Here is a 72089-nt window from a genome sequence, read left to right on the forward strand (position 1 = left end):
CATACATACCTGTGATAAAGTTGAATTTATAAATGAGGCACAGGAAGAGATTGACAGTTACTACTAATAAAATGAAACAATTATAATAATATGCTGTAATAAAATTACATGAATGTGGTCACTCTCAAAATATCTTATTACACCATTCTCACTCTTCTCGTGATAATGTGAGATGACAAAATGCCAATGTGATAAGATGAAGCGAGGTGAATGAGGTGGGCATTTGATGCAGCATTAGGCCATTATTGACTTTCTGCCAATGCTCAGAAGAGGGATCATCTGCTATGGACTGCAGCTCATCATGGGTAACTGAAATCACAGGAAATGACACTGTGGATAAGGGGGGAGCTGGGAGAATACTGTATATCACCACATTTCTCTCCTTCAGTTTATACCAAATTGTATCTCCATTAACAATGAATAAGAGTGCTTGTTTTCTTCCAACCTCTGCAACAGTTTTGTCAATTCTTAGATTTTTGTCAATTTGTTAGATGAGATATGGTTTATCAGTGTATTTTTAATTTACATTCTTTTATTAAGAGTGAGGTAGAACATCTTTTAATATGTTCAAGGGCTATGTGCCTTTTTTTTGTATGAGCTTCTAGGCTATGAATTTTGCTCATTTTTCTATGGGACTGTTGTTTTATTTAAAATTGATTTTTAGGAGCTCTTTTTGTGTAAGGGAGACATCTCTTTGAAATAGCAAAAATTGAAAATATTTTCTCCGGCTGTTCATTTGTCTTTTTAATATTGCTTATGGGGTTTTTATTTTGATATTCAAAAGTTTAAAATTTGGGTGTCATCAAGTTTGTCAGTCTTTTTTGTTATTGTTTCTGGATTTTTAGTTTTATTTATTTATTTATTTTTAAGAAATATTTCAAATTGGGATTTATTTCTTTATTTTTTTAAATGTTTTATTTATTTCTAGGAGACAGAGAGAGAGAGAGAGACAGCGTGAGCAGGGGAGGGTCAGAGAGAGGGAGTCACAGACTGAAACAGGCTCCAGGCTCTGAGCTGGGAGTCAGCACAGAGCCCGAGGCGGGGCTCGAACCCACGAACCGTGAGATCATGACCTAAGCGAAAGTTGGACACTTAACCGGCTAAGCCACCCAGGCGCCCCTTTCTAGTTTTATTTATAAAAGCTATACTCATTGCTGGATTATGAAATATTTCATCCATGTTTTATTATGTTACTTTGTGCTTTTTTTTTTTAACATTCATATTTCTAATCCATTTGCAATTTATTCTGGTCCATGAAGTGATATATAGATCCAATTTTATCTTTTCCAAATGATTATCCAGTTGTTTCAACATTGTGTATTAAAAATTCCAATTTTTCCTAATAATTTGAGGTGTCTCCTTTGTCATATATAAAATTTCTCTATGTATTTTCAAAGCCTGGACTCATCACTTGGACACTGTATACTGCCACTGTATGCTTTATTTGTGCTTTTCCATAGTGTACTATCATGTGCCATTTCTTCTTTAAGCTGTAATTATATTTTATATTATTCTTGAACATTTGACTTAATTATATCTTTTTTTTTGGTATTAATTAGATCTAGAATTGGATACATCAGGAACTTAAAAAGAAAGGGCGACTGAAACATGATTCAAGTTCATGGATTCTTTTTTTTTTTCTAAAAGAAATCAGAATATAGGATGTGTAGGGCTGGTATGATGTGATCAGGAATAGTGTTCCTTCTGCCTTTCTGCTTTATCATACCTTGTGAATGGCTTTCCATATCAAAATTGCTTCATGGTCCAAGATTACTGCTGGAACTATAGTCATTCAAATGACTGGGCAAGAAGAAATAGAAGAGGAGATGGAAAGGGCTTTCTTAGAAGCTCAACTCAAAAACTCCCACCTATATCAAGTTGGCCAACTCCTCTTCAAGGAGGCTGGGAAATTTACTTTTATAGCAGGGCACATTATCACTCCCAAGGTTCTAGATATGATAAAATAATTTGCAACCTCTACCATATTTCCCAGCCAGAATACAGTTCGAGAACAAAAATACTTCTTTCCTTAAATGACCCATAAAACTTAGTATAGAGTCTTATAGGAGGTAGATCCTTTAAACTAAATATTTAGTGATTTGATTACATTTTTATTTCATTTGAAATCATATATGTAAGCACAGAACATAAGAGAAGATTCATAAGGAAACTTAAGTGTTACATTGTACTTTTAATAAACATACATAATTTATTTTCATATTTCATTCAAACCTTGTAGATATATTTGACTTTATCACTTTTACTTTTTTATCACATCATGTAGCATCATTTAAAGAATATCATGCACATATTTCCAACTAAGAAATACACTTTTTTTTTAGATGGGCAAGCTGTAAGAATCCAGATTTAATATCAAGTACATCAATGGAGGAGAAAAATTGTATTTCTACAAAAAATTTAATCTTAGGATTCAGGCATTCAGGCAGGCACCTAACAAGCATTTTCTAGCTAGCAAATAAGATACATTATCATGAATGATCACTATGAATAATTAAATAATTATGCATTTTAGAAATTCATTTAAAAATATGTATGCTTTTCTGATTATAGAAGTAACATATGTTGCTTAATAACTCAAACATGTTAGAAAATCCCAGATATCCATCTATTTCCAAAGTTTCTCCATAGGTATTCCAGTGGGACTTTCCATATTACTCATTTTACATCTGATGTTAAGCATTATGATTTTCAACATAGTCATCTCAAACATAAGTAATACCAAAATTTATTTATTTAATTTGTCAAAGTTATATATTGGTTTATAATTTAGTTATATAAAGCTAATTAACCATGCTCTCACTGGGTTATGTATTATTATTTATTGACACGTTGTTATGGAAGAAGAGTATTTATCTCTCTTACATTCTTAACCCATGCTTCACCTCTATTCAAGGACGCGTGCACACACACACACATAACTTCTTCATCTTCCAAATACAATCACACCATAATTTTGGGTTAGATATATCTTCAAGCACACATATTTTACGTGTATATAGATATTAGTAAATCTAAACCATGTAAGATAACATTCTCCTTTCTTGAGCCACATTTTGTTTTCTTTGCCCGTGCAGTGGAAAAGTATGGATTTGCCATTAATAGATATGGGAAAAATTGGAAGTGTAGCAGGTTTTGAAAGGAAGATTAAGAGCTTAAGTTTAGATGTGCAAAATTAGAAAAGCTTACTAGAAAGTTAAAAAGACAATCGGAGAAGAGAATTGGATATATTGGTATGGAGTTCAGGGCTAGAGATACAAATCTGGGAATAATTAGCAATAGGTAGCTTTTAAAGTCAGGATGCCAACTGCAATAACCTATGGAATGAGTTTAGCTAGAAAAGATAAGAGGTCTAAGGGCCTTGAGCTTTGGAGCCATTTGACTTTTAGAGGTAGGAGATCACGAGAATTAGCAAAAGATACTTATAAATGGCCAGTAGAATAGAATTACAACTTTGGAGCATGTGACAGTCTAGAAGACAAGTGAAGAAAGTATATCCAGGAAGAAGGAGTGATCAGTTGTATCAGATACTTCCATGGGTTAAGTAAGATGAGAATTGGCCATGGCATTTAGCAACATGGAATTAATTGTTAATTGATGATCTTGGTGGCATGTTGAGGATAAATCTATTTGGTTCAAGTAATCATAGGAGAAAATACTTTGGAGACAGTGAATATAGACAACTTTTTAAAGAGAAAATAGTTTGGGAGAGGGAGGGAGGCAAACTGTGAGAGACTCTTGAATGCTGAGAACAAACTGAGGGTTGATGGGGGTTGGGGATAGGGGAAGGGGGGTGATGGGCATGGAGGAGGGCACTTGTTGGGATGGGCACTGGGTGTTATATGTAAACCAACTTGGCAATAAACTATTTAAGAAAAAAAAAGAGATTTATTATAAAGGGAAGGAAATCAATGAAGTGATAGGTAGAGGAGGATGTGGGTCCAGGGAAGTTCTTTTTAAAACTGTAATAAATAACAGTAGTTTGTGTGCTGTTGTGAATAAAATGCTCTAATGGGGAAACCTGGAAGTGTGGTTTTAAAAAATGTGGAAAAATAAGAATTGCTCCAGTGGCATTTCTAAGAGGGGCTGGACCTAGTAGTCAGGCAAAAGAGATGGCTTCTGTAGGAGTGTGGTTAGTTCATCCCCAAGGACAGGAGAGGATGCAGAATATGTGAGCATAGATGTGGGAGGGTAGATAAGTATGCAGGTGTGACTTGTGGGAGTTCTTTGACAGCTTTGGTTTCCTCAGCAATACAGGAAGGAAGGGCAACAGCTGAGAGTGGGTGGGGAAAGAGGTAATGGAGGATGGAGCAAAGATGCAAGTATGAGACAGTTGTCTAGGAAAGTCAGAAAGCGAACACACGAGGTTAATATCTGATTGCTGGGCAGCAGTAAGGGCCCACTTGAGGTTAATGATCATTAATCCGACAACATAACTGTTGGTTTTCCCATTTTTATGGGAAAGTTATGTTCAGTTGCACTGGTGCAGAATTGAAGTGGAAGGAAAATTTAATTTAACCAGGGTTATGATTTTGTTCAGAAAAGATGAGAAAGCACAAGAGAAACAAAGATGTGGAGGTTCTATCCAAGGAATTGATTAGCGTTATTGACCATTGAGCTTAAGCTAAATGAAAGAAAGAAGAGAGTACATGAGGAGGGCAAGGAACTGAGAGAATATGATTAGATCAATGGTCTCTTTGTTTCCAGGCTATAAAAATTTCACAAGATGTGCCTTAGTGTGAGTGTTTCTCCAATCATTATGCTCCATGGTCTTTTGGGTTTTCAATTTATGTTCTTCAGCTCTACAAAATTTTATTCAATTATTTTTTGTTACGTACCTCTCCCACCACTTTCTCTAGTCTCCTTTTTAAGACTCCTGTTATTCAGGGGTGCCTGGGTGGCTTAGTCGGTTGAGCGTCCGGCTTTCGCTTAGGTCATGATCTCGTGGTTCGTGGGTTCAAGCCCCGCGTCGGGCTCTGTGCTGACTGCCAGCTCAGAGCCTGGAGCCTGTTTCAGAGTCTGTGACTCTCTCTCTCTCTGACCCTCCCCTGCTCACACTGTCTCTCTCTCTCTCTCTCCTAGAAATAAAAAAAAAAAAAAAGACTCCTGTTATTCATATATCGGACCTTGTAAGTATCTTTTGTTTTGTTTTGTTTTTCTTTCTCATTCTTATTTCATGAATCCAATATCATCTCATAGTGCCCTGGAAATACTAATTGTAATTTTTGGAAATTTTATTTTGCTCCTTGCACTTTGTTTTTTTCAAAGTTCTTATATTCTAATATAATGTAACCCCATGCACCCACCCCCACCCTCAAATGTTATCAACATTTTGCCAATTTTGTTTCATCTATTCCATCAACTTTTGCATATATATCTTTTAATACAACATAAAACAAAAACCCAAAATCAAATAACAATAGAGGATATGGTTCAAACATACAAGGACATATTAAGAAAGAGAGAGAGAACTAGTGGAAGAAGGGAGCCCTGGGAGAAGTGGATTATATAAGACCACCTCTGAGAGGTGCAATGAAAGATCTCTTGGACTCTAAGTGTATTTGCAAGATTTTAGAAGTAATATTTTATTCTTTTAGATAATAGATTGTAATGCCCATTGTTTTAGACAGGAGGGAATAATGACAAATTTACATACAACACTATATGTATATTATGATGATGTAAAAGAGTGAGATGCTAAGATTTTAAATTTGTTTCATGTTAATGATATATAGTACTCCATTATAACTCATTCAACATTTGAGCTTCAAAATCCCTAATGATGTATCAAAAGCATGAAGGAAAACCCCCAAATGAGCAGTAACATCTGTGTAGTAGGATTACAGGTCATTTTTACTTTGTTCTACACTTCTCGACTTTCAAATTTCTACAGTGGAAAAGTATTACATTTATAAAAACAGCATATGTAACATGTACTTAAATTCCTTTATTATTTTCTTTTTTGTTGTTTTATTTATTTTGAGGAACAGAGAGAGGAGGAGAGAGAGAGGATCCCAAGCATGCTCTGCACTGTCAGCACAGAGCCCAATGTGAGGCTCGAATTCACGAGCTGCCGGATCATGACCCGAGCCAAAATCAAGGATTGAACGCTTAACCAACTCAGTCACCCAGGCTGTCCCTTTTGTCTATTTTCTTAAAGAAGAAAAAGTTTAACCATGAACTGTGTGTTCTAAGGATACAATTGGGATATGGTAGTTTTCCTCAATGTAGTCTCCATTCTGAAGTTTCCCTTAGCTGCTTTTTTGGCCCTGTCTGGGAGAAAAATAAGGGATCATTCTTGGGAAGACATTCCTATAGCCCTATCCCCCAAGTCTCCCCTGAATGATCATCCCTCCTTCTTCCTTGCTTCCAGCCTTTTGCACCATGAGGTCCATCAGTACTGACATTGCAGTGTGACGGACACTGAAGGCCCACTCCCTGATGAGATGGATGTGTAGAGTGATGCATAATTCAACTAATTTGGTTCAACTTTAAGCCGTTTATTAGGATCCTTGAATCATCAGATGACTCCTCTGAGTCCCTTTGACTCTTATTGTGGTAAAATATACTGTGTGTGTGTGTGTGTGTGTGTGTGTGTGTGTGTGTGTGTGTATTTCTAACCATTTTTGAGTGTCCAGTGGCATTAAGTACATTATCATTGTACAATCATCACCACCGTTCATCTCCAGAACCGTTTTCATCTTCCTAAACTGAAACTCTATATCCATTAAATAACTCCCCTTTCCCGCTCTCTCCGGCACCTAACAACCACCATTTACTTTCTGTCTTTATGAATTTGACTTCCCTAGGTATCACATATCATTATAATTGAACAATATTTGTTCTTCCATGGCTGGGTTATTTCATTTAGCAGAGTAGCTTTGAGATTCATTTATGTTGTAGCATGTGCCAGAATCTCCTTCTTCCTTTTCAAGGCTGAATAATATTCCATTATATACTGTGTATATACCACATTTTGCTTATCTGTTCATCCATCAGTGGACATTTGAGTTGCTTCCACACTTCGGCCATTGTGAATAATGCTGCTGTAAATATCGGTGTATAAATATCTGTTTGGGTTCCTGCTTTTAATTCTTTTAGTTATATACTCAGAAGTAGAATTGCTGGATCATATGGTAACTTCATTTTTATTTGAGGAAATGCCATATGGTTTTTCCCTAGTAGCTACATTATTTCACATTCCCACCAGCAATGCATAAAGGTTCCAATGTCTCCACAGCCTTGAAAACACTTATTCTCTGGTTTCTGTTTGTTTGTTTTTCTATTTTGTAATGGCCATCCTAATGGGTATTAAAAGATATATTATTGTGGTTTTGATTTGCATTTCCCTAATGATTAGTGATGTTGGGCATCTTTTCATGTGCTTATTGGCTATTTGTATATCTTTTCTGGAAAAATTTCTATTTAAGTCCTTAGTCTATTAATCAGGTTGTTGGTTTTTTTATTGCTGAGTTGCCCCTTTGACGCTTGAGATTGTGTTTTTTTCTTACTAATTTATCCTCTAATGATTCTAAAAGCATTGGAAAACAAAGAGTAAGATGAAAAGTTAGTAAAAAGTAGTATTCCATGTCAATAGATATGATTGTTACATCCGGTTCTATATAAGCAAGTCAATTTCAAGGCCTCAACAGATGGTGCACAGCAATTGTGCTTTACTGATGGAGTTATAACAAATTCCATTAAATTAAAAATCCCACTTAGCAGATGCCTTCAACAGTTGCTAACCACTCTGAAGCTAATTTCTGTAGTAAAGACATTGTTCTTTTGGAGTTTCTAATTTGTAGAGTGTTTGGACATTTGAAATTTGAGATTTTCCACAAAATATTCTATCAGTATTTTGGTGATAATTTATTTCAGGAGAGCTGAGGGTCACGAGGATGGAGGGATAAAAGGTACCTTCATCTTTGACAAAAAGGCACATTGAAGGTGGGTTATTAATAAAGTAGAAATTAAGAAACAAGGTATGATTGTATGAGTTTCTCTATAAATATGAACAATACATCCTGAAGCTGTTTTGCTATAGACTACAATATACATTAATTTTAGAGGAAGTTAAATATAAGGTTTTTTTTTTTATCTCCCTAAGCTCACTAAAATAAGATTCTATTTATAGGTCAAGTTTTCTAGAAATCAGTAATTATGAAAACTGATAAAGAATACAAACAAGTCTATGACTGCTTGGGTAGTTCAATCTTATTATGTCAAAATATTTAATATGAAATTAAAATGGTACCTTACCGTAGTTCATTCTGTAAAGTCTTGCCAAGTGCTTCAGAAAGCAGAATTTTTCCTTTGTGCAAATCACGGAACATTCCTTTCGGGAACACTAAAGAGGAAAGACAACATGGGATTGTAAACAGTGCAGAGGAATGCAAAGAAAACCATCCGGTCTATATTGCCTTCTGGGCATTTCATTTCAAGCTCATTGTGCATCTAAAGCACAGTCATCATTGCGAGCCTGTTGGATGTTCCTAATATCCACTCCTCATCCCCGTTCCTAATTGCCACCACTTAAACCCAGTCCACCATTCAACAACCATGCAGGTAGCAAGTTTTTCTCAGTCTAAGTAGTTTAGTTAAGCTAAACTTTTTAAAATGTTGCCTTCATCTTGTACCCTTCTCATGTAAACCATATGTAGTGGCTCATTCTTTAATCTCACATCAAGTCTTTCAAACTCTGGCCTTTTCGAGTTCTTGTAATTTGGCCTTATCCTGCATACCCAACAAGACTTGTTCTTCCCCACAATGGCCATATCTCTGTAGGCCTCTCTCCTCGTTGTTCTGCCCCTTGCGGCCTCTGGCTTCTCTCTAAATTCTAACCATTGGATTGGGGCGCCTGGGTGGCTTTGTCGGTTAAGCGTCCGACTTTCGCTTAGGTCATGATCTCGCGGTTCGTGGGTTTGAGCCCCGCGTCGGGCTCTGTGCTGACTGCCGGCTCAGAGCCTGGAGCCTGTTTCAGTCTGTGACTCCCTCTCTCTCTGACCCTCCCCTGCTCACTCTCTCTCTCTCTGTCTTAGAAATAAATAAAAAATTTAAAAGAAAAAATAAATTCTAACCATTGGAGTGCTGACCCATTTTTCACTCTCACTTCCTATGTCCCCAAAAGTTTGAACTTCTCAGCTTACTTCCTAATTATGCACTGTTTCTGTGATTTCATACCTGTGAGTCACCTCTTCAGTTACATTATAAGCTCCTTGAAGTGTTTCACGGGAACCCCAGTTAGTTCAGATCTGGTTCCAGACACTTCTCACTATTTGCTCTGCTAATGCCCTGCTTTGAGCTTCCGTAATCTCCCACCAGAATGGCTGCAATAGCCAAAGGATTTATCTTCTTCTATTTATTTTTCCCATTCCACAAGTCATTTGTCATCTGCAGCCAGTGATCTTTCGAAAATGCAAATCTGATCCTGATACTCCTTTGTTTAAAACCCTTCACATGGCTCCCCACTATTCTTAGGCTGGCATGTTTTTCCAGGGTCTCTTGGAAAACTGATTTCCCCTAAAATATAGATTTCATCTCCTTTTCACTCCCTGCAATCCAGATACAGTGATTGTCTTTCAGTTCTTCTCAGGGAGGGTCTGTTTCCCAAGCTTGCAAAGACCTGTATTTCTTTCCTTCTGTTCCACAGTTACTTTTTGCTCATGTATGTGATTATTTATTTAACTTCTACCTCCCCCACTAGAACGTAAGGCTCAGATGAGCAGGGCTCAGGTCTTTTGTAAGTCATTATTGTCTAGGACTTAATAGGTGTTTAATAAATATTTTTTAACTGAATGAGTGCACTTTTTACATTAAGGCAAGCCTCTCCAAACCCAGGGCTTTCCTTTGGATCTCAGTAAACACTACTCTCACCACAGAACAAACTGAGAGTTCAGAACACTTGATTCTTGTACAATGTTAGCTATGTTCTGCTTTAGTCACATACAAGGAGTTTACATAAATTTTACAATATAAATATGCTTACAGTTTCAGGTCAGTTAAGGGGAAGATATTTTGCTTTCATTATTTCATCTACAAGATCTATCTAAGAAATATTTTTTAGGAAAAGCTATACATATCGATGTATAATTTTTATTTATTATTATTATTATTATTTTGTTTTTTTAAAATAGGCCTCGCATTTTAAAGTAGGCTTGAACTCACAACCCTGAGATCAAGACTGGAGTTGAGATCAAGAGTCAGATATTTAACTGACCAAGATACCCAGGAACCCCTAAAACTGTATAAAATGTAAAACATATTACTATATGAGTTCAGTGCAAGAGAGATTGAACTGACCAATTATTTCAGACCACAAATTCATTTTTCTTCTTGCATAATTTATTGTCATGTTGGTTTCCATATAACACCCAGTGCTCATCCCCACAAGTGCCCTCCTCCATGCCCATCACCCCCCTTCCCCTCTCCTCCACCCCCATCAGGCCCTCAGTTTGTTTTCAGCATTCAAGAGTCTCTCATGGTTTGCCTCCCTCCCTCTCCCCAACTATTTTTCCCCTTTTCCTCTCCCATGGTCCTCTGTTAAGTTCCTCCTAATCCACGTATATGTGCAAACATATGGTATCTGTCCTTCTCTGCCTGACTTATTTCGCTCAGCCTAACACCCTCAAGGTCCATCCATGTTGCTACACATGGCCAGATTTCATTCTTTCTCATTGCCATGTAGTATTCCATCCACAAATTCATTTTAAACTGATAATGTATTGGCAACGTCCTGATCACATATAGACATTCTCTGTCATGCAGTTATATGACAGAAATAGGTTGGTAAGATATTCAGGAATTACTGGAGCCATGGTGTGCTGGTAAATGTTTAACAGCCAGATGTTTGGGGGGAAAAACAATCCAACAACCTCTGTTTGTAATGCTTGCCAATTTCTGTGGTCTATCTTCCCACCACCCTCCATTTTATACTACCAAGGTCACTGGAGGCAGTTTGAATGTAATGCTAACAATCGACTCTTACAAATCAGGAAAAACTGGGTCCAGCACACCACTGGCTGGAACACTATTTAAGCAGCATGACTGATGGGAAAGTCAGTGATTTGATTTTATGTAGGTATGTTATGTAGACTGGATTTCTTCAATTTGGAAAAATCACATGGGAAATTGGTAAAATATATCTAATCACATAACTATGGATGACATAAACTTAGGTTTTGCTCTGTAATAGTCAGGGTTCTCCAGAGAAAGAGGACACACACACACACACACACACACACAAATTCTGTTCCTCTAGAGAACATGTGTATATATGTGTGTGTGTTTATGTGGGGGGGGGGAGAGAAAGAGAGAGAGAGAGAAAGAGATAGACTATGAGAAATTGGCTCATGTAATTATGGAGGCTAAATCCCACAAACTGCCATCTGCAATCTGCAAGCTAAAAACCCAGAAAAGTCAGTCGTACAATTCAGTCAGAATCTGAAGACCTGAGAACCAAGGCAGAAGACAGTATAAACTCCAGTCCAAGAGAAGGAGCAGATAAGATGGGATGTTGCAGCTCAAAAGTGAGGCAGGAAAAAAAGGGCGAATTCTTCCTTCCTTGGCCTTTTCAGATCCTCAGTGAATTGGAGAATGCCCACCAGCAATGGGGAAGGCAATCTACATTACTGAAAATATACTGTTTTCAGAAGATACTTTAAAGCAAATAAAAGAAAGTACTCCAGTTAATTCTAGATTAGAGTTGGCAAACTTTTTTTTAAAATAAAAAGCAGATAAAAATATTTTAGGCTCTGTAGGCCATAGATAGGGTCTCTGTTACAAGTACTCTGTCATTGTAGCATGAAAGCAGAGATCAACGATACATAAATACATGAATAGCGCTGTGTTCAATAAACTTTATTTACAAAAACATGTGTGGGCCACTGATCTAGATTCACTACAGATAGAGATAAGGAGATACTAACTATCCCAATCACAATGAAAACAAACTCAGAATTCTCACACTCTAGATGTCTACTGAGCCCATCCTCCGGACAGTGATGGATTCAGGAGTGGACATATGACCTACCTCTGGATGGGAAACAAGAGAGGGAGTGTGCTTAAGGGCATCTGGGGAAAGTCTTGCCATTCTAATGGGCAGCTACTGTTCTGCCCCTTTTGAACCTTGCCTTGATGAGCTGTGACACCTGCAATCACTATAGCCACCAACCTGAGGATGAAGCCAACACTAAAGGCAGCAGAACCAAGAGATGGAAAGAGCCTAATCAACCAACACCAGTGCCTGCCCTACCTCTGGATTTTCTGACGAAAGATGGATTTTCCTTTTTCATAAATAGGGTTTCTGTACATCGAACTGAAAATGTTCTGGTTGATTTAATTATGTTTCTCCCACGATTTCTTAAAAAATTTTTTTTCATGTTTATTTATTTTTTAGATAGATACAGTGTGGGGGGGGGGTGCAGAGAGAGAGGGAGACACAGAATCCGAAGCAGGCTCCAGGCTGTCAGCACAGAGCCCAAAGCACCTGAACCCACAAAATCAAGGTCATGACCTGAGCCAAAGGGTCGCTCAACTGACTGAGCCACCCAGGTGCCCCTCTCCCAAGATTTATTTTAGTTACAAATTTAACTCTGAACCACTGACTCCTCCATGTAGGGAATTTCTTGTCTCTTTTAAGAGACATAATCACAGTATTTTTATCTTTCCCTAAAAAAATCATTAGGGGGTTGAGATTGCCATGTCAAATTAGAAACAAAGGAATAGTATTGTCCAGTTATTCTTTAGCTTTTGTTCTCCTCCAACAGGCAAATACCCTGAAAGCACCAGCCTTGCCTTTGAAGCAGATTCCTTTTCGGCTCTTCCTCTGACTCAGCATAGCAGTAACTGTTGACCACCCACCTTGCAGCCATTCCATCCACTAATCATCCCTTTGGTAAGAATCTTGGTTTTGTTCAGCTCTCAGGAGACCACATAGTTTAGAAAAAGGTAGACCTATGGGGGATGATAATTAATCTAATCAAATCCTGGAAATTCCATTTTCCTTGCCAGCGAATGATTTAGGAATGAGCATGTCTATAATTCCGAATAAGTGTGGAAGAGTTTTTCTCACTCTAACAGAGGAGTACAAGGAAGCCTTTTAAAGTTGAGAAGTTGACTCTTGAACAATGGGGTGAGGTGAGAGGAGCTAGAGGCAGCAACACTCTGGGCAGTTTAAAATCCATGTATAACTTTTGACTCCCCCCCTCCCCCACCCAAACTGAACTACTAATGCCTACTGTTTCTTTTTTTCTTATATCTTCTTTAAAAAAATTTTTTTTAATATTTATTTGTTTTTGAAGGAGAGAGAGAGAGCATGAGCCAGGGAGGGGCAAAGAAAGAGAGAGACACAGAATCCAGAGTGGGCTTCAGGCTCTGAGCTGTCAGCACACAGCCCGATGTAGGGCTCAAACTTATGAGCTGAGAGATCATAACCTGAGCTGAAGTCCAACACTTAACTGACTGAGCCACCCAGGCACCCCATGTATCTTTTTTTTGAGCTTTATTTGTTTTTGAGAGAGAGAGAGAGAGAAAGAAGGAGAGAGACAATCCCAAACAGGCTCTGTACTATCAGTGCAGAGCCTGGTGTGGGCTCGAACCCACAAGCTGTGAGATCATGACCTGAGCCGAAGTAGGAGGCTTAACCTAAAGAACCATCCAGGTGCCCCCAATAGCCTACTGTTAACCCAAAGCCTTATAGAGAGCATGAACAGTCGATTAACACATATTTTGTATATGTATTATACACTGTATTCTTACAATAAAGTAAGAAAAGAAAATGTTACTAAATGTATCATTAGGAAGAGAAAATACATTTACAGTACTGTACTGTATTTATATAGTAAAAAAAATCCATGTATAAATGGACCCATGTAGTTCAAACCTGTGATTTTCGAGGGACAACTGTCTTGAACCTGCTGGCAGCCCTCTTGCAAGCCTGTGGGCAAAAGCCAACATCATGAGCAAAGCGCAACAGAAGATTGAAGAGAACCTGGATCCTTAGCGATGGCAATGAGCCACTGCCTTAACCAAGCCTGGAGTCACCCTCCCTCAGGCTTTCCACGTTATTGGTGCCAATTGAATTGATCTTCTGTTATGTGCTGCTGAATCCACACCGGCTAGAACACTCACTGACAAGTTGCCTTGGGCAGACCGCATCGGGTTCCTGCACTTGTCTTAACAGGTTATGAAGGAACAGCATGATGCTTGTACTATATTGATCTCTCTGAGATAATATATATATACTATCTATTGGTAAATGATTTTGTGGAACCTATGAAGACAGTATGGGTGTGGAATTATTTTAAAATATTAGGCAAGCCTAATGAATAAGCCAGGATGTTTTATACTTTTAGGACAAATCCAAATTTGTATATACTTTAGATTATAGGCTACCAAATCAATCACTTTAAGGTTTGTACCAGGAATCATATTTTTTTAAGTTTAGTTATTTATTTTGAGAGAGAGAGAGAGTACCAAGGAGGAGCAGAGGGACAGAGGGAGAGAGAGAATCCCAAGCTCCCCTATCAGGAATCATATTAAAATACTCAGGTCTCCTGAGGTTCCCTGGTGGCTCAGTCAGTTCAGCTTCTGACTCTTGATCTCGACTCTGGTCATGAGCTCACAGTTTGGTTCGTGGGATCAGGCTCCATGGGCTATCAGCTAGGAGCCTGCTTGGGATTCTCTCTGTCCCTCTTTCTCTCTGCTCCTCTCTCGTGCATGCATGCTTGCTCTCTCTCTCTCAAAATCAATAAATAAAACTTAAAACAAATAAGTAAATAAAAACCTCTTCTCTAATGCTGTATCTGCCAAATTCTTGTTTATCCTTTTTGTTTGAACACATTTTAGAGTTCCCAAAATGTGGTGATTATGACTTTATATTGCATTGTCACAAAGAATAATAAAGATAATTATTACCTCATTAGTATAAAGAATACAGAAAATCATCATTCTCTATAATGCCCCAAGGAATGACAAATTGTCTACATTTCCTTTAGTGGCAACTCATGGAAAATTAAAAAGAATGTGGTATGTTGTTATTATTTTGATTCTTCAGTGAAACATTCTGAAGAATGAAACAAAAATAATCACATACTTTTAATGTGAAATAGAATAATATTAATGACCAAAATGATATAAATATCTCATTTCTCTCACTCCGTATTCTTAGCTTTAAGAAAAACTTCTTCTAGAAGGGATTAGCCTAAAAATGAGGGGGAAGGCTTAGCTGTGGAATCAGACAAGCCTAAGGTCAAGACCTGGATCTTTCACCTACTACTAGCTCCGTTCCGGGCTTCTTCATATGTAAATGGGTGCTTATCCCCATCCTTCCATCTTAAGGTTTTTGCAGGGATTAAGTGAACATGCAGAAAGGGTATCCACAATAGAGAAAGTGTTCAATAAATGGCTCCTCCTCCTCTTCCACGTTATTATCTCGCTAGAGTGAAAGCTGCCCAAGTGCAAAAGCACCACATTCAGGTCACTTTTCACTTCGTCGTCCTGTGATGAGCTTCCTGGGGTTTGGCGGAGGGGAAGGGGGCTCCCAATCTTCATCCAGTGTCGGTACCCCACCTGGGCACGATTGGAAAACAAAAGAGGGTGGGCTGCAGGAAGATAGCGTGGGGAGCTTAATAGGAAAGGGGAAAACTTATAAAAAGGGGAAAGCAAAGGATGCAGAAGGCAATTTACTGCTTCACAATGTATCTTCAGGAATCCTTCATCTCATTTCGCACAGCAGTCAGGGGCAAATTGAATTTAATCAGTTGAATCAAATTCTTAAGGCAGAAAGGCAACATACTTTCTAAGGAAGTCAGTGATGATCTCTTTTGAAAGTACTCTTACAAAAAAAAAGAAAAAAAAAAGAAAGTACTCTTACAATCTCTTGAATTTATCTGTTTTATAAACTTGTACATCGGTTTTGTACATCGATTTTCAATTTTGACCTAGATAGGACTGTGTAGCGGATTTTAGAGCAAATAGGTATCGAAAGGACAAACGGATGGTTGGCAGAGGGGAGCAGGGCCAAACGGGGAAGGAGAGTGGGAGGTACAGGCTTCCAGTTATGAAACCAACAAGCCACGGGAATAAAAGGGACAACGTGTAGGATGTAGTCAGTGCTATTGTTGTATGCTGGCGGATGGGTAGCTACACTTGTGAGCAGGACATAATGTATAGACTTGTGGAATCACTATGTTGCACGCTTGAAACTAACGTAACATTGTGTGTCAGCCATATACCAATTTAAAACAGGAGAAAAAACAGAAATCTGAAATGGAACTCAACAGGAAAGCAATTAAAATGAAGTTGTAATCCCAGAAGCCTTTTCAATCTCAGCTTTTCATTTTTTAAAAAGAGTGCTTAGAACTTGCCACGCAGGGTCTGAGCGCTTGCCACGTATGAAGCACGTCCTCGCAATCTCCCCGCAAGGTGGGTGATGTTGTCTGAGACACGGGGAAGCTAGGACATAACTACTGAAACAATGAATCCTTGTCCGCTTCACTTTCGTTTCATATAAATAGAGAAACTGAAGTCATTTATTCTCTTCCACTTCCAAAGCAGTTCGGCCTTTTGAGGAAAATAAGGGAGCCTCGCCATCTGGTGGCTGCTCGTGGTATGTGACGATAAGGTGGCCGCATTCTGCCGTCTAGGAGACAGGTGCGAGACCTCCCCTTTGCTACTCAAACCTGTTAAGGAACCTCTCAAACAGCTAAGCTGGCCTCTCCTGAAAGGTCGTTGTCTTTAAAAATCCCATGCTCTGTCCAGATCTTTCCTAACAAAAACTGAAGTAACAGGTTTTTTTTTTTCTTTCTATTCTTCAAGTGAGGTTTTATGGGACACAGTCCAGCAGCAATGGGCCAGAACACCTTTGATCTTAGTCCATTAAAAAAACCCAGACAAAAAAAAAAAACCAAAACAAAACCCAGACATTCAGTGTCTATGCCTTCTAGGAAAGGATTCACAGGTGCCCAGAAAATTGTTACTTGAAAACATCCACATCATAGCTGCCTCCTGTATCTTGGGCTTTACAGCAGACAAAGGAACACATAGGCCTCCCTTGTATTAAACAAGTCATGGAATTAAAATGTTGCGTGTAGATTGAATGTTTGAGTTTCTAACCGTAATGATTATCCGGGCACATAATTTTCTTTTCTTTTTAAAAAAATTATTTAGGGGCGCCTGGGTGGCTTAGTCGGTTGAGCGTCCGACTTTCGCTTAGGTCATGATCTCGCGGTTCGTGGGTTCAGGCCCCGCGTCGGGCTCTGTGCTGACTGCCAGCTCAGAGCCTGGAGCCTGTTTCAGTCTGTGACTCCCTCTCTCTCTGACCCTCCCCTGCTCACGCTGTCTCTCTCTCTCTCCTAGAAATAAATAAAACATTAAAAAAATTTAAAATAAAAAATTATTTAATGTTTATTTATGAGAGGGGAGGAGGGTAGAGAGAGGGAGACACAGAAACTGAAGTGGGCTCTAGGCTTTGAGCTGTCAGCACAGAGCCCGATATAGGACTCGAACTTATGAACCAGAGATCATGACCTGAGCCGAGGTCAGATGCTCAACCAACTGAGCCACCCAGGTGCCCCTGGGGACACTGTCTTCATACATACTTAATTCATAAATCACAGCTTTTGAAACTTGGATTTCTCCACTCTAGACAGGTTCTGCTCATGATTTTCTGTCAGATGTGTGCCCCGTTAGCTATATCAGAATCACTTGGGGGAATTAAAACACAACTACAAAAAGATCCCAGGCCCCTTCCCAGACATTCTGATTTGGTAGGTCTGTGGGGAAGCCCAGGCACCTGCAGTTTTAGACCCTCCCCAGGAGTTACTGAAGAGCAGTGAGCTCAGAGAAGCACTGCTCCTGCACCACCTCTGCTGACCATGATAAAGACTGTTGGTGGGAAACACAGATTAGATACTGTTTCCACCCATCAGGCTGGCAAGCCAGAAGAACTGCTGTTACCATCCCCTCAACATAGCCATGGAAACAGTGTATTCTCATTTCCTGCTGCTGTGTGTGTGAGCTATGGCCAAAGTTGAAGAAAGCAACCAATCCCAATTTAGGACCCAAGGGCCAAAAAAGAATCAAGGCCAAAAAAGTTTATTGCAGTGTTATTTGTAGCAATTAACTAGGAACAAGATGACAGTGGAATAAATGAGGATTTAGTCACTCACTGAGGTATTATGCAGTATTTTTTCTAAAAAATTCAATTAGATCTGAATGTTGGAAAGGGGTCTAAATACTGTTAAAGAGTTGCTGAGTTTTATCCACACAAGTGCGTGTATAAAAAAATTAATAAAGCTGGTATATGAGTTATATACACTTGTGTGAGAAGGGAGAAAGATGTGAAAGCACAGATCATTTTAACGTTAGATTCTTCGTGGAGGGAGGAAAGTGGTGGAGCCATTGATTTTTAACTTGTTCCGCATACATTTCTGCATTTCACTCATCATAAACAGCATGAATCTCTTTTGCAATTTCATTTTTTTAATATTTTATTTATTTCTGACAGAGAGAGAGAGAGACAGCATGAGCAAGGGAGGATCAGAGAGAGAAGGAGACGCAGAATCCGAAGCAGGCTCCAGGCCCTGAGCTAGCTGTCAGCACAGAGCCCGATGCGGGGCTCGAACTCACAAACCATGTGATCATGACCTGAGCCGAAGTCAGACACTTAACTGACTGAGCCACCCAGGCGCCCCTCTTTTGCAATTTCAAAGACCCAAAAAAGTTTTTTCAAAAACACATTGGTGGACCAAAGAGTGGTGTATTCTCTTCCAAAATCTCTGCTTTGGCATGATTATCAATACCACTGAGATAAAATCTAATTTATAAAATATTAGTAATACATGGTCAAGATGTAAAACATGACACTAAAGAGAACCAAGGCTGTGCACCCACATCCAGATTCAGTAACAGAGCACTACCCTCCTTTTGATGCATCCTGGAGACCTTCAACACTCACATCCCCTCCCTTCACCCTGGAATTATGCCTCCTTTTCATACTGGTGATTTTCATTATAGATTCATACATAGGCATCCTGAAGAATATATAGGTGGCTGAGTAACCCATTGTATGTATTTGCCACATTTTGTTTATTCATTCACCTGGATAAAATGGGTATTTGGATTGTTTCTTCCTTTGTGAGTAGTGCTGCTGCGAACATGTATGTACGAGCATTTGCTTGAGTATCTTTTTCATTTCTCCTGGAGCTACACTTGGGAGGGGAATTGCTGGGTCATTTGGCAATTCGACGTTTAACTTTTTGAGGAACCACCAGGTTGTTTTTCACAGCAGCTGCACCATTTTACATCCCTACCAGAAGCAATGTATGATGGTGCTAATTTCTCCACACCCTCATCAGCGTTTGTTATTGTCTATAGTTGTCGTTGTTGTATAGTAATCATCCCAATGAGCACAAGTGACACCCCATGGCGGTTTTGGCCTTTATCCAGTTTTTAATTGTGTTGTTTATCTTTTTGTTGTTAAATTTTAAGAGTTCTTTACATATTCTGGATATAAGTCCCTTATCAGATAAATGATTTGCAAATATTTTCTCACTTTCTGTACACTGGCTTTTTACTTTCTTGATGTCTTGTCACTTTGTAGATAATATTCTTTGATGTACAAGAGGTTTTTTTAAATTTTTTAAATGTTTTTATTTATTTCTGAGAGAGACAGTGTGAGCAGGGGAGGGTCAGAGAGAGAGGGAGATACAGAATCTGAAGCAGGCTCCAGGCTCTGAACTAGCTGTCAGCACAGAGCCAGAGGCAGGGCTCGAACCTACAAACCGTGAGATCATGACCTGAGCCAAAGTCAGACGCTTAACTGACTGAGCCACCCAGGTGCCCCAAGAGATTTTAATTTTAAGTCCACTTTCTCTATTTTTTTTTTCCTGCTGTTGCTCATGTTAGTATAGATCTAAAGTCCATTGCCAAATCTAAGGTCATGAAAATTTACTGATATTTTTTTTAAGAGTTTAATAGTTTGCTTTTATACATAGTATTAAAAATGTTTAATGTTTATTTATTTATTTAGCTTTTACTGTCCACCGTATCTGTTAGTTTATTTATCAAGAGAAATTATTCCATAACCCAACATTCATGTTTCATAGCTCAGGAACACAGGTCAGTGACAAACTTCCATGGAACTCAACCCAAAAAAATTCTTTACACTCCAAAATCACTTTGCATTCTGAAAGATACCAGCCTTCCTCATCTCTTCAAAATCTTTCAAGGAATCATAATTTCTGTAGAAATCTGCATATGCCTTCTTTCTTGGTTTGGCCACAGCAAACTTATAGAAAGCTGCAACCCCGAGGGACACAGCGAATGCTCCAACAATATGAAATCGCAGGTGCTTGGCCAGAAGGCCTTGCATCTGAGGTTTCATCAAAGCACCGGAAGTCATGGTAGTTATTCTCCTCAACACCAACCTCAAACCCAACCAATGTTTATTTATTTTTGAAAAAGAAAGAGAGAGAACCTAAGGCAGGCTCCAGGCTCTGAGCTGTCATCCCAGAGCCTGATGCAGGGGTCAAACTCATGAACTGTGAGATCATGACCTGAGCTGAATGCTTAATCCACTGAGCCACCCAGGTGTCCCCATTTTGAATGGCTCTTTTGTATGTCATGAGGTGGAAATCCAACTTCATCCTTTTGCATGTGGATATCCAGTTGTTCTAGTATTATTATTGAGGAGACTATGCTTTTTCTCTGTGAAGGGCATTGGCATCCTTGTCAAAAATCAATTGGATAAAGATGTGTGCGTTTATTACTAGACTCTCAATTTTAATCCACTGTCCTGTCTATCTTTATGCCAGTGCCACACTGTTTTTGATTAGCGTAGTTCTGCAATATATTTTGCAATTAGGAAATGTGATGCCCCCAGATTTGTTGTTCTTGCTCAAACTTGCTTTGGCTATTCAGATCTTCTTTATCTCTTCATCAGTTGATTTTCCATAATTTTGCTATTGTTGATAGCACTGTTATAAACATTGGGGTACATGTGCCTCTACAAATCAGCACTCCTTTATCCTTTGGATAAATTCCTAGCAGTGCTATTGCTGGCTCACAGGGTAGTTCTAGTTTTAATTTTTTGAGGAACCTCCATACTGTTTTCCAGAGCAGCTGCACCAGTTTGCATTCCCACCAACAGTGCAAGAGGGTTCCCCTTTTTTCCACATCCTTGCCAACATCTGTTGCTTCCTGAGTTATTAATTTTAGCCACTGTGACTGGTCTGAGGCAGTATCTCAATGTGGTTTTAATTTGTATTTCCCTGATAATGAGTGATGTTGAACATCTGGATGTCTTCTTTGGAAAAGTGTCTATTCATGTCTTTTGCCCATTTCGTTTTGCTGTCTGATTGCTGATGCTAGTGGATATCCCTATTGTGCTCCTGATCTTAGAGGGAAAGCTCTCAGTTTTTCCCACTGAGGATGATATTAGCCGTGGGCCTTTCATATATGGCTTTTATGTTGTTAAGGTATGTTCCTTCTATCCCAACGTTCTTGAGGGTTTTTATTAGGAAAGGATGCTATATTTTGTTAAATGCTTTTTCTGCATCTATTGGCAGAATCATATGGTTCTTGTCCTTTCTTCTATTAATGTGATGTATCACGGTGATTGATTTGTGAATTTTGAACCAGTCCTACAGCACAGGAATTAATCCTACTTGATCACGGTGAATAATTCTTTTAATATACTGTTGAATTCAATTTGCTAGTATCTTGTTGAGAATTTTTGCATCCATGTTCATTCAGGGATATTGGCCTGTAATTCCTTTTAGTGGGGTCTTTGTCTGGTTTGGAAATCAAGGTAATACTGGCTTCATAGAAGGATTCTGGAAGATTTCCTTTCATTTCTATTTTTTGGAACAGCTTGAGAAGAATAGGTATTACTCTGAAGAATTAATTCTTCTTGAATGTTTTGTAGAATTGACCTCTGTAGTCATCTGATCTTGGGTTTTTCTTTGTTCTTGATTACTGATTTGATCTTATTTGTTACTGGTCTGTTTAGACTTTTTATTTTTTTCTTGATTCAGTTTCACTAAGTTGTATGTTTCTATTTATTTATTCTAAGTTATCCAATTTGTTGGCATATGATTGTTCATGATAGTCTGTAATGATCCTTTTTACTTCAGACACATTATTGTAATATTTTCTCTTTATTTTCTGCATTTATATGTTTGAGTTCTTCTCTATTTTCAAATAGTCTAGCTAAGGGTTTGTTGATTTTGTTTATCTTTTCAAAATAACAACTCTTAGAAGTTTTTTTCTATTATTTTTCTATACTGTATTTTATTTATTTTTGCTCTACTATTTATCATTTCCTTCCTTTTGCTAACTTTGGGCTTAGTTTATTCTTTGTCCTATTTCTTTGAAGTATAAAGTTGGTTTGTCTGAGAACTTTTTTCTTTTTTAGTGTTTATTGATATAAATTTCCCTCTAAAGTACTGCTTTTGCTGCAACCCATAAGTTTTGGGAGGTGGTCTTTTCACCTTTCACTTGTCTCAAGGTACTTTTTAAATTTTCTTTTGATTTCCTTTTTAACTCAGTAGTTGTTCAAGAATGTGTTGTTTAGTTTCTACATATTTGTGAGTTTTCCCTTTTTTTTTTCTGCTATTATTGATTTCTAGTTTCATTCCATTGTGATTGGAGAAGATACTTGAAATGATTTAAATTTTTCAAAATTTAGGGGCACCTGAGTGGCTCAATCAGTTAAGCATCCAACCTTGGCTCAGGTCATGATCTCACAGTTCGTGAGTCCAAGCCCTACACCGGGCACTCATGCTAAGAATGAAAAGCCTGCTTCAGATTCTCTGTCTCTGTCTCCCTCTCTCTCTCTCCACCCCTCCTCCACTCATGTTCTCTCTCTCTCTCTCTTCTCTCTCTCTGTCTCTCTCTCTCTCCCCCCCACACACACACATAAATAAATAAACATTAAAAATTTTTATTTTTCAAAGTTTGTTAACATTTGTTTTGTGATCAAATGTGATCTATCTTGGAAAATGTGTGTTCTGTTGACTGGAAAGTTCTGCATACATCAGGTAGATCCTTTTGACATACTATGTTCTTCAAGTCAATTGTTTCCTTATTGCTTTTCCTGCCTCAGTGTTCTACCCATTGTTGTAAATGGGATATTGAACTCCATCCCTATAATTATTATATCATTGTCAATTTTCCCTTCAGATTTGTCAGAATTTGCTTATACTACATGCAGGTGTTCTGATGTGGAATGTGTGTATTTATAATGGTTATGTCTCCCTGGTGAGTGGAACTTTCAGCATTATATATGACCCTCTTTGTCTCTAGAGACAGTTTTTTAAGTCTATTTTGTGTTATGGAAGTGTAGCCATTCCGGATTTTGTGGGGTTACTATTTGCATGAAATATTCTTCTGTTTCTTCATTTTCAGTCTAGGTGTGTCTTTCAATCTAAAGTTAGTCTCTTGTAGACAGCATATCGCTGGATCTTATTTTTTAAATCTATTCATCCATTCTATGGCTTTTGATTGGAGAGTGTCTTAGTTCATCTAGGCTGCTCCAACAAAATGCCACTTAGAAACAACAGATATTTATTATCACAGTTCTGGAGGTTTGATGTAAGCATAAAAGTGCCAGTATGGTCTTGTGAGGCCCTCTTCTGGGTCTAAGGCTTCTCATTGCATCCTCACATGACAGAAGGGGCAAGGAGGCTCTCTCAGGCCTTTCTTTCTGAGGGTATTAACCTCATCCATAAAGGTGGAGCCTTCATGACCTAATACCTCCCAAAGACCCCAGCTTCGAATACCATCACATTGGACATTAGGGTTTCAACATATGAATTTTTGGAAGACACATTAAGACCATAGCATTCTGCCTCTGGTCCCCTAACATTCATATCTTTCTTGTATGCAAAATTCATTCATTCCATCTCAATAGTCCTAAAAGACTTAACTCATTCTGGCATCTCTAGCAATTCAAAAGTCTAAAGTTCAAAGTCTCATACAAATACCATCTAAATCAGATATGGAGTAGACTGAAGGTACAATTCATTCTGAGGCAAATTGTTCTCCAGCTGTGAATCTGCAAAAGAAAGCAAGTCATGTGCTTCCAAAATACAATGGTGGGCAGGGCAAGGGATAAACTCCCCATTCCAAAAAGGAGAAATAGGAAAGAAAGAGGTGGCCAAGTAAGTCCAAACCCAGTAGGGCAAACATCAAATCTTAAGGCTTAAATAATCTCTAATTTGATGCTCTGCCCACCAGGCCCAGTGAGGTGAAGATAGCATCTTCTGGGAATATTGAGGTATCTTTGCCCCCATGGCTTTTCTGAGACAGCACAGATAGCAGCTTTCATGGCTTGGATTTGCATTCCTACAGCTTTCCTTATGTGAAATTGCACACTGGTGATTCTACTGGTCTGGGGTTGTGGGGGCATAACTCCACTAGGCATTTCCTTAGCAGGGGGCTCTCAGCATTAACCTTGCCCCCTCTGTAGTCTTCTATCTGGTTTGCATGCCTACAGTTCTGGCTGGGTCCATTCTTTGAAATCTAGGTGGAGGCAGCCACACCCAACACTCTGTTGGGCAAGGGTGAGCCATCTATGGCTTTGGGTGGCCCTGATCTCATAGCTGCGGTAGCACCACTCTTATAGCTAGGAGCAGGGGTTGTCTGGTCTGCTGAAGCCCAGGGGATGGATTTCCTCTTTTTAATACAAAAGCAGCAGCCTTAATGACCTCTGGATTATTTTGGGGTCCTTCTTCTCTTATCTTGGAGAACACTGTGTATTCACAGCTTAATCACTCTACAATCCCATCCTATAAAATCTAAGAAGTCTCACAACTTTTCTTCATTCCATTTTATCTCTTTTCCCTTCAGTTAAATTGGCTGTTTTCCTTCTGGGGTGACGGCTGTTTCTATTCACATGTTCAATCTATGCCTTTTGATCGGGTAGTTTAATCCAATATATTTAAATGATACCATTTATTTGTTTTCTGTATGTCTTATGGCATTTGTTCTTTACTTCCTCCATTAGTGACATCCTTTGTGTTCAGTTAAATTTTTACAGTGGCTTGTTTTGATGCCTTCTCATTTTGTTTTATGTATATTCTATAGATATTTTCTTTGTGGTTACCATAGTGATTATATTTGACATCGTAGAATTATAGCAGTCTAATTTGATCTGATGTCAACTTCACCTGCATACAAAATTTACTCCTTTATAGCTCTCTCATCCTTTATAGCCCCCTGCCTGGTTCATAAACAGAACCTTGTTAAACTAACCCTTACCTTTCTAGTCACTTCTCGACACAATTAACTATCCCAGCCAAAACCCCTTTGCTATGTCATGTTTTTACAATTTACCACTCTTTGTTCAACTCATATAAGTGCTCAACTCTAATTGCTTCTTTGGGTCTTCATTTCTCTTGTGAAAGTTCCCATGTATATTTAAGAAAAATAATAATTATGAAAACTTTTATCTTTTTCTCCTATTAATCTATCTTATGTCAGTTTAATTTGTAAACCTAGCTGGAGATCTTAAGAAGGTTAGAAGAGAAATTTTGCCTCCTCCACACTATCAAAAAAAATCTAAAAGATTGTGTGTATGTTTGCGTGTGTGTGTGTGTGTGTGTATTCGTATGACTTCCAGACAGTTTCTAAATTCACAGGGAAAGTAAGGGCTAAGAATACACCACATTATTTAGTGTGTTTTTAAAGCTTATTTATTTATTTTTAGAGAGAAAGAGAGAGTGCATGTGCATGCATGAATGGGAGAGGGGCAGAGAGAAAGAGAGAAGGCAAAAGAAAATCCCAATCAGGCTCCACACTGTCAGCATGGAGCCTGATGTGAGGCTTGAACCCATGAACCATGAGATCCTGTCCTGAGCCAAAATCAAGAACCTGATGCCTAACTGACTGAGTCACCTAGGCGCCCCACTTTCTTAAACTTTATTTATTTATTTTGAGAAAGAGAGAGTGGACCATGTTATTTTGAAACCGAGAACTAAAGAAGGTGAACATACATACTGGATATCTAGATTTGTAGTAAGGCAAATAATAACCATTAAAGCTGGATGATATGATTGACAGGTGAATGAATAAACAAAATATGGTATATACACACAATACAATATTATTCAGGCTTGAAAAGGAAAGAATTCTGACACATACTTCAATATGGATGAACTCGGAAGACATTATGCTAAGTGAAATAAGCCAGACACAAAAGGGCAAATATTGTATAATTCTATTTACATGAAGTACCTAAAATAGTCAAACTCATAGAGAAAGAAAGCAGTATGGTGATTACTAGAGGCTGGGGGGAAGGAGAATGAAAAGTTACTATTTAGTGGATACAAAATTTTAGTTTGGGATGATAAAAATATTCTGGAGATGTAGAGTATTGATGGTCGCACAACAATGTGAATGTACTTAATGTTGTTGAATTGTACGCTCAGGATGGTTCAAATGGTAAATTTTATATTTTACCACAATGTAAAAAACCCAAATGGTGTGGGACAACTATATCAATATGGGGGGAAAAAAGGTAAGCATAGAAAAAGACCTGTAAGTGCTTGGTATATGATAGAAGAAAAATTATAATCAATAGGGAAGAAAATGGACTCTCCAAAGGACAGTATTGGACAACCAGCTACTACTATGGTAAAAGATAAAATTTCATCCTTACCTTACATCCCACATAAGTTAGATTATAATTGAATGATGCTATCAAACTACGAAAGGCCAGACCTTAAAGCTTTTGGGAAAAAAATATATGGCAGTATCTGCATAGTGGCAGTAGGAAAGATCTCTTGGGCAAAGAATGAAAATCTGTACTGGCTTTCTAGGGCTGTTGGACCAAAGGGTCACAAACTGAGTGGCTTTCAACAACAGAAATTTATTCCGTCACAGCTCTGGAGTTCAGGATTTCAAAATCAAGGTGTCAGGAGATTTCTGAGACTCCGCGTCTCAGATCCTTTCCTTGTCTCTCCCTGGTTCTTGGCGATGGCCATCAATCCATGGTGCCCCTTAGCTTGCAGCTATATTGTTCTGATCTCTGCCTCTGTTGTCACATGGAGTTGTCTTCAAGAGAAAAATTCAAATTTCCTTCTTTGAATAAGAATACCAGTCTTACTGAATTAAAGACTCACGCTATTGATTCCATTATGGCCTCATCTTAATTACTTGTATATACAACAACCCTATTTCCGAATAAGATCACATTCTGAGGTATTAGGGAATAGGACTTCAACATACTTTTTTTTGGGAGACCCAATTCAACCCATAACAAAAGCATTAACTGTAAAGGAAAGGACTGATATAGTTTATCACATTAAATAAAAAGTGAGCACTTAATTCATTTCTTCTGTAAGATGCATCGAATAAAAGATACCGTGAAAAAGAGATTAGAAGTCCTCCTTCCTCCCCCGAAAAAAGTCCTTTTTTCCCATTTTTAGTAATCTTGGTACTATAAAACAAATGCAAGTACTAGATCAACAAAAACTACACACTTTAACGTCATTTTTATTGAAAAAGTAACATTTAAAAAATGTAGTATAAAAATATAGAGTAAAAATTGATATTCTCTTTCATTTTTGAGTTTTATATTGACGAGCATTACAGTTTCTTATGTTGGGTTTTAAATTTTTGTTTAGAAGTTCTTCTTCGGGGCGCCTCTCTGGCTTGATTGGTGGAGCATGTGTCTCTATCCTGGGGTTGTAAGTTTAAGGCCTTCATTGAGTGTAGACAGAACTTAAAAATTAAATCTTAAAAAAAATTTTAAAAATAAAAAAATAATAGGTCTTCTTCACTTTGAGGTTACTTTTTAAATTCCTCGAAGTTTTTTTCAGTGTAAGGGATCAGGCAAGGACATTGTAAATTTTTTTCCCATATGACTAGGTATTCATTTACTCAGTCTTTCATTTAGTCACAAATACATTTTGTGTGGGTGCTATATTCAGGTACTGTCCCAGGTATGGAGGTTACAGATGTGTTAATAGGACTAAATGTCCCTTGCTATCACAGCATTATATTCTAGAGAGAGGAAGCAGGCTTTGAAAAACAGAATAACAAGTAAATTTTTCAGTATGTAAAAACTTGACTAGTGTTTTGGAAAATAGAGTAGAAGGGCCAGAAGTGCCAGGTATCTGCAGCATGTTGTAAATTTAAATTTAAATGAGCATTTTTGAAAAAGAGCTATTTGATCAGACACATTTAAATGAGCACACAATCCAAAAGTATAAATTAAACTGTGTTTAGGATAATAACTAGAAGAGATTAGACAAATATGCCTACTAATTTTTTCGTCAACTGGTTAGATTAAATGGCACAATATTATGCTTTGTGTCACAGTTTTAGAAGATAAAAACAATTGCTGTTCTTCTGGCAGAGGCAAAAAAAAATGATACAACCTTAAGGAGATGATGCTACATAAGACATTTGGCAGTGGAGGATTGGGTAGGAGGGTAGGGAGTGGGAATCAGATCTTTCTTTGGCTCTTTTCTGCTGATTTTCCTGTGTTTGTCATTTCCACTTTCCCATTTCTCTTCTTGCCCCCATGAGACTAAATTCCCTGATTTCTGATTAGCTGTTCGCTCACCACGGTGTCCTTTATCAAAAATATAAGTGCTTTTGGCCAGTTTGACTTTTGGTAGGAAAAAGCACAGCCATTCAGAAATGGCTCCATATTCCATCAACATAAATTTAGTTTCTTTGTTTTTTAACATGATATTATTTTGAGTACAATGTTCTTATTTCCACCAAATCCAGATCTGTGAGATACCTCCTGTGACGTCATGCACAACACAAATTGCCTTCACGCATCGCATGTGTCAGCAGAGGATTGCCTCCCAAGATCGTGACCTTTTACTGGTTTCCCTTTCTCTTCCAACTTGGGGAATGTCGTCCCTTAGGGCAACCTGGAAGTGACCAAGATGATATATTACTTAAGAGCTGGGTCATTAATCTTCTAGAATCTACACCAGAGCAGATAATAAAAACAGATGTTTATAGTACACAAGTGTTTGGAAACAGAATCTTCTAGATTTCCGCTCACAAACTGATATCAGGTAGAGCCCTGAAGGTTCTTTTGGCAATTTTGCTTTCTTCCAGGTCTTGGTTGTTTTCTTAGACTTGGTCACTTTCACAGATATTAGAAAACCGTGTGTTGCGTTTTTGGTCTTTTGGTTGAGGCAGCTTTGCTTAGGCTTCCTTGCTTTGTTGTGAATGGTCACTTTGAGAATACTGTTTTTTTCTTTGCAGATTATTTAGCCAATTAAAAAGGCCCCGAAAAAACTGGATTCTTGGTCCATGTCAATCAGTTGCTCGTTATTTACAGAGACAAAAATTCTGTCGTTTTCCTTCAGCTCAAATATCCCACCTTGATAGATGGAATAGAGTCCATATTCTGAGTCCTTAGACCAACAACTATTCCTAGCACTTTTCATCAGCAGTATCGGGTCAGGATAACTTGTGTATTTGTAAATATATTGTACCATTTGTTTGTTTCTCTTTCTGTTCTGTTCTGTTTCCTCAGGTTCCTGAAATCGGAAGTATGTTTGGGAATAAATGTAATAAAACCCCTTCTGATGAATAACCAGCTCTCCATTCCTCAAGTGCAAATTATTCAAGAATGAATGTCCTTTTCTTGATGACTCCCAGGAGTTTATTTTCTGGCCCAAAGCTTTTTCATTCTTGGAGCCTGGAGGAAGTGTAGAGAGAAAGAAAGTTAGAAGAAGGAAGTTTGTAGCAAAGACAAGAAATATCTCAGTAGCTATTGCTAGCCAGTTTTGGGGTTGGGATTGTAAAGAATTTCAATCTAATATAAACCCTCTTGCTCCTTCAGTCTTACAAGATTCTAAATTTTCTTACAGAAATCTGGAGGCTACTGTGTCATTGCAACCTATTGTGAGTCCCTTTCTTTTCTGTACCTTATCCACCACCTAACACTATATCTGCCAAATTCATCTCTAAACTGTAGCACAGGGAATGGCAATCTGCCTGGGCAGGATTTCTGTCCCAAACCGCTGCCTCCCTTCCTAGGCAGGTGAACTTAAATGAACAACATATAAGGAAACCAAAAGAAACATATCTATTTCCTTAAACCTGGAGTTCAGAACTTACTGTTATTCCTTTGGGTCTCTTTGGATTCCTTCTTGGTCTCTCTCAGCAATCCAGAATCCAAGGCACCACTCAAACAGAAAGTATCTCCAGTACACAGTAAGACAGGGTGTAAGGTTTAGCAAAGAGGCCCAGATTTAAAGGTCTTTAGACCCCTGAATCTTTAACTCCCAAAGACTTTGAATGAAAAAGGACCCTACCAAAATATGATACTCCTTTAAACTTTGGGCTCATCTCCACGATTGGTGTAAAGTTTAATTTTTCAACAGGGCAAAACGACTTGTTTTTCTTGATAAATAGTAAGTAGTAATGTTATAATAATGATCTCACTCATAGGCAGACCATGTCTCTCATTCATAAAACATGAGTCCAGGAATACCAAGAAGACAACTGCCCAGGAAAGAAGTTTTTTTTAAAAATCCCACAACTGTAAAACAAGAGTTCAGGAATACCAGGAAAGCAATTGCCCAGGGAAAAAATGAAAAAAAAAATTCCAAATCTTTTCATCTTTTAACTGATACTTGAAATTTCTTTAACTTGAGATAAAACCTTTTGTAATAATAAAGACAACTATTTATTGAGTACTCACAACACACAGGAATTTTGCCTGTGCTAATCTTCACTATTTTATGAGTTAAAGATGATCTCTACTTTATATATGAAGCAACTGAAGCTTTATTTGACTAAGTAATTTGCTCAAAACATATATCTAGGTAAAGAGGAGCTGGAATCCCAATGTGGGTATCCAGACTGTAAGACTCTTGCATTGTTATAGCACTGTATGGACACCTGTTCTTTAGTTAAGAAGTAAGCTTACCATATTGGTTAAACTATATGAAACTGACATTTCTCTAAGTGAAAAATGGTCAACTATTGACAATTTCCCATAGTTCAACAAAGTACAAATGCCACAAGGTGTAGCTAGTCACTCCTGGTGAAAGTATATGACTGATTTGGAACTTCTGAAGAGGAGGAAGATTTGATGGGGTGAGAAAGAGAAATTACTCTGAAGAAGGAGAAGAAGAAAAGCACATATAGGAGTGGGGGAAACTCCAAGACAGCATTCTCCTGCCACAGGATTCTCCTGAGAGCAATTATGCCAGTGTAATTACTGAGCTGGCATAATCTTGTAATTTTCCTTCTGAAAAAGAGCCAATCTGAGCCCCAGTCACCACTGAACATTTTGTACATAGCCATATAGACATTTCATGCAGAAGTTGAAAGAACAAATTATTTGGAACAAATTTTTCCATTGCCTTCCTTGAAACCATAGTATATTTGTTATTTCTCTTACTTGGAACTGGGAATGCGCTTCTTCTCCGACTGGTTCCAGTAATGTGAGCTGCTACTCTCTGAGGACCTCTTTCTCTTACTAGGTAAGGAATATTTATCTGCTTTTCTAGAAGAAAAATGACAAAGAATCTTCAGCACTTGTCAAACTACTTTTCAAATACATTGCTATTCAGAACTGTTATTGATCAGACATCATAAGCACATTGGGCTTCCAAAGTTGATTGTATGGTTGTTCATAAAAACAGGCCACATTTGAGTATGATGAGCCATCTATCCCAGCTTATGTTTAATTTTCAAAGTGTTTTAGATGAGAAGAATAAGCAGCAACCTGGATTATAATTTATTGGCACCTCAGAGGTAAGGTCCAACCAGAATACAACAAAGTGGAGGTTCTGGTCCTTTTCCAAAATAAAGAAATAAAAAACAAACAAATAAATAATGGTGGACATGTAGTAATTCTGCTGAGTCATTTAAAATGCACAAATAACCAAATGTTGGCAAATTTCCACTTTGAGTTATATATAGAGACAATCAGAGTGATCCTGATTCTAAAGGAGTAGCAGTGTAACAATGGTCCAAAGATGCTACAGACTGGTATCCAACAGTCATCCCCCCCCCCAACCCCCCGTCATCACCACCCCAAGAGAAATGTGAATTGGCATACTGGTCATGAAAATCAGTATCTAAACATAAAAATCACTGGCTCACTAGATCATAATAAACAACACCTATTGATCACATTCCAAAGTACTCTGGAACAGCCTTTAAGTATACAAATTCGACATATTGCCCTTTAATTCTTTAATTTTTATTTATTTTGAGAGAGAGAAAGAGAGAGTGAGAGAAAGACAGAGACAGAGAGAGCATGAGTGGAGGAAGGGCAGAGAGAGAAGGGGAGAGAAAGAATCCCAAGCAGGATCATGCTCTGCATGAGCCCAATGTGGAACTCCATCCCACGACTCCGGGGTCGTGACCTGAGCCAAAATCAAGAGTGAGACACTCAACTGACTGAGCCACCCAGATGCCCCAACAAACTACCTCTTTAACAAAATCACCTCAATCTTCCCAAGTGTGCTTCTACTGGTTGTTAAGATAAATTATATTCTTTCATATTGCCAGGAATGAGGCATTACACTATGCCATATATGGGTTGCAAAGATTAGTCACTGATTACACTGACTGAGCCCTCAAAGGACCCATAGTCTTTTAGGAATGATATAAGTTAGAAAGTGAAAATTTACCTGTGAGAAATATAAATAAAGGGTGATGGGTGTTCAGAAGAGGAAGAGATTCCTACTTATTGGAGAACTGAGGTCAGGGGAGGGTTTGTGCTAACACTTGCTCCAACAAACCGAAGTGCCCATCACATCTATGCCAGGCACTCTTTTAGGAGCAAGGAGAAAGAATATAAATCAATGAATGCAAGCAAATATTTGAGGTACAAAGATAATGATCTGAATAGGATGAGGATGGGCAAGCTTGGGAAGGAGGGCTTGAAGAAGGGCATTCTCTGAGATTTAGGCCAGTGGCCAGAGGCAGGACTCACAAAACATTCCTGGGACACAGACATGGGAGAGGTTCAGTTTTAGGCTTGAATGAAGAGCCAAACTACAGAGGATTTGAATGTTAAGGTAAGAGATTTGGATTTTGCAGCTGTGGATTCTGAATGATTTGGGGCAGGGAAGTAAAGAGATGATGTGTTGTACTTTCAGCTATCCTGTCTCAAAGTAAGGTTTGATGGTTACAAGGTGAGAGGGCTGGAGACTGGCAAGTACATGATCAGGATTGAGAACAGGAGGCCTTAATCTAGGCTAGTAGGTGGGAGAATTGAGAAGAGGTGGTAAAAAAGGGAAGGAATAAATAGGAAATGGAATCACTTCCAGCTATCTGGTATGACTTATTACTTATTCAGGATGAGGAGGCATTTGTACAGTACTGAAGACCAAAATATATCATGAGGATGCATGATCAATTACATAACTCTCTCAGAATGCTCAGCTTTCAAGGTTGATGTGTCCATTCACCTTTAACTCCCACTGTTAAATAATTCATAATGCCTTGCCTGCCCTTAGACCTTAACACTTTGTTTTAAAATATTCAATAACTGAGGGGCACCTGGGTGGCTTAGTCGGTTAAGCGTCCGCCTTTCGCTTAGGTCATGATCTCGCAGTTCGTGGGTTCGAGCCCCGTGTCGGGCTCTGTGCTGACTGCCAGCTCAGAGCCTGGAGCCTATTTCAGAGTCTGTATCTCCCTCTCTCTCTGACCCTCTCCTGCTCACACTGTCTCTGTCTCTCTCTCCTAGAAATAAATAAAAATATTTAAAAAAAATAAAAAAATAAAAAAATAAAATAAAATATTCAATAACTGAATCCAATGATAAATATCTTGCATTTGAGGTAATTGCAAGGATAAGGGAAAACCTGGATATAAAAGCAAATTCTAAAGAGGAGTCTTTAGAGTCTATAGCAAATACTTCCTGGAAAAGAAACCCGTGAATGTGTCTATTTGGGTGTCGTCAATACATCTAGGTATGCTGATTAGTACACAATTTCTACATCTTATTGAGATGAGTAACAAAGAGTATTTTTCTTACAACACTGAAAATAGTAATCTACAATAGATCATAGATCTGTTGTGCCTCATGAGAAAAGAAAGAGTATTCAGTGTTCTAACAACCACTTTTGCTTTTGGTGAAAGAATGTTTAGACCCTGGGACCAAGTCTTATCCTTCATGTTTAATAAAGCCTATTTAATTTAAAAAAAAAAAAAAGGAGCTGTTAAGTAATGAGGAAGCTTATCATATTGAAAAAGTATAGTTGACAGGGCACCTGGGTGGCTCAGTTGATTGTGTTCAGTTCTTGATTTTGGGGCAGGTTATGATCTCCCAATTCATGGGATCAAGCCCTGCATAGGGCTCCGCACTGACAGTGAGGAGTCTGCTTGGGATTCTCTCTCTCCTACTCTTTCTCTCTATCTCTCTCTCTCTCAAGATAAATAAACACTTTTTAAAAAGGGAAAAAGGGAAAAAGAATAGTTGAAACGTAGAAAGACATCATTGCAACACTTAAATGGAAGAACATTTTCTCCTCTGCCAGGCTGGTGTGGCCTAGGATGTAAGTCTCTGGTATATGTAGTTAGGCCTCTAGGGGCATTAATATGGGAAAATGGGGCTATGCTGAGCCAAATGTGAAGAAGTAGTAAATTGATTTAATAGTTTTCTTTACTTATGTATTCATTTAAAAAATATGTATTAAGAACTCCCCTTTTTCAGAGAGAGAGAGAGAGAGAATGTGTGCATGAATGGAGGAGGGGCAGAGGGAAAGGGAGAGGGAAAGAGAGAATCTTAAGCAGGCTCCACATCCACCACAGAGCCTCACTTGGGGCCCAGTCTTATGACCATGAGATCATGACCTGAGCAGGAATCAAGAGTCAGACACTCGACCAACTGAGCCACCCAGGCACCCCTGTATTAAGAACCTCCTATGTGGAGAGAGATGGTAGTGACACAATATTGGGAATGTACCATCTGCCACTACACTGTGCACTTCAAAATGATTAATTGTAAAATTTTTGAAGGTGGTGGAGTAGGAGGATCCTGAGCTTATATCCTCCCATGGACACATCAAGGCTACAACTACGTACAGAGCAATGCTCTCTGAGAAGGACCTGAAGACTAGCAGGACAGGGCTTCCACAGCTAAAGAGAAAAAGAAAGAGTCACATGGAGAAGAGTTGAAAGTGGCAGAGACAAGGTCTGGTCCGGACCCACACCCCAGGTGAGGCAGTCTATAAGTGAGGGGTGGGATATCATAGGTGTGAAATTCCCCCTGGGGACTAAGGGAGTCTAGCCCCACATGGGGCACCGCCTCCCTGCCCAGGGGCCTGCACTGGGAAGATGAGCTCTCACAATGTCCAGCTTTGAAAATCAGTGGGGCTCACCTCCAGGAGAGCCAGTGGGCTAGCAGACATGGAGACTCTGCTTTTAAAGGGCCTGCATACAAACTTACTCACTCCAAGATATGGCACAGGGGAGCAGTTTCAAAAGTGCCTGGGCCATATGCAAAGGAGATTCATTGACTCATTTTAGGGCACATGATAGAAGGGCAGGGGTTTGTAGGAAATTTGGAGGCGGGGGGATGCAGAAGTGCTGGCAGCCTTTTATCTTGCCCTCCTTCTGCCTCGCTGGCCTGATGCACTGACCGGTGCCAGTTCTGACTTTGTCCATCTATCTTGTTAGCACCACTTGCTTCGTCCTGACATTACCCTGTGGACCTGTGCCCCTGAGTCTGCCCATCCCAGGGGAGCTGCCCCCCTAAAGTAGCTCAGCTGAGATCAATGTCCCTGTAAAGCTGCTCCTTCCTTGCCACACATCAGGGGTGACCTCAGCTGAGACCAGTGTCCTTCCAAAGTGGCTTCTGACCCAGGGCAGGTAGCCCCACCCAGCAGAGCACCCACAGCAGCCATAGCCAGACCTATGGCCAGTCACGCTCACCAGCAGTTGTGGCCCAGTCACGACAGGAGGGTACACACAGGGAACACCCTTGAAGTGTCTGGTTCTGGCAACCAGAGGGGACTGCACTTCTGGTTCCCACAGAACCCCTTCCACGTAAGGCCATTCCTTCATGAGAAGACGCTCAGCATCACTCATCATCAGAGAAACACAAATCAAAAGCACGATGAGATACCACCTCAGATGTGATAATACAAAAAGGATAAAAAACAACAAGGGTTGGTAAGGATGTGAAGAAAAGGGAACCCTACTACACTGTTGGCGGGAATGTAAATTGGTGCAGCCGCCGTGGAAAACAGTATGGAGTTCTCAAAAAATTAAAAATAGGAAAACCATATGATCCAGCAATTCCACTTCTAGATATTTATCCGAAGAAAATGAAAATGAAATCACTATCTCGAAAAGATATATGCACCCTTATATTCATTGTAGCATTATTTACAATAGCCAAGATATGGAAGCAACCTAAGTGTCTATCAAAAGATAAATGGATAAAGAAGCTGTGTGTACACACACACACACACACACACGCACACACACACACACACACACACACTGGAATACTACTCAGGCATAAACAATAATGAAATCTAGCCATTTGAGACAACATGGATGGACGCAGAGGGTATTATGCTAAGTGAAATAAGTTAGAGAGATAAAGACAAATAATGTAAGATTTCACTTATATGTGGAATCCAAAACCAAACAAACAAACAAAGCAAGACAAATAGACTCATAAATACAGAGAGCAAACTGGTGATTCCCAGAAGGGAGTGATGTGGGGAGATGGACAAAATAGGTGAAGGTGATTAAGAGGTACAAACTTCCAGTATAGAATAAATAAGTCATGGTGTATAAAATGCAGCATGTGGAAGATAGTGAATAATATTGTAACAATCCTGTATGGTGACAGATGTTAACTATACTTACTGTAGTGAGCATTTTGCAATGTATATACATGTCAAATCACTATGGCGTACATCTAAAACGAATATATTATTGTATGTCAACTATACTTCAATTAAAAAATAAAATGAGAATGATCCCTTTTACAACCTCCCCTCCCCCCAAAAAGGTAACTTGTATGTTATGTGAATTTCATCTCAATCAAAATACACACATGTGTATACCAAAGGTGGTCCACCTAAGGGCCAAGGGAATAAAAGAATCTAATAGATTTTGAGCATAGAGTTAGGTGCTAGGTATAGAGAGATGAGAGAGATAGACATCTGTTCTATCTTTGTGTATTTGTAATGCAGTGGGGAATCAGATAGCACACAGATAAATTATATATGAAAGGAAATGGGCAAGATAAGTGTTCATTACCTTACCTAAGTAAGGTAGCTGGGGACGTTCTCTCTGAAGAAGTAACATTTAGGTGACAAGATGAGAATGAACAGGGGCCAGATGTATGAAGAGCCAGGAAGGGAAGAAGCCAGCCTGGAGAATAACCCTTAGAGAGGATGTGGGTCAAGAGCAGGGTGCTGACCATGAAGAGGAAGGTGGCCATGGCTGAGGGATCATGAGACGAGACTTGTGGTGGGTGGGTGGGTGACAGATTGCTGGGAAAAGTGACAAAGTGAGGGGCTTTTGTGTAGGGAAGGGCATAGAGCTTAGTGGTGGTCAGAGTAGAGAAGATGAGTTACTTTGGGGACTTTACTTATCTTACTTTCAGCCATGTTGCAGAAAGGATTTAGATGGCTCATTTATGAAACATTCACAAGTAAAAAATAAATAATTGAACAAATTGAGGCGAGAGGAAAGTCCACGTTGGGAAAATAAGATTCCGATGAAATAAAGTTTTGACCATGGGTGGACCACAGATTTGGCCCTAAGTGTTCTGACTGTCAATGCAAATAGAAAATAGAATCAAGTGGATTGAGACACAGGAGGAGTTGGAGGGGGATGTGTAGATACAAGCAGAGAAAAATGGCTGGAGAGCTAGTCACCCTGCCATGAAGTTGACAGTAGAAAATTAAAATAACAATGAAAAAGATACTACCTGGAACTGTAGGAATGGTTTCCTCATAGGTTCTCAAAATCTGCAAACAGTATTGAATAAAGCTTGTTAATTTCCCTAAAAATAGTTAAACTGACTACAGAATGCCTACGGCTCTTCTTGTGGGTATCTGAGATGAAATCTCTACATAGGACATCAACCTCAGAAGCTTCAGTTGTTTAAGCAGAGTTTGTGTGGGGGAGGGTGGGAGATGGTGCGAATACTGAGGCAGAGGCAGCTGTCGCCGCATGGTGACCGAGGATGGTCCTCTGTCTGGGAAAGCTCTGTTTCTGGATGAAGTCTTTGAAAGACCACACCTTGAGCAACACAAGAGGAAGGTGCCAGCTGCCAAGTGAAGACAGGCTAATGTTCCCCAAACCCCCTGAAGCTACTGGATGCGGCAAGCATACCACCTCACTCTCTCTGTGTGCGATGTGTGTCTGCATGCAAGTGTGTATATACGTGCACTACATAATAGCATTCAAGGGCTTTGCATCGGGCTGGCCCAGGTCTCGCGATGTAAGGCCCACTTCCACTCTGTCGGGATGCCCACGGACATACAGAGCCCATCAAGCCGGGACCTGCAACACGGTGTCCTTCTCTCATTTCTGGCACGTGGCTAGGGCATTCTTCACATCAACATATTTTACCACGTTCCAACATCTTTATTAAACAAGTAGCATCACTTTCTTTGTACTAACCAGTGGGGAAAACCAGTAAGGAAGAGTGGAACCTTAGCCTTTCTATGAGATGGGCTAATGCTGACTGCTCATCCACAGCTTCTAAACTCGCCTCCACCCAGCTCTGCTACCTGGGCCTTTATCCATCGCTGCCTTCCTTTCCTGCCACTGTTGTTAATGTGGGAACAGGCAAAAACTCCCCTCCTCTGCACTCCCACCCCAGATCAGAAGCTCTCCGCCTTCCGCTTGGCCTCAAGCCCTGACCTGATAGTGGAGGGTCTGCCAGTAACGCAGTGGGCATCGGTATATGGAAAGGAAAGGAGATGTGGCCTCAGCATAGTCTCTGTGTCTCTCTCATTTTGGGGCAGAAGGGAGGAAGGAAGAGGGAGGAGCAGCAGGAAAGAGAGAAGGGTAATTCCTATAGTGTGGGAAACAGACTGAAAGAATAACGACAGTCTGGTCAGATAGTACGGATTCAGATCTGTCAATCACTAGCTCTGGGAGACTTTGCTCAAGTTACTTAATTGATGTGAACTTTAATTTCTTCATCTATTAAAAAAAAAAGGAGGAAGATCATAATGCTTCCTTCCTCACAGAGCAGTTGTGAGGATTAAATGAGATATCATATGTAATGGGCACAGGATGTTTACTGGAAATAGTCAGTTCCACTAATGGTGCCTGAAAAATAAAGGGAAATCTTTCCACCCTATACTCCCACCACCCATCTGCACTCTCTGCCAGCTGCTGCCTGTTCTAGTTAGGGGCAGCACGTGAGGATGGGAGGGAGAGAAAGAACCGCAGGAAAGAGGTATGTGAAATCCATTCTCACTGCTTCTCTAATCCCCCACTCCCAGCCCCGGCTTCCAGTCCCCATCTCGGTCTCCAGATTTATGCCCTAGTTCTGAGTTTCTCTCCCCTGCCACCTGGGGGGCTGCCCCCATGAACGCCAGGGACTGCAGAGCCCCATTCCTCCCACCCTCGGGCTTGTCCTGGTCTTTGCCACCTGGGGCCACGGAGCCACAGCTGAATCATATAGCTTGGGTTGTGGGGTGGTGGGCACCCTTCCCCGGCCTCCAGGCAAAGTCGGATTCCATTTCTCATAGAAATGGCATCATAGGTGATGTCTGGGGTCTACTATGAGGACTGCTTGGGGTTATAAACTGGAGCTCTAACCGCTGACGTAACACCGTTTATATGGACAGACAGGGCATAAACAATGGACTTGCAATCATACCTTTAAAACACATCTTCTTCCTGCCCTGGGAATGTCCCCAGTATTTTTTTAAACAATAATGGTGCATACAGGGTATTTTTATATCCATGTTCTCATCTGACCTTTCTGGAAGGCAGATGGCAAAAACAATGAAAGCAAAATAATGTAATTTAGTGAAATAAACTGCCAGCTAACATAGTGTTTCTGCTAGTGATCCTGTGCCCATAAACAGATCACATTTTGTAATTTGTCACTTGTTGACTATACATTGAGATGTCATCACCTTCAAGTTCTCAACGCGTCTCTTTGTTCCCTCTTCCTTTCCTCTCTTTTCATCTCTATACACAGACAAAAATAAGTATATATTTAATTCCAGACATCGACAAGGTGTGAATAATATAAAACACCATTATTTGGCTTCTTTTGTCTTCTGAACAACAACAAAACCACACACATCTTTTATCGTTGTGTGATCTTGAACACCTTGCCCAGTCTGTGCCTCGATTTCCCACAATGGGAGATAAAAAGGGTGGACTAGATGGGGAGGCTCTCTGGAGTAGAGGAATGAACTCTAGACCAGGGGTCAGCCAGGACCCCCTGTTTGGTGCTGTTCCACTTTTTTCTAGTTTTACGAAATTGGGCGAGATCACTTAAATACCCTGGGCCTCCATCACCTCCCTTGCAAAATGAGGCATCTACGCTTGAGGATACTCAGTGTTCTTTCTCTCACACCCTTCTGTGTGTGCTGGCGGAATGACCCGATGGTGCACCTACCTTTCTAACAAACTGACGGAGCTGCCACTTCACTTGCCAGCACGGGTTGTTCATACTCTCTTCATCGTTGGGGTCCCAGGAGATATCGTCTTCCTTTAGGAAACAAGCAATGCCACTTTGGGAGTATTTGTCCTGCATCTGGGTTCAGATGGAATATAACACATTATTATACACCAAAGTGCTTTTTATTTTTGTTCATTTACAAGTTAAAACAACAGGAACTGATAACAGATTCAGAGAAGTCTTGGTACTTTGGATAAGCTCGTGGCTTGAAATAAAGGTAAGCGTGCTGTCCTCTGTCTAGTGAATAAAAGTAAGCAGTCAGGCATGGTGGGAAGGATACAGGTGTGGGCGAGACATCCTGGGTCACAATGCCCTTCACCGGTCCTGCCATTAAACAGCTGTGTGTCCCTCAACAAATTGCTTTTTCTCTTCTGTGTCTGTTTTTCATTTGAGTTTTGAGCTGGTTCATTGTGGTGATCTTTGAGGTCCTTTCCACCTCTGATATGGTGGGGGTCCCATTCTAAAGCTGGGAAGCTGTCTAGGTACAAAGTAGGCAATAGAGTCCATTTAAATTCCAGCATCCTAAATAAAAAAATTAAACAAATCTTTTGGGGTGTAGGCAATGTTCTGTTTCTTGATCTGAGCTTTGGCTATTGAGTAAATTCTAGTTATTGTTGTGATTTCTAGTCCTCTGGATGGCCAACTCTGGACGATATTGCCACTGGAAATCTTAATATTGTCTCATTAATTGTGCACAATCTATCTAGGAATTTACCTGCAGAGACTTGAAACACCGTTTGAAGGTTTGCCCCTCCTTCTGATTGAGAGCACACATTTATAATGGCCAGGTCATTTTCAATGAAGTCCTAGCTTGATATTACACACACACACACACACACACACACACACACACACACACAAGTGCATGCACACATATATCCCAAACCAGTCAGCACATTGCAGGGTGATAACTGGTTAATTTTACAAAGGAAAATGGGAAGTCCGTGCAAGGTCAGACATTGGGTTTTTTTTCTTCCTGTTTTTGTTTTTAACAACTGGGATTGAGGATATGTGATTTTTTCTGTACAAATCTTAATTGCCTTTCTCTGGGGAAATGGCCATTTTTATCTGTTGTTTGGACTTAGGGGACTCCAAAGCTTGAAGGAAAGACCAAACCTAATGATGCACCTTCTTATAAAAAGACAACCTCCTTCCAGATCAAAATAACTTGTTTATGGGAGGTCCCAGCCAGAGTCACCCATTTTGTACTCAGCCATGAACTCCTTGGACATTTGATCAAGGTCCGTCAAGTGCCAAAGTACAAACCTGAGCTGATTAATTCCTTCCACATATTCTGGCATAGAACATTCATTTACTTTTAAATGTTTATTTTCTTTCTTCCTGTTTTAAATTACAAGAGAAAAACATTCGGCCTAGTAGATGTAGTAGGGGTGACAGCTGGGGCCACCTGAATAGGGTTGTGAGTGGCAGTGGAATTAGCCAACATTGCTTTGCCCCTACCCACCCATGCTCTTCCCTTATAGACTTCTATTTTAATCTCCAACCTATGTGGGAACTGAAAAGCATTTCCCAGAAAGGCAGTCAATTATGTATGGTTTAGAAATATGAGAACATATCTAGCAAATCAGGGCATAGGACTGGAGACAAAGAGCTGGATGCAGTACAAGACCTGAGGGTGGTTCCAGGAAGAGCAAGTTGGCCTCACTGGACACCGTCCCAGTGCAGCCAGCATGCGTGCTCTCTGGCCAGACATTGGTACGATAAAACTGAATAAACAGGCTCACAAACTTTGGTAACATGTTGAGAGGAAAAGACATGCATGCCACAGAAAGGAGGGAGAGATTATGTTCTTACTTCACAGCAGTTAGAAGCTGTCTCAGCAGGAAAGGATGAAGAAGGTGGAAGATAGAGCCAGGGGCAAGAAGGGGCAAGGCTGAGAGCTGCCTGGGACCAGACAGCCACGGTAGCTGGCAGCTAGCTGCCTGTGAACCGAAAAGGGTGGAAGCAGGGACTAGCCCAGGCCAGAACCAAGTGCAGCCTACAGGCTCTGGATGCCCTATGGGGATTTTCCAGAAACACGTCTAGGAGGTAGGAGGGAGAACCCTGAAAACTCAGTAAGATCCTAGGTCTACATGAGAGGGAGGTTGACAAGCTAATGTGACTCCACTGTTACCCCCAAATTTAGTGAAGCCTAGAAACATTGTTGGTACACAGGCAACCTGGCAAATACGGGAAAGTAAAGAACACTTTTCTAAATGAGACACAAACAAGAAAACACACAAAAATCACCCTAATCCTACTTCCTAATTAGTCTCTGGATGATTTCTCTTGTTTATACGGTTGTCTGTGGACAGTTTTGTGTATGACTGTTTTCTGTTAGGACCACATAAAAAATGCCACGTTCTTTAAAACTACATGAAAATCATACATAGATAGCATAGATACTTTTATGACATTCACTGTAGAAACTTTATAAAATAAAAAGGAAAATAAAGAGGGAAAAAGGACACCCATAATCATACCATTTAGAAGTCACAATGACCAGTATTTTGGTATTTCTCTTCTAGAAACCCAGAGAGAAAGCCCCAGCCACGCTCCCCGTCCCCACATTTTCTTGCATTATCGTATCTGGTGTTTCCTTCTACAGACTTTGGGCAATGCTAGAAACTAGATGCATGAGTGAGGGGTTGCTGTGGCTTTTCAAGAATGATTCATGAAGATTAATGTGATGTGTCTCTCTCCCCCCTTCTTTCCCACATCCTGTCCACTTCAAAGCATGAATTTCCTGCATCACACTTCACATGAGAGCTATTCTCTCCATAACCACATGTGGGTGTTAGGGCAGGGGGGGGGTGTGTGTGCTATTTTCTCAGGGACACAGCTTTTGTACCCAGTGCCTGCTCTTCTGTTCCAGAAGCCCTCGGTTCTGACAAGTGGATTTCCACTGTGACTACTGTTGGTGTCATTGCAAACATGGCAGCTGTCTAGGCCAGAGTCCTTGGCAGAACTTGTGGGCTATAGGGTGGACTCCTTTGCCAGTTGACTCAGGGACTTTGGGGTGGCAGCACTGACTCTCTCTGCTGCCCTGACATTAGTCTCTAACAATTATTTTTTGCAAACCACAAATACCATAAAAAACCATTTAAGGAGATTGGGGGGGATAAGGATCCCCTTCTCCTTTGTCTTTCCCAAATATGATGCTGCAGTGATAGGCAGCCTCCTTGTCACAAAATGTTCTCAGGGAGAAATAAACGTTAGAGGCTAAGCCCGTATTCATTGTTCATGATTGCTAGTCTGTAGGCTTATTTGCGAAGCTCCAGTTAGACATTACTCAGCCCACCTTAGGCCACATTCCCTAAAATCCTTGCGTAGTCTCTCTTCTAGAAAGTTTCATTAGCCAAAGTGGAATCTGAGCTTCGTTTCAGAAAATTAATATTTAAGTTAAACATGCTTTTTCCAAACTCTACACAGACAACCAAAGGGACTCAGATTCATTTTTTTCTTGCAAGCGTTGCTGATGAAAAGGGTGACAACTTCAAGAGACTTCTCAATACTAATTACAATGGCCACAGTTTACTGAGCACTTATTTAATGCCAGGGTTCAAAACTGGGCTTTCTCTTCAACCAGCTTTAAAATCTTGGACAAATCACCTAACTCCTTGAGCCTTAGTTTATCTGTAAAATGGGGTAATGATATTTACAAGATTTTTTTAGAGAGAGAGAGTGGGGGAAGGGCAGAGGGGAGAGAGAGGGAATCCCAAGCAGGCTCCATGCAGAGCTCAATGCAGGGCTCAATCTCATGATCCTGAGATCATAACCTGAGCCAAAATCAAGAGCTAGATGAGCCACTTGGGCACCACTACAAGATTTTTGTAAGGATCAAATAGAGCACTATTTTGCAAAGTTCCTGGAACACAGTATTTGCTCAGTATCTGTTATTTCTCTTCCCTTTCTGGCACTCTCAATGAATTCTTCTTCATGTCTATAAATATATGTGTACATATATAACTACGCAATTAAGAAAAATGTATGCACATGGGGACATGGTGAAGTTTATTTGAAATTTCCAGTTTTACAGAATTCAAAAAATTACTTGATCGTATACACAATTACATAAGTCCATTCAGTCAAGAACCAGTTAATATAGTCTTAAAATTAGACCAACTTGTAATGTCAGCAAATTGAGGGAATGATATTCTTTCATAATAAAGAGACAGACTGATTCTGTTTATGTTGCAAAGTGAACAAAGGTTAGGACATTCTAGCTCCAAACTTGTAAACACAGCAGTATTCCAGCCTCTCATGCAGACTTAGAACTAGAGGCATGCTCATAGTTCCATTGCTGTTTTAGTTACAGATACACAGCCTCTTCTGAATGTGCCCTACAGCAAAGCTGACTTTACCGGTCACCTAATGGAAGCCACCACTTTCATAATTACTTACAAGTCAAACAAGAGTCTACTTCATCCAAATCCAAAGGAAAAATTTGCAAGTATTTGATATAAACAAATTTATACTCCACAGGGTCTACAAACTACATTTCCTTAACAGATACTTAGTCTATGCCATTTGGATAGTTCACATTTTTCTGAGACCCCTCTACTTGCATTTCCTAGCCAGCTGGCAGATGTAATATTGTCTTATCAGTGTGCATCATAGGGTGCAAATATATTAACCCTGTGGACATCCTGTGGTGGGGGGAGGAATGTTACTTAGGTGCCTGAAGACCTGATTTCAGCTCTACCTCCAAAGCTCTGTCTGAGCTTGGATAAGTCATTTTGTCTGGGGGTCTCTAGTCTCCTCATCTATGAAGTTAGGGGTGTCCAAAGTTCCTTCCAGCTCACAGCTCTCTTCTATATAAAACACAGTCAGTCAAAATATATATAAGAAGCCAAAAGCTGACTTGGTTTATTGTCAGCCATTTTGCATTCATAGTTCCAAAAGGTGTATATGGTTCAGATGCACATGAACTAAAAAGCCACTAAGGTTTTTTTCTCTGTCAAATGTACCTGGATTCCTACTTGACTACCCACAGGCATAGGACAATTGTTTTATTTTCAATTATTTTATCATGAACTCAGTAAAATTCTGAGTCCATATGGTAACCTCTTTATTACAGGCTTTATGGTGACATATCTGTGGCCAAGGAATAGATGAGTGCCAGTCCTCAATATCCCCACTATTGTCAACACAGAAGTGCCACCGATCTAAAACCAAAACATCTGGTAAGATCTGACTTACCCTCCTGACTTACCCATGTCTTAGAGGAAAAAGAGAAACCTGACGACATTTCAAGACTCGGGTTTGGTTTTAGTTCGATTGCTAGTATTATAAACTATACACAGTGTTGCAGAGAAAAAAAAACACCTCCAGACTTTTGTTTCTGCATCTGCTAGTAGCTGGTTCAGCCAGTACTATAACTGCACCTGGTACACACAATCCTTTCACTTTGACAAGGTCCTCAGTAATTACATTCAGTAGCAGTTAGGATCCACAGGCAGAGAAAGGGAACAGGTTTTCCTACTGTAAAGTCTTCACGGAGGAGGAAACAGGCAGTTAACCCAGGTTTGCCGAGAGCCTCTGTCAGGAACTGCGTATGTTGTACTGACCTGCCTCAGTTCACTGGTGAAGTACAGATAAGTCACGGCCACGCAGAGGGACTGCAGAAGCACTGTGAAGATCAGGATCAGCACGCAGGTCTGCCCAGGACTGGGGCCCCCTGGGGCCTGCATCTCGGCCAGGGTCCTGTCCTCTCTGATGGTCACTGCTGCAAAGGCAGACAGGCAGCAAGCTGTTGTTGAACCAGCCATCGGGGGTGGAGTCCTTTTAAGGTTTCGTTTATTAAGGAAATAATCAAAGTGAAACTGAAACAACAAGCTGGGAGCCAGAGCAGCCAGAGAACCACTAGCAAAATTCTGGGAAGGTCTCTCCATTTTATAGGAATGTCAGGGACGAAGGGAGTAAACGCACATTAAAAAATGTTTTGGGGCACCTGGGTGGCTCAGTCGATTAAGCATCCCAATTGGGCTCAGCGCATAATCCTGTGGGTCATGAGTTTGAGCCCTGTGTTTGGCTCTGTGCTGACAGCCTAGAGCCTGGAGCCTGCTTCAGATTCTGTGTCTCCCTCTCTCTCTGCCCCTCGCCTCCTCATACTCTATCTCTCTCTATCAAAAATAAATAAACACTAAAAAGTTTTAATTAATTTTTTAAGGGCTGTGTGTTAAGTCAAATGGCTTCTCCCGTGATGCTCTGGGCCTTTTGGATCCTGTGGATGCACCTTCGCCCAGCAGCTGTGCCGACTCCTAGGTTCCCAGGCTGTCTCTCATCCCAGCAGCCTATCACTGGGAGCAGAACCACAGATGTGAGCTGGGGCCACGCTGGTCTGGTCTGGAGACGCAGCTACACTGGGAAAAGCATCCTTTGTCATTTACCCAAGGTCAGTCCATGGCCCCATGCAGCACTCAGCAGCCTGGCTGGTGTCTGGTTGGGAGGCCGTGTGGCATGGTGGAGAGCGAATGACCCCTGGGGCTCAGACTCCCTGGAGTCAAATGTTGGCTCTGCTGCTTCCTGATGTGTCACCCTAGCTTTTTTTTAAGGGCTTCGTTCTTAAGCTTCAGCATCCATGAAGTGGGGATGATAGTAGCACGTACCCCAACGAGTTGTTGGAGGATCAAATGAATTATTCATGCCTGGCTTCCTGGGGGTGCTTAGCAAATATAGGCTGTAACGTTTCTAGCAACAGACATGGAGAGTGGAGTGGACAAGAGCGTGGAGCATGGCCTCCTCTTCAACTTAGGAAAAATTAAGTCCCATTTAGTCCTAAGTAAGATTTTTTTTGACAGTGAGATAGGGAATTCCAGAAAATGTACCTGAGTGGTTTAGACAGGCTACATTTATGTCCATGGATAATGAGATAAGAATTACAAAGCATTCATCATGGCGTCTGGCTCATAGAGCATCACCCCAAATTATGTATATATGTTTGCTTTTCCATCTTTATCTAGGTTATTATGTATATACATTAAAATTCATCAATTTCAAAGATACGGTTTGATCATTTTGGTGATTGTGTACAAGGTGTAACCACTGGTGATTGTATACAAGGTGTAACCACAACCACGATCAAGATATAGAACAGTTACTTTGCTTTAAAATTTTTTTCCTAGTGCCTGAGTAGCTCCACTGGTTGACGTCTGACTCTTGATCTCCACTCGAGCCATGATCACACAGTTGGTGGGATCAAGGCCCAAGGTGGGTTCTGTACTGATGGAGCAGAGTCTGCTTAGGATTCTCTCTCTCTCTCTCTCTCTCTCTGTTACTCCCCCACTTGCACGTGTGTGTGCTCTCTTTCCTTCTATCTCTCAAAATAAGTAAGTAAACACTTTTAAAAAAGTGTTTTCATCCCCCTTTGCCTGAGTTCAGTTTTGAGACACTTCACTGAGCTCTGTAGCCTTCTCGAATTTGACTCTCCAGGTGGTTTTAGGAAAGTATTTTACCTCTCTGCATGTGCTCTTATAAAATGAAGGATGTTGACACAGATTTGTTTGTAGGGGCTTTTCTAATACATTCAGAAAATAGGGAAGTGGGGTGTGGGCAGGAACCTCAGCTTTGCCTTCCAGTTCTAGATACAGCACGTGGCCGTGGCAGACTCCAGGGGGTAAAAGCCTGCAGTCCCATCAGGCAGACTTAGGTTTCCGTTTCTTGGTACTGTGTAACCTAGGCCTCTGTTTCTTCATCTACAGTATCAGGTTTTTTAAAAAAAAAACTTGAGATATAACGACATATAACTTTATATAACAACATAATTTGATATATTTGCATATATTGATATTCATATGGGTACACATCATATAATCCCCCACCAGAAGTCTAATTACAATTCAGCACCATATATTGGTACGAACATTTTTTTTCTTGTGATGAGAACTTATGAGTTACTCTCTTAGCAACTTTCAAATATATAATATTACAGTGTTACTAACCATGGTCACCATGCTGCGCATTGCATCCCTAGGACTTATTTATCTCATAACTGGAAATTTCTATCTTCTGACCCTTTCACCCATTTTACCCACCTCTACCTCTCTGTCAGCCACAATCACCAATCTGTTATTTGTGTCTGTTGGTTCAGGTTTTTCTTTTTCTTTCCTTATTTTGTTTGTTTTGTTTGCTTTTGAATTTTATTTTATTTTATTTTTATTTTTTTTTAAATTTATGTTTTATTTATTTCTAGGAGAGAGAGAGACAGCGTGAGCAGGGGAGGGTCAGAGAGAGAGGGAGTCACAGACCGAAAGAGGCTCCAGGCTCTGAGCTGGCAGTCAGCACAGAGCCCGACGCGGGGCTCGAACCCACGAACCGCGAGATCATGACCGAAGCGAAAGTCGGACGCTTAACCGACTAAGCCACCCAGGCACCCCTGCTTTTGAATTTTAGATTCCACATATGAGTGAGATGATAGAGTATTTGTCTTTCTCTCTCTGGCTTATTTCACATAGCATAATACCATCCAGGTGCACCTGTGTTGTCGCAAATGGCAGGCTTTCCTTCTTTTTTATAGGTGAACAACATTCCATTGTGTATATATACCACCGTTTCCCCCCACCGCCCAGGTTTTTATTAAAATTCTAGTTAGTTAGCATACCATGCAATACTGTTTTCAGTAGAATTCAGTGATTCATCACTTACATACAACACCTACTTCTCATTTCAATAAGTGCCTTCCTAATACCCATCACCAATATAGCCCACCCCCCACCCACCTCCCTCTATCAACTCTCATTTGTTCTCTATCATTAAGAGTCTCATGTAGAGATGCCTGGGTGGCTCAGTCAGTTAGGAGTCCAACTTCAGCTCAGGTCATGGTCTCGCGGCTCATGGGTTTGGGCCCTGCATTGGGCTCTGTGCTGACAGCTCAGAGCCTGGAGCCTGCTTCAAATTCTGTCTCCATCTTTCTCTGCCCCTAACCCGCTCACATTCTGTCTGTCTCTCTCTCTCTCTCAAAAATAAATAAACATTTAAAAAAAAAAGAGTCTCTTGTGGTTTGTTTCCTTCTCTTGTTTCTTTCTTTCTTCCCCCTCCTCTATATTCATCTGTTTTATTTCTTAAATTTCATATATGAGTGAAATCATATGGTACTTGTCTTTCTCTGACTGACTTATTTTGCTTAGCATAATGCACTCTAACTCCATCCACGTCATTGCAAATGGCAAGATTTCATTCTTTTTGATGGCTGAGTAATATTCCATCATTATATATACCACATATTCTTTATCCATTCAGCAATCAGTGGATATTTGGGTTCTTCTCATGGTTTGGCTATTATCGATAATGCTGCTATAAACATTGGGGTCCATGTACCCCTTCAAATCTGTATTTTTATATCCTTTGGGTAAATAGTAGTTCAATTGCTGGATCATAGGAGAGTTCTATTTTTAACTTTTTTGAGGAACCTCCACACTGTTTTCCAGGGTGGCTGCACCAGTTTGCATTCCCACCAACAGTGCAAGAGGCTTCCCCGTTCTCTGCATCCTCAGCAAGACCTGTTGTTTCTTGTGTTGTTAATTTTAGCCATCTGATAGGTGTAAGGTGGTAGCTCATTGTGGTTTTGATTTGTATCTCCCTGACCATGAGTGATGTTGAGCGTTCTTTCATGTGTCTGTTAGCCATCTGGATGGCTTCTTTGGAAAAGTATCTATTGATGTCTTCTGCCCATTTCTTAACTGGATTATTGGCTTTGGGGGTGTTGAGTTTGATAGGTTCTTTATAGATTTTGGATACTTACCCTTTATCAGATATGTCATTTGAAAATATCTTCTCCCATTATGTAGGCTGCCTTTTAGTTTTGTTGATCATTTCCTTTTTTGTGCAGAAACTTTTTATCTTAATGAAGTCCCAATAGTTTCATTTTTACTTTTGTTTCCCTTGCCTCCGGTGACATGTCTAGTAAAGAAGTTAGTCCAGCCAAGGACAAAGAAGTTGCTACCTGTGTTCTCCTCCAGGATTTTGATGATTTCCTGTCTCACATTTAGGTCTTTCATACATTCAGAATTTATTTTGGGGGTATAGTGTAAGAAAGTGGTCCAGTTTTATTCTTCTGCAAGTTGCTGTCCAGTTTTCCCAATACCATTTGTTGAAGACACGTCCTTTTTCCATTGGATATTCTTTACTACTTTGTTGAAAATTAATTGACCACAGTTGTGGGTTAATTTCTGGGTTTTCTATTCTGTTCCATCTATGTACGTGTCTGTTTTTGTGCCAATAATATACTGTCATGACGACTACAGCTTTGTAGTATAGCTTGCTTGAAGTCTGGAATCATAATGCCTCCAGCTTTGCTTTTCTTTTTCAGGTTTGCTTTGGCTATTCAGGGTCTTCTGTGGTTCCCTGCAAACTTTAGGATTGTTTATTCTAGCTCTGTGAAATCTGCTGTGGTATTTTGTAAAAGGTGAAAGAGTTATGCAATCTGAAGAAAAACCAGAGTGTTCTGCTGTGGTATTTTGATAAGGATTGCATTAAATGTATAGATTGTGTTGGGTAGTATAGACTTTTTAACAATGTTCTTCCAATCCATGAGCATGGAATGTTTTTCCATTTCTTTGTGTCCTCTTCAATTTCTTTAATAAGTTTTCAGAATACAGATCTTTACCTCTTTGGTTAGGTTCATTCCTTGGTGTTTTATGGTTTTGAGCACAATTGTAAATGGGATCAACTCCTTGATTTCTTTTTCCACTGCTTCATTATTGGTGTATAGAAATGCAACAGATTTCTGTACATTGATTTTATACCCCACAACTTTGCTGAATTCATGTATTAGTTCTAGAAATTTTTTGGTGGAGTCTTTCAGGTTTTATACATAGAGATCATGTCATCTGCAAATAGTGAAAGTTTGACTTCTTCTTCGCCAATGTGGATGTCTTTTATTTCTTTTTGTTGTCTGATTGCTGAGGCTAAGATTGAGTACAATGTCAAATAATAATGTGAAGAGTGGACATGCCTGTCTTGTTCCTGACCATAGAGGAAAAGCTCTCAGTTTTTCCCCGTTGAAGATGATATTAGCTGTGACTCTTTAATATACAGCCTTTATGATGTTGGTATACAAGTTTTCTTTATCCATTTGTCCATTAGTAGAAACTGGACCACTATTATAAATAATGCTGCAGTGACCATGGGGGTGCATACATCTTTTCAAGATAGTGATTTTATTTCTTTTGGATAAATACCCAGAAGTGAGGTTGCTGGACCATATGGTAGTTCTATTTTTAATTTTTTGAGGAACGTCCACACTGTTTCCACGGCGGCTCCACCAATTTACTGTCCCACCAACAGCACACAGGTGTTCTCTTTTCTCCTCATCTTTGCCAACACTTGTTATTTCTTGTCTTTTTGATACTAGCCATTCAGACAGGCGTGAGGTGATATCTTATTGTGGTTTTATCTTGCATTTCCCTGACGATGAATGATTAGCACCTTCTTATGGACTTGCTGACCATGTGTATATCTTTTTTGGAAAAATGCCCATTCGGATCCTCTGCCCGGTTTTTAATCAGATTGATTTCTTTCTATTGAGTTGTATGAGTTCTTTATATATTTTGGGTATTAACCCCTTATCAGATATACTATTTGCAAATATTTTCCCCCATTCTATAGATTGTCTTTTCATTTTGCTGATGGTTCCCTTTGCTGTACATAAGCCGTGCATGTGTGTTAACTACTCTCCCAGAAACCTTATTTCACGTTATAATGAAAGCACAGCTCAGACCTGTTTCTCCCACATGGAAGTATCACTATACAAACATTTATTGGTAAACTGAAAGAACCATATCACCTGCCCTGCAACTTTATGAAGGCTCAATTGTCCTCTTGAGAGTAGCAGTTCTCAGCCTTTTCAGCCCATTGAAGTCTCCTGAGGAGATTTAGAAACTACTGATCCCTGGGTCCCACCCCAGAGATTCTGAGGTAAGTGGCCTGGGGTACAGCCTGGGCATGAGAGGTTTTTATCTCCCCAGATGATTCCACGGTGCAACCGAGCTGATCTACCTCTAAAAAATTTTAGATGTGCAGGCTATCACATTGCACAAAAGGTTCACTGAAGGCAGGAGTGGCAGTATTTCATTGACTTGATTCTTCCCATAGTTGGAACCAGGCAATCAGCACCCTCTTAATTCATAGCTGGACATAGGATGGGTTAGGAAATCTTAAATATCAATAATTTCAACAGACGCTATATCTAATATTCATTAGTAGCAAGTCACTACTTCTAACAGTGAAAAATAATTTCTGACTTTCATTGTGCCAATAAACAGAGCTTATGATGTGGGTGTGGCATGGACAATAGGAAGTATGGTAGCCGGGAGGGCCAGCTCTGTAAGAGAATGGCAGAGACCACCTCTGGGTGTCAATTCATAGAGTATAGGACCTAGGGGATAATTTAAGCTAGTACATTTTATTTATTTAATTTTAGAGAGAGAGAGAGGGAGAGCATACAAGTAGGAGAGAGAGGGCAGAAGGAGAGAGAGAGAGTGAGAGAGAGAGAAGATCTCAAGCAAACTCCATGCTCAGTGTGGAGCCCAACTTGGGGTGACCCCGCAACCCTGGGATCATGACCTGAGCTGAAATCAAGAGTTGGATGCTCAACCAACTGAGCCTCCAATGCACCCCTAACCTAGTACATTTAACAAATCTCACTGTATTCATGGTTCTCAATGCTGACTGCATATTGGAATCATCAGGAAGCTTTTAAAAAAACATCAAACACTAGATTCCGCCCCATAACTTTCAAGTCAGAAGTTCCGGAGGTAGGACCCAGATACTGGTATGTATTTCAAGTTCTCCAAGATGACTCTTGTGTGCAAACGTTTGGACCCACTATTTTGTGATGAAGACCTCTGAAGTAAATTACCTGGATCATAATAGGTAGTTAAGCTAATATATTAGACATTAACAACGAAAACTAGTAAAATGAAATGGTATAATTAATATTTACCTTTTCTACAATTGTTTATTAAAATTTCAGTGCCTACTAGTAGCTACTCACTCTAAGAATGTCTAAGTTTACAAACAGAAAAAAAGTAAGACTTGAAGAAACACAACACTTCAGTACTGGACACACGCACCCCCGATTAAACCATCTCCTTTATCAAGCCCTGAATAATTTACTATAATGATGGGTATGTTGTAAGGCTAAGGTAACATCCTGTTTGCACCAAATGCAAATTATTTGAACTCTTTTTCTCTGGAACGGGGGTTGGTAAATATCTTCTGTAAATGACCAGACAGTAAATATTTTAAACTTTGTGATCTCTTTTACGATGACCTGATTTTGCCGTTGCAAAAGCAGCCGCAGACAATATGTACACAAACGAGTGTGACTGTGCTCCAGTAAAACTGCATTAACCAAAACAAGAAGTGCACCAGATTTGTGCTGCGGGCCCAGCTGACTGGCTTCCGTTTTGGAGCTGTAGTTCTCAAGGTGTGGCCACCAGCAGGATCAGCATCACCCGGTAGCTTGTTAGAAATGCACATTCTCAGGCACCCAACCCGGACCTCCTGAATCCGAAACTCTGGCCCAGCAAGCCTGCAGGTGAAGCTGATGCCCACTAAAATCTGAGAACCCACTGCTCTCAAATAATCCTTCCATCTGGTGTGGAACATCCGATATGGCGTTTTAAAGTCTCCCTCTAGACGTTCTTATTCAGTAGGTCTACCATAGATCCCAGGTCTCTCTGCTTTTAAGAATTTCAACAGAATTCTTACATAAAGAGACTTGTAACAGTCCCACATAAAAACAAGCATTTACTACAGATGGTCTTCCCTCGCACCAACCTATGGTGGGAGACTGTATTACAATGGCCATTTTCCTCATGAGAACACAGGCTTAGAGGAAATATGTTAATTTCCCAAAGTGATGCTGTTTGGAAAGGCAGATCCAGGATTCTAACCTCACTCATTCTGACTCCAGACCCCCGACCTTAACGATCACCCCACAGGCCACCACAACTCCAGGAACAAAGCCCTCCAGAATACACAGCTAGTGATCCACTAATTAAGGAAGTGTTTTTGTTTGAATGCCTCAGCTCACTTTGATTTAGGGAAAAGAAATTACTCAATTTTATTAGAGGGAGAACATTCACCTGTACTGTATGCATTTTAGCTAAAACCTTAATCTAGGGGCACCTGAGTGGCTCAGTCAGTTAAGCGTCCGACTTTGGCTCGGGTTATGATCTCACAGTCCATGGGTTCAAGCCCTGTATAGGGCTCTGTGCTGACAGCTCAGAGCCTGGGGCCTGCTTAGGATTCTTTGTCTCCCTCTTTCTCTCCCCCTCCCCCACTCATGCTCTGTCTCTCTCTCTCTCTCTCTCTCTCTCTCTCTCAAAAATAAACATTAAAAAAAAAAATCAGTAAAACCTTAATTTATTTTCATTTCCCAAGTTCCTGGAGTCCCAACCAAAGAACCACTTTTCTATTTTCAGGCTGCAACTTGGCTACAATGAAAATTTCCGGAGGAGAGATTTTTTACAACTTATAGACTATTTTCACACATATGTTGTGTGTAACAAATAAACCCACACCCCAAGCGTTCTGAGAAATATTTGTGTTTATTTACAAAGAAATAATTTCTCTATTTTGTCTGTAATTAACCTATCTATTCTCATGAGAGCTTCATATTGAGAAGCAGGTGGGGGAACCTGACGTTCATTCTGTTTCACTTTTACTTCAGTGGTTTTCAACCCACTACACATTAATATCACCAGGAAGCCTCAAAGTGTTGCTGCCTGAAATAAGGCTGTGTGAAGGTGGTGACTGGAAAGTAAGGGGACCCAATATAAGGCCTTCTTCTGGCCCTGAAGTCTATGCACCCCTCTTTAATACTCACCTCTGCCCCAGCTTCTCCCTTTCTCTCTCTCCTTCTTTCTACAATCCCTTCAAACCAAATGGGGGTGGGATTTTCTTTGAGTTTTCTACACATATCCTCATTCAGCCATAGACCTCCAAACCTCGTGGCCTCGCTTCCATGGGCAGAAGGGCTGTTTTCTAAACTGTAAGAGAATTTATGTGATTTGGTATTTCCATACTGATATTTCTTTTTTTGTTTTGTTTTGTTTTTTTGTTTTTTAAAATATTTTTTAATGTTTTATTTATTTCTGAGAGAAAGAGAGAGAGATAACGTGAGCAGGGGAGGGTCAGAGAGAGAGGGAGATACAGGATCTGAAACGGCTCCAGGCTCCAAGCTAGCTGTCAGCACAGAGCCCGACGCGGGGCTCGAACCCACGAACCGTGAGATCGTGACCTGAGCCGAAGTCGGACGCTTGACCGACTGAGCCACCGAGGTGGCCCACCCATACTGATATTTCTTATGCTGCTGTGAGGTGCCAGAAAGGAGGGAAGTTGGAGCAAATTAAGGGAAGTAGAAATAATCTCTCATAGGTATTGTCTTGCTATGTAATCTATTTTGAATGTCAGAATCTCAATGTAAATTCTTTTGTTCTCCTTGCAAACCTTCTAAAACAAATTATAATGTCCCTCCTCATCTTCATCTCCATCCCCACTCTTACTCCCACCATTACCCCTCTTCACCATTACCTTGTGTGTACACACACACACACACACACACACACACGGAAGTTCTCTGCATTAACACACTCAGGCAAAGGAAAAAAAGGAAAACAACACATCGATGATTTTCCAAAATATTAACCCCATCACATTCAGTATGCATTCTAGTCTTTTCTGCTGCCATTTTCTAGCTGTTCACCGTGACCAAGTCACTCACATTTTGGTGCTTCAATTTCCTTATCATTCAAGCAGTGGGATGTACTAAGGAGTCTTTAAGATCTTTAACAGCCCCAGTGCTCCTGGGTGGCTCAGCCTGTTAAGCATCCGACTTCAGCTCAGTTCATGATCTCACAATTTGTGAGTTCGAGCCCCACATCAGGTTCTGTGCTGACAATGCAGAGCCCGCTTCAGATCCTCTGCCTCTCTCTCTCTCTCTGCCCCTCATACACATGTGTACTCTCCCTCAAAAATAAACATTAAAAAAAAACTTAAAAAAAGATCTTTAATAGCACCATCATTTATGACTCTATCATCACCCAGTCATGCAAAGATAATAGACATTCATTTCTTTGTCTAAGGGTAGCATGTCCAGGACTTTTTCTGATAAGTCTGCAACAGCCATAAAGCAGAAACTCTGACACCATGGCCTGGCGTTACCTAACACTTTGGTTTTCTGGGGGATAGGAATGGGTGTAGGCTGATGTAGTAGATTTCATTTTATTCCCAATTCTTTATCCCTCCCTCTATACATGCTCTGTGTCATGTGCTGTGCCATTCATCTCACTAGAGAGTCTATTTCCTGCTTCACTGATGTTGGGTTTAGCTGTGGGACTTGGCCATTGGAATTCTAGTATACCTAACATGAGGTTTGAATCACAACTGTACAGTTCGTCTTACCCTCTTGACTAGTGTAATTTCCATAAGAAAACAAGCCCTGGTGGGTCCAAGGAGGATGAGAGATTCATGGTTCTGGGCTAGACCCAGTCTGCATTTTGGAGCCAAGATCAACTGAACGCAACCTATATCAGCTGATTCTTAGGCAACCCTCAGACAAGCGAGCCAGAATAAATAATTGTTGTTTTAATCCACTGTATTGTTTGCTGTGGAGCATTATGTGATAATAATTAACTGATAGAACCCAGGACTGGGATTATTTAGGATACTTTCAACTATAATTAACAAAGAATACTACTTACAAGAGCTTCAAGAAAATTTCAGTTGTGTCTTTAGTGTCAGGCAACTAAAGCAAATTCAGCCTAATTGATTAAGAAAAAGCAATTTTTTAAAAGGATATAGGGTAGTTAGAATTGTGGTGGAAGTTTCTGGAAACTTAAACTCAGAGCTCTGAAATTCAGAAACAATATCAGAACCTACTCGCGTAGTTGTTCTGGTTGCAGTAGAACCGCTGCCACCTCAGGTTACCTATGCCACAGGTCCCACCTGAGCTGGACATCAGATTCTACTACTAGACCCAGTAACCCTCTTGTTTCTGAAAGTTGAACAGAAATGTTCAGTCTCTGCTTCTGCTTCATGAAACTCCATGCATTGAACCACCATTAGATTCTGATTCTAGTATATGTTGTACGTGTCTGTTTGGTAGAGTCTCACTCATACTACACCTTAACCTCAAGAGGGAATGAAGTGAGTGTTTGACATTTTAACTTCTCTAGTGGGAAGCAGATTATTTATAAAGTGGGGGAATTCCTAACATATGAAAGAGATTGCGAGCTGGCCAACCAAAGTGAAAGATAAATGCTCATTTCAAACAGCCAGGGAAGTTATCAGCTCATGTATCAGTATGTCTGGATAAGGAAAGCTTCCTTAAACCTTGACCCTGGCATATGTATATGACATATATGTGTCTGCCCCTGGTTCCTGGAACAGATAGCCTAAAACTGGCAATTTCCTAGGCGATTTCCTAGGCACATTTTTTGTTCTTTGTGGTAATTCTGTTACCTGGATGGTTCCTGAATCCAGGTTGGTCACCAAAATACCAAACCATGATCAGAAACTTTGGATTTTCAGCCCTACCCCTCACCTTTGCAAAGGGAAGAGGGGCTGGAAGTGGAATTAATATTTGGTCATGCCTGTGTTCTATTTTGATCCCAATAGAACAGAGTTCAGCAAATTCCCAGGTTGGTGAACACACTCACAGTGGGGGTGGTATACCCCAACTCCCTGGAGAAAGAAGTTCCTAACCTCAGGATCCTCCCAGACTTCACCCTATGTATATCTTCTTCTAGCTGTTCATTTGGTATCCTTTATCACATCCCTTAATAAACTGATAAACATAAGTAATTGTTTCCCAGAATTCTTTGAGCTACTCCAGCAAAGTAATCAAACCTGAGGAGGGGATCTGAGGAACCTCTGATTTGTAGTCAAATCAGATAGAAGTTGTGGGTAACCTGGGCACCTACTACTTGTGATTGGCATCTGAAACGGGGAGGGAGCAGTCTTTGACTGTGGGGTCTGATGCGATCCCTGGGTAGGTAGTGTCAGAACTGACTTGAAATGCAGGGCACTGAGCTGATGTCATGGAGAATGGCTTCGTATGGGGAACCACCCCCACTCCCACATTTGGTGACCAGAAATGTCACAAGAATTGTGAGTGTTTGTATTAAAGGAAGGGAGACTGTCAGTAGGAAAGAACTGGGTTTCTCCCTGCATAGAAGGGAGAATCATGGGTTTTTGAAATTTGGTAATGTCCTCTGATTTTCTCTGTAATTTCTTCTTTGAGAATCCTTTAGAGTATGTAGTGTAATTTCTAAATCTTTATGGTATTTTCTAGACATTTATTGACATTTGCTTTCCAATTTTACTCTATTGTGGGCAGGCAATGTACTCTATATGATTTTAATCCTTTGAAATGAATTAAGATTTGTTTTATGAATCAAGATATAATCTGTCTTGGTGGAAATTCCATGTGCTGTTGCAAAGAATCCAGTAATTGGTGTGGTGTTCTATAATGTCAACTAGGGCAAGTTGGTTGTTAGTGTAGCTCAAAGTTTCTGGAACTACTTCAGTTAATTGCTAAGAGAAGTGAGTTAAAATCCTTGTAATAATTGTGGGTTTGCCTCTGAATATTTTTTATTAGATGTTATGTATTCTTCATGAAGTATTAAATTACAATTATACTATTTCATATATAACAAAAGAATTCGTAGTGATATAATACTATTTCTCTTTATTTCTGTTGTTTCGTGCTATTGTTGACGTACGTTTTACTTCTGCTTGTTGTATACCTCATAACACATTATTATTATGAAGCTTTAATAAGTCCTCTGTCTTTATAAAAACCTAAGGAATGAAGGAGAAATATTGTTTACATTTACCCACATATTTACTATTTCTGGTCCTCTACATTATTTCCTATGGGTCAGAATTTCCATCAGGTACCTTTCCTTTATGGCCTGAAGAATTTCCTTTAGTAATTTTTATAGTCGGATTGTGCTGCTGACAAGTACTCTAGATTTCAGTTTTTCTGAAAGTTTCTTAATTTTGCATTCACTTCTGAAGGATAGTTTTGCAGTATATGGAAATCTAGGTTGGCCATTGTGCTTTCTTTTATCACTTGAACTACATCTTTTCATTATCCTCAGAACTGTATCATTTCTGATAAAAATTTGGTTGTTATTCTTATCATTATTCCTCTAAATAATGTCTTTTTTTTTTTTTCTCTTTAAAAATGTCCTCTTCTGGGATGCCTGGGTGGCTCAGTCAGCTAAGCCTCTGACTTTGGTTCAGGTCCTGGTCACATGGTCTATGAGTTCAAGTCCTGCATCAGGCTCTGTGCTGACAGCTCAAAGCCTAGAGCCTGCTTCGGATTCTGTGTCTCCCACTCTTTCTGTGCCTCCCCCACTCATGCTCTGTCTCTCTCTCCTTCAAAAATAAATAAACATTAAACATTATTTTTAAAAATGTTTTCTTCTTTTTCCAAAAGTATTACCATGATGTGCCTCACTATAGTTTTCTTTACATCTCAACTTGTTAGAGTTTTTTAGTTTCTTAGATCTCTGGAATGTTTCAAAGCAAATCTGATAAAATTTCAACCAAGATCTATCTTTAAATATATCTTCTCCTCCATTGTCTCTCTTCTTACTCTGGGACTTCACATATAATTACTTTAAACCACTTGATACTGTTTCACAGCCATTGAGATTCTGTTCTCTCCTCTACCTTCTTCAATTTTCCTTCCTTCTGTGGTTTAGTTTGTATATATTTTAAAAGTTTATTTATTTATTTTGAGAGAGAGAGAAAGCATGAGTTGGGGAGGGCAGAGAGAGAGAGTAGAGAGAGAGTCCCAAGCAGGTTATGCACTGTCAGCACAGAGCCTGATGGCAGGACTTGCATTCACAAACCTTGAGATCATGACCTGAGCCAAAGTTGGATGCTCAATCAACTGAACCACCCAGGTACCCCCAGTTTGCATATTTTTATTGACTTGCCACCAACTTTGTCATCAAACTTCATCAAGTTTCTTCTACCATATCTTTCTATAATTCTCATTTGATAAATGTTTGATTTCAACATTGTTTATTTCACTTCTAGGATTTGCATCTTGTTCTTTTTCAGAATTTCATGTCTCTGTTGAAATTTCCCATCCTTTCACTGATTGTATCAATTTTTTCTATTGACTTTTAAAATATATGTTTAATAGTTTTAAAGTCCTTGTCTACTAAGTCAAACATCTGGGTCATCCAGAGCTCTCTATCAACTCTTTTTTGAAATTTCATATGATCTCATTTTCCTGTTTCTTCACATTCCTAGTAATGTGTTCATATATACCAGACACTGTCAGTGATACATTGTAGAAACTGTGGATTCTATAATCTTCCTTGAAGGTGTGTTGAGTTTCTTTTTCTCCTAGCAGATAGTTAAATCACAGATGAATCACCTTGATCCTACAGAGACTTGGCTTCAAGCTTTGTTATGATAGGTTTATTTTGTGTTTTCCATTAGTTGTAGGGCATAGCTGTTAGTCCTGGATTTTGGTGGTTACTCTTAAGATCTAGCCCTTGAGATTTCAGTGGAAAGACCAGAGTACTTACTAAACGTTCCAACTTAGCATGATTTGAGCTCCATACTTAGGTTTTCTAACACTAAGTAATTACTAAAATACTTGCCCATCTCTTTCAAGTTTCCAGAGTTGCTCTCTGGCTGGGCTCCATGGAGTCTTGCATGTACATGCATAGTTTAGGAGTCAGCCAGGCATTTGAGGGATGTTTGTATTTAGATTTGAGGACTCACTTCTCTGTAGCTCCCTGATTTCTGGAATTCTCTTTTCAGTTTCCAGGTGTGACTATAATAACCCTAAAAACTATCCTCTGACTCCTCAACCCAACCAGACTGCTATTTTCTGCCTGAGTTCTGTTCCCTTTGCATCGTGCAGATAAGAGAGCTCTTTCAAGGGAAGTGATGGGGAATGTGATACCTTACCCAGCATGCTTCCCTTTCTTCAAGACTGTTTCCCTTTCAGTTTTTGTCTGCTTTGGGTTTCTTTACAGTGTTTTGGAACTATTGTTATTTCTTCTTATGTTTTGTCCAAAACTTATAACTGTTGCCAGCAGAAAAGTAGTCCAATACAAGCTACTCTGCCATTAAGTTAGAAATTCAATACTAACTTACTCTTAAGAATGAGGAAGAATTTTTCCAGACATCTCTGGCAAGTTCTCCTAATGATTCATTGGCTAGAATTGAGTGCCCTGTTAGTTTGTTGTTGTTGTTTTTTTAAGATTTTCAGATTGTTCTTGAGCAATGAGCATTAATTAGCGATGAGAAATTACTTCTACAGTCAAGAGTGGAGTTAGCGTCCTCTGAAGCAAGGAACTGCATGGACCATGGAGGATAAAGACAAATACATGAAGAAGCTAGTATTTGGTTAGGAAGAAAAAGAGGATATTTCAAAGAGAGAAGAGAGAATAGAAGAAAGGAGGGCAAAACCACTGGTTCCCAACCCAAGCTGCACATCAAAGCCATCCTTTGAAAATACTAATTAAAACCCAGTATCTTCTGGACCCATTGTGGCAGAGGTTGGGTCTCCAAGGCTCTGGTAGCCCTGCCCACTTGGCTTTGGGTGGTCCTACCTCTGTGGAGGCTCAGGGCCTGGGTTGTGCCCCTGAGGCTCCTTTTGAAGTGCTGGCAGATCTGCCTGTTTGGGCCTGCAGACGTGGCCCCAGCCCAATGGCTCTGTGGGGCACTGCCTTAACAAGGGGCTCTCTGCAGTGTCCCGCCCCCACTGCACTTGGAAAGAGCTCTCTTGAGCCTCTTTTGGGAGGACACTAATCCCATTCATGAGGGCTTCACCTTCATGACCTAATCATCTCCCAGAGGCTCTACCTCCTAATACCACCACATTGAGTATTGGGCTTCCATTTATGAATTTGGGAGAGACAGAAACATTTAGACCATAGCACCATAGAACTTGTTTAAAATAAAAACTCCTGGGGCGCCTGGATGGCTCAGTTGGTTAAGCGTCCGACTTTGGCTCAGGTCATAATCTCACAGCTTGTGGGTTCAAGCCCCGCGTCAGGCTCTGTGCTCACTGCCAGTTCAGAGCCTGGAGCCTGTTTCAGATTCTGTATCTCCCTCTCTCTCTGACCCTTGCCTGCCCATGCTGTCTCTTTCTCTCTCTCTCTCTCTCTCTCTCTCAGAAATAAATTTTAAAAAACATTAAAAAAATTAAAAAATAAAATAAAATAAAATAAAAACTCCTGGGCCCAATCCTGGTAATTAAGATTCAGTAGGCCTAGAATGAAACCTAGGAATCTGCTTTTCATACAAACTTATCGAGTGGCTCTGAGGTAGAATCTTTTTAAATAAGAGGAGCTTTTCTTAACCATTCACAAAATTTGCTCTGTTCACATTTGTACCCAAGGACTCCATGCTACTCCATAGTCCTTCAGGGCCTGCAGCCTTTAAGTAAGGGACTACTGGTGGAGTCTGCCTCCTTGAAGGGGTACAAAGGCTTCACATGCAACACCGGAAGGATGGACAGTAAGAGCCACATGGGAAAATGGATGGGTACAAGTAGCAGGTACCTGAGGTCAAAGGAAGGCATTGGTCCATTCCCAGTGAAGAGGCACATGAAAATGTTCATAGGGAATGTTAATGGAGCATCTAAGGACATCCATGCAGGTAACAGAGGGGAGCACAGGTCTATGGGACCTAGAAAGGCCACACAGGAATGTGCCCATGAGACACTGAAAGGTAATATATATCCACATGGGTTCTTGCAGGACATTGAGGGTAAATGGCTTGACAAACAAGGGGGTGAGAGAATGCCACAGCAACACCAATTAACTAGGGCTGACTGATGGTGCCCAGAAGGGAAAGAAAGGTTGGGATGAGCCCTCAAAGATAATACCTGCTCAGAGATCCTTGTACAATGTAGTGATAAGGTTCTTGAGTTTGTGTGCTCCTAAAAGGAAGCGACTTGGCTTTCTGTATCCTTGCATCATTAAGATCTGTGACAGGGCTAGCCTGCAGCATGTATTCAATACATAAGGTGACCAAATACCTTATCCCCCAAACTGGGTTGCTTTTGGTAGTGAAAGAGGATGCCATTAAGAACTATGCCAGGATAAAAGGCATAGACCAGCACCATTCTGGCAAACCAAGAAGTAGAGTTGCCCCACCAATAAATCTTGGGTAAATAGGTGAGTGGATGAATGAGGGTATGACTTTTCTAAGGGGAAACAATAACTGAAAATACGTGAAGATGCCATCGACTGGAATTTCAGACAGGAAGAAAGGCCTCTCAAAGGCGATAAAGCTGTGGTCTAGGGGTGTTAGCAGGCTTTCTGTAAAGTGGCTTCTGTGGTCTTGGATGAGAACAGCAAAGTGGGAGATGTGCTAGAGCACGCATCTGGCAGCTGCAGGTGCGTATCAGACTGTGTTTCCAAGAAGACTTGCTTTCTGGTGATGGCTGGGGTGGGATGCGATGGGGATGGGGGAGGTGGGCTAATGCAATGCCTTCACCAGCTCCTGGGGCTCCTACAAGCTGGTGTGCGTGTCAGTTCTGCAGGGAGCCCTGAAGAGCTGTGCTGGCAGGTGCAGACTTCCAGCTCTTATGTGAAGAGCAAAGTTAAGATAAACTCAGAAAGGGAGGTTAGGGGGTGGGGGTGGTAGGGAGCAGGAAGCGCTATGGCTTCTGAGCACAACTTCCAGAAGCAGCACCTTCACACTGAGTTTAAAGAAACATGAGGTTGGTTAAACAGTGCTTTTGAGTTTAAAAGAAATGAGCAGAAGCAGTGGGAAAGTGAAACCATCAGGCCTTCTGAAGAAATGGTTCTGTGCTTGGCCTTTGTCACCACAGTAGGCCCCCTGTGGTCACTCCTGTCAGAAGGCCATGCCCCTTCCCCCATGGCCTACAGCCCTTGTTCTACTTTTAAAAGATAGTCTTCTGGGCCACCTGGGTGGCTCAGTCCGTTAAGTGTCTGACTCTTGGTTTCGTCTCAGGTCATGATCCCCCAGTTTGTGGGTTTGAGCCCTTCATCGGGCTCTGCGATGACAATGTAGAGCCTGCTTGGGATTCTCTCTCTTACTCTCTCTCTGCCCCTCCCCACTCATGCCCGATCTCTCTCTCTCTCTTAAAATAAATAAAAACTTAAAAAAGAGAGAGAGAGAGATGGTCTTCTGTCGTAAAGCAGAAGAGCCCTCAACTCTGGGAGCAGGAAAAAATCAAGTGGCCCTACAAGACTGTGTGGGCACTTGGTCATGCATGTCAGATCATATGAGCTGTGCGCTCTTTGGCAAGCGCATTAACTTCTCTGATCAGAATTTCTCTTCTGTAGCGTTGGGAATCTAACAGCTACATGGCATTGGGAGTAAGCAGAGGATGGAAGTGAGGTAAGAGTAGCTTCATTGCTTCCCACCAGGCCTTCTGCCATCAGCACTGCAGCCCAGAGATTGCTCGGTTCAGTGAATTTAACCCTGAGCTGTTGATAAACAAAGACCAGGAAGTTTGCTTGATTGGGGCAGGGAGAAAACAATTCAAGTGCAACCTCACAGGGAAATACTTTTCTATTTTTCTTTGATTTTCAGTGCTGGGAGTTCCTGGCACATCAGAACTTCATAAAGAAGCAGTAGGTGGGAAGGAAGGGGTGGAGAGAAGGAGAGAAGGAGAGAGAGAGTGGGTACTGGGCAAAAGGGCCATGCAGTGGCCCTTGTTACAGGAAGGGAGTGAGCATGAGCGTATGCTCAGAGGAAGAGAGAAAAAGAGGAAAAGGTGGTGTCTGGCTGTTGCCAGGTGCCTGAAATGTTTCCGTTTGCTGGAGAAGTTTCCATAATTCAGCCCATGTGGTGTCTTGGCCTATACCACGTCCTGGATACAATGGCTGGACAGGGTTCTAGGCAACTCTGGGTGTGGATCTATGGCCAAATAGTTCATTTTAAGCTGGTGATATGCATACCCATGTAGGGAAGGAGGTCAGGGAGCTAGCCTGGTGTCTCAATAAGTTAGTAGCTGCCTGTCTCCTGTGCTGTCCTGAGAAGGACAGAACCAAGCCTTTGAATGCCTGCCAGACAGGGTATAAAATGCTGAGGGCAGAGACCTGTAGCCTCTGTCTCAGTAACTCTGTATCTTAGCATTAAACGGGTGCATAGTCAACGTTTGTTTGTACAGTTTGTCAACTTCACAGATTACTCCTATATTTCTGTGGGGTTTGCAACCTTTCCTCTGTCTCAGGAAGAAACGCTCTGGGCTTCCTGTGGCACTTCCCTCATGTCGTCACGGGACAGTCACAGACAGAATTTTAATCAAAAAAAAAAAATATATATATATATACACACACACACGTAAAATATACTTTCAAACTCACAAAGCTATGGAAACAAAATGATAGAATCCATTGTAAACAGAGTCCCGCTCACAATGAGTTCAGCCTCCTTTTCAGACAATGGACTAAATTAATTGTTGTCTGAAAGAGGAAATCCAACTGCAAAATGCCAACAGGCAGATTTGCTTTTCTTTTCTATTCTGGAGTAAAGTTAAACTGTCTCTGCCGGTCTGCAAAACAGCACCCTTTGGGATATTTTCCTCCACAAAGAAATGAGAGAACAAAATAATTTTTGAAGGGTCATTGTATCCAGACTGGTGCCTCAGCTTTCAGGTCACTTCTATTGAACACAGAGGAAAAGGGGGCTGTGTAATTGACCAGGAAATAAAGGCACACAATCTGTTTGCACCTCCATTATCTAACTAATGGAGGTCACTATGTCTGATTGTGACTAAGGTTAATCATTCTGACAGATGTACCTGTGGAGACTCAGCTAAGTTGTTTTGCTTGACTCTTGGCTGAATTGGATTGTCATCCCTTTTTGGGGTGAGCCAAAAGGGTTTATGACAACCAATTAATCATTTCCCAGTAGGTTTCTTGCATTTTCAATTTCCGTGAAATAACCAATGGGAACGTTTGTTTTCTCTGGAAAGTGCATTTACAACCAAGCTAATCTGCTTGTTTCTCTACTGACCAACCACCAGGGTTATTGGCGGTGTTAAGATCCTTTAATCTTACGGGCTGATCCTTTCCTTACAAGAAAGGAATGGACAAAGACCACATCACTGCTTGAACCGCAGTGATTAGGGAGGGACAGCAGTGTTGTGTTAGGATGTTGGGGAAGAGAGGACTTTGGTACTAATGTAGTTTCTCACGTGCATTTTCCCCCAAAATACCATCAGTCAATGATTCCATTTAATGTAACATTTTTAACTTCAGTACGGTTTCTATTAAAAAGTGTTTGTCAGTCTGGATTTGGTCAGCAGTTTTAAACAACTGGATGGGTTCCCAGCCTTAGCTGTTTTCCCAGAAAAGTTGCTTCCTCCTACATATTGCAGCTAGTTTGTAGAAAGATGTGGAAGATTATTCTCCACATAAGCAAGTCTGCTGGGTACTAAGTATTTTTCTATGAAGTTACATGAAGTTACAAGATTGGGCAAGGCATGTGAGTAGAGTATAAAAAGTCAGAATGGCAGAGTTTCTTGCTGGGACTCTCTTGGCAATCTTTCCTAATGTTTGTGCCAAGGGCTCTCTGGTATAATTTATTAGCTCCTTTAGTGATAGTCAAATTTCTGTATGTTACTTACTATGTTACATACAGCTATGTATGTATATAACTGTATGTTACTAACTAAATATAACTACTATTTTCAAATGTTTTCTAAGTGCCAGGAACTATTCTAAACCCTGCATGAATATTATAACAACTTGATGAGCTAAGTCTTATCACCCCCATTTTACAGATGAGAAAAAAGATTGTAACTGTCCCCTGCCATAAGACAAAATGGCGGCATCACAGTTCCAGGCAGCATGGTTCCAGAACCCATGATACTCAGAGTGGGTCTGTGGACCAGTTATAAATACAGATTCATGGGTTCCCAGAACTTCTAAATCAGAATCTCCATTTTAACAAGATCTCAGGAGATTTATCTACACAATAAAGTTTAGGGAGCTCTGGTGTACTATCTCCTTTTTGACTGGGTTAATTTGGGCAAAGCATTCAACTTTTCTGAGCCTCAGATTTCTTGTCTATAGAACAGATACAATAGTAGATTTGTTGTGATAACACAAAGCAATGTTACAAAGATTCTGGCATTCAGAAAGTGCTTGATGCCTAGACAATGGAATGGTGCTTAAGTATCCCCAGACTTCAAGGCGCCTGGGTGGCTCAGTCGGTTAAGTGTCCGACTTCAGCTCAGGTCATGATCTTATCGTTCATGAGTTTGAGCCCCATGTCAGCCTCTGTGCTGACAGCTCAGAGCCTGGAGCCTGCTTCAGATTCTGTGTCTCCCTCTCTCTCTCCCCCCCTCTCCTGTTCATGCTTTGTCCCTCTCTGTCTCTCAAAAATAAATATTGAAGAAAAATGTTTTTTAAGAAGTATCCTCAGACTTCAAAAGTAGTCAATATAAGACTATCCACTACTCTGCTTCTCCTTGCTCCAAATACTCTTTCCACTACTGAATGGCTGAGTGACTAAAAGTTTACAGAAAACTTTTTTTTAACATTTGGATTTATGTTAGTACCTCCTGACTCCAAGTCTAGTACCCTTTCTTCTATATTGATTTTCTTGCCTTTTTAAAAAACTATTTCTGTGATGCAGAATATATCATACATATAAAAGGTAATATAGAACATATATATGTATAATACAAACAATAACCATAAAGCCATAAACTACAACCCAAGTCATAAATATAAGACCTTGATCTAGAATAAAAAGTTACCTTGTCCCGTAACTTGGACACTACCTTGTGCTCTCTTTGCTCCCAGAGAAAACAGCTATCTTGATTTTTGTCTTTAAATTTTGCTTTAAATTTTTTTTTAATGTTTATTTATCTTTAAGAGAGACAGAGACAGAGAGACAGAGCACAAGTGGGGGAGGGGCAGAGAAAGAGGGAGACACAGAATCCAAAGCAGGCTCCATGCTCTGAGATGTCAACACAGAGCCTGACATGAGGCTCAAACTCACAAACCATGAGATACTGACCTGAGCTAAAGTCAGACACTAAATCATCTGAGCCACCCCTGTTTTATTTTTTAAAAAATAGTTTTACCACACCTGAATTCTATGTATAAGGAATCATAAATATTCTTTTCTGACTTGTTTATTTCACTCAGTCTTATTATTTTTACGCTTCGTTCATACTGATATATGAAGCTGTAATTTGTTAAAATTTTCCTTGCTTTTAAATATTTAATTGCATAAATATTCCACAGTTTATCCACTAAACAGACTTTGGGCGCTTTCTCATGGTTTGGATAATTAGTGCTGCCATGAGTATTTTTTCACAGACTCCCTGACACATGTGCCCATTTACCTGGGCTATGATTTATATTCATGTCACTTCACTAGGGAGTTTCCAAGTACTAGCACCAATCTGTAATCCCACCTGCAGTAAAAGAATTCCTATTGCACTGCACACTCATCAACAGTATTGTAGGCGTTTTGGTGCATAATTGGAAGTCATTGTGGCTGTAATTTGTATTTTCTTATTGAGAGATTAAGTATCTCTTGCTAGGTTATTGCTCATTGAAAGTTCCACCTTCTGTGCAGTAACTTTTCAAATATTTTTAACATTCTTTTTCTGTTGGATTTTTATTCTTATCAACTCATGGAATATCTACACATATCCTGGATACATGTTCTCTGTTATTTACATGCGTTGCCAGTGTCTTTTGGCATTTTTGTGGATTTTCTTTCATTCTTTTAATAGTGTGTCTTAATAAGCAGATAGTTTTAACTTTAATGCCATCACATTCATTAATCTATTTCTGTATGTTTTGTGTTTTCTGTGTCTTGTTTAAGAAATCCTTTCCTACTCCAAGTCATAAACATGGTATAAAATTCCATGTGTTTACATCTTAACACATATCTTTCAATCTACTTAGGATTAATTTGTTGTTGTTGTTGTTGTTGTTGTTGTTAGGGAGTGAGGTAGGATGTGCCACGTTATTTTTCTTCCATATGGTAACCAACTGTCCTGGAACCTTTTACTGATAAATGCACTCTCTTCCTGTCCATCTCTAATACTAACTCAGTCACATATCCAGTATCTATAAATGCATCGGTCTTTTCTGTGAGTTCCCAATTTTGTCCTTTGATCTATGTGCCTGTTGCTTTGTCAATACTATGCTGTCTTTTATAAAAAGCTATCTCCCCTTTTTCAAGAGAGAGAGTCTTAGTTATGCTTATCTTTTCTTTGGTTTTCTTAGCTTTAAAATTAGGAGCTAGTACTAGATAATTTCTGTGCTTCTGTCTAACTCTAAACGATTTATTTGATTGTGTATCACAGCATGTGAGGTAATCACATGGTGGTTTTCTCTTGATGATACCATCAGATTTAGTGATTATTTTATAAAACTATGTTAATCTTTTAAAATAATGTTACATAGCTCTGTTATTAAATTAATACTTGTCTTTCTGTTTGTTTTTGAGAACTTTAAATATTTATTTATTTATTTATTTAATGTTTATTTATTTTTGAGAGCAAGAGGGAGAGAGAGAACATGAACAGGGGAGGGTCAGAGAGAGAGGGAGTCAGAGAATCTGAAGCAGGCTCCAGGTTCTGAGCTGTCAGCACAGAGCCCGATGCGGGGCTCACACTCACGGGCTGTGAGATTATGACCTGAGCCGAAGGTGGAAGCTTAACTGACTGAGCCACCTAGACGCCCCTGTTTTTGAGAACTTTAATGCTCTTAGACTCTACCATCATTTGAGGGCAATGGCATTGGTGAAATACAAGAATTTATAGAGCATTACATGTGCCCAGCAGTTGCCTGGGATTTAAAGGAAATGCAAAGAAGAATAAATCACTGTCTCTGGTGTAGGAGACTTCATATTTTAGCTGGCGAGACATGGCAATGACCCAATGCTATCTCTGACTACATCTGGATTTGGTTAGTCATATTTCAGAGCCTCAAGTTCTTGTGGGTTTTTTCTCCATATGAGGAATTAAGGGCTTATACTGTATTATGGTAATGCCTTTTTATTAGCTCTAACACTTGATGAATTTCCACATGACAGCTCTTTCTTTTCTCCACCCATGTGAAGGCCGTCAAAACACAGATAATCTGCAAATAACTCATCCCAGAAAAAAACTTGGAAGAGACACTCTTTCTCTTTAGAAGCATTTTGTTAGGAAGAGGGAACAAAAACAAAAAAGCCAAAAAAGCCGTTTTGGCTCCGCTCCCCCACCCCACCTCCCCTCCCCTGTTGAAATCAGAGTCTGTATTGTTAAGTTCTGTTTCTATTAACTCGTTTATCTTCTTTAGTTTGTAAGCCTGGATTCGTGCCATGGTAATTTGTTAGCCACTTTGTATGCCATCCAAATGCTGGATATAGTAACAAAAGAATTGCATGAAAACAGCAAAGCACGGATGATCTTTGACACATTCTGAACCTAAGTTAAAAGAGCCCAAGGGAACCTGTTTCCCCAGAGAATGCTGCAGGGTGAATCTGCCTTGCCCTAAGGAGGAAAGGGAACTTTCCAACTATTTACAGGTAAAACCATGACTAGAATACTGATTTCCAACCTCAAGTTGGCTCTTTCTCCCCATAGAAGTGTATGAATCTGACACTGATGGCCTCTGTGGGAAGGCTCTGTGAGAGAAGAGATCCTCTCTCTTTTAAATGATGAAAGAATTTTAAAATGATTACTCTAAATGCAAATAGCATTTCCCTAGGAGTGCAGAGAGGCAAATCCTGCCTTGCAATACACTACAGCAGTAAATATTCATAGATACAACTCTTTCACGGAGTTCAAGGCTAATAAATCTTTCTTCAGGAGATAGAACTTAATGGCAGTCAAAAAATATGTCTGATCTATATTATTACTTGTTATGGATGGAATTATGTTTCTCCCAAAATCATATGTTGAAAGCCAACCTTAGAATGGGACTATTTTTAAAGATGGGACCTTTAAGGAGCTAAGTAAGTTTAGGACGTCTTAAGTATGGGATCCTAATCTGATACGACTGGTGTCCTCGTAAGATAAGGAAGAGACATCAGGGACAGGCACGTACAGAGAAACGGCCACACAGAGACACAATGAGAGGGTAGTCATCTGCAGGCCAAGGAGAGAGGCCTCAGCAGAAACGAAGTCTGCCCGCACCTTGATCTTAGACTTCCAACCTCCAGACCATGATAAAGAAATATCTGTTGTTTAAGCCACCCATGATGTTTTGTCATATGGTAGCCGTAGGAAGCTAATATAATACCTACAGAATCTCCTTTACTGAAATTTTCTCATTATTATTCTGGGAATAAAAGAATTGCTTTATTGAAGTAATTCTATAAAAATATTCTGGCTGAAGCCCTACTAAACAAAGCATAGGCACCTTAGTCTTCTACTTGGGTTCCTTCTACTGCTCTGCTATTACAGAGCCTTTTACTCTTCCAGACCCTTGTGCCTTCTCTCATACCTCCCAGGGGTGCCGGGCCA

General features: G+C 40.1%; 1 protein-coding gene across 1 annotated transcript; it reads right to left on the reverse strand.

The window, feature by feature from the left end:
• Positions 1 to 27497: 27497 nt before the first annotated feature.
• On the reverse strand, positions 27498 to 46375 carry TNFSF10 (TNF superfamily member 10). The gene is made up of 5 exons (XM_077763631.1): positions 46210 to 46375; positions 40577 to 40714; positions 37913 to 37952; positions 31403 to 31507; positions 27498 to 29689 (listed from the first exon to the last, which is right to left on the reverse strand). Exons 1-5 carry the CDS (start codon positions 46330 to 46332, stop codon positions 29256 to 29258), a joined length of 840 nt encoding a protein of 279 aa, XP_077619757.1. The 5' UTR covers positions 46333 to 46375; the 3' UTR covers positions 27498 to 29255.
• Positions 46376 to 72089: the final 25714 nt, after the last annotated feature.

Source organism: Crocuta crocuta, unplaced genomic scaffold (genome assembly GCF_008692635.1).
Source record: "Crocuta crocuta isolate KB4526 unplaced genomic scaffold, BGI_CrCroc_1.0 scaffold433, whole genome shotgun sequence".
NCBI classification, from domain to species: Eukaryota; Metazoa; Chordata; class Mammalia; order Carnivora; family Hyaenidae; genus Crocuta; species Crocuta crocuta.

Excerpts from the sequence above, each read along its gene's own strand:
- TNFSF10 (XM_077763631.1), bottom strand. The coding sequence starts at position 46,332 with ATGCAGGCCCCAGGGGGCCCCAGTCCTGGGCAGACCTGCGTGCTGATC. Across the intron at positions 40,715-46,209 it reads TCACCAGTGAACTGAGGCAG|ATGCAGGACAAATACTCCCA; the intron begins GTCAGTACAACA and ends ATCTGAACCCAG. Across the intron at positions 31,508-37,912 it reads AACCATTCCTACAGTTCCAG|AAAAGCAGATAAATATTCCT; the intron begins GTAGTATCTTTT and ends TTTTTCTTCTAG.